Consider the following 72,089-nt stretch of genomic DNA (forward strand, 5'->3'; position numbering starts at 1 on the left):
TATTTTTTCTTTAGACCTTTCTGTACTGCAAGATTCAACTGTAACCCTTGTTGCACCATAAAATATTAAAATTAGGGGTGGGCTCAGGTGGGGGGCTTTTAACTTTCATTTCTCAGTTTTCCAGCAACACAAATTCTTAGAACACCTCATACAAGAATTTAAATTTGCTTTAGGAAAAGGCAGGCTTAAGAAAAATTTGGGAAGTGGGTCAGGGTAAATGACAGGAAGGGCATCAAAAGATGTGATGGCAGAAAGTTGAAGCAGGTAGATCCACCTTGAGGTGTTCAGAGAAGATGGACTGGACACCAAGAAGGCCCTGAAATGGGGGGAGTTTATCTTGATCCTTCCCTCTGCTTCTTTGAACTCTCCAAGACTGTGCCCTAGAATCCTTCCTCTGGCTGCTGGGCAGCTGGGGCGAAAGGTGAGAAAGAAAACCACAGATACCACAAAGCCCTCTGAATTCCTTTTCCCCTGGTACCATAGTACTCCCAGCATGGCATTGGATGCTTCAGGTTCCTTGTTGGCTACCTGCCATCTAGAACGTATTTCTTTGGGAATAGTCCTGTTGATAACGCAGTCAATTACCCAGAGTTTTCAAGATGACCAGATGGTCCCATATTAACAAACATCTATTGGGATAAAGGGTTGCTGATGTTTTCACGGTCACAGTGACATAGTTCATGACACCCCTAAACCAACCCACTACAACAAACAAAACCACAAGAATAAGCGATCTCTTATCTCTTATTCATAGTAGGCAGACTTTTTCTGATTGTAGATATACGTGGCTGTGTAACTACTTCTGGCTCAGGTTTCTTTAGCAGTTCAGACCATTGATAAATCTTTCCTGATATTCTTAATTTTAGTGTTTTTGATTTAACTGACTGCACTTAAAATGTCTGAGCTTGAACTGACAATACAGAAACGTGCCAAATGAGTAGAAATACAAATGGTTTACAGTTACATTAAAAATATCCATGTATTATTCTATGTAATGGACTGCACTCAGGCTGTCAAAGCCTGAAAAAGAATAGTAATTATGTAGTCATTTAGAAAAATACATTTTCAAAGAATATAAAAGTCCTGTTGTAATGAGGGGATAAAAGGAGATCACAAAGCTACGTTTGAGAATGATCCTGATTTGCAAAATAACTATATACATGTGTACAAATAAATAGACAATGGCAAATTAAAAAGACCTGAAATTAATACAGAAAAATTAAGAGACTAATAGTAGTATCCAAGTGTGAGGATTAGGATGACTTTAATTTTTTTCTTTGTGTTTTTCTGTATTTTTTATAATGGGCAATTGTTAATATATTTTCACAGAAACTTTTTAATTTTTTTTTAAAGAGAAGCATCATCGAAGAAAAGCAAGTTACAATGAACATAATCTAACTTTAAGATCAAAATCCCATTGCAAAGAAAAGAGTCTTTCAAGTAAGGAAAGAGGCTCCTGAACAACCAGGAATAAAAGCAAGGGAGACTATAACTGGGTCTGTCAAGTGCATGCCAAAGCTCAGGCAGTTTTTCTTTCTACAACTACCTCCAACCACTCCAGAGCTAACTTCCATTAATCTCTGGAAGGCAAGTTTCTGAACTAATAGCAAGAAGGATCAAGTTTGGTTCTGGCAAAGCAGCCCAGTTGGCATTGTGTTTGTGAGCAGTATTTGTGTCAGCATTGCTGACTGAACAAGTAGTTTTCTGGGTCACGTTTTGGGCAGCTATCTTTATCTGTTTGTTTTTATTTGTTTGTTTGGTGCCTCTTATAGGCTTTCTTGGTTCCCCTGGCACACCAACAGGCACACTGGAAAGCCAACTCTGACAGTCAACACAGTGAGGCTCCAACTACCCCACATCCTGGACTGGCTTCCAAAGCTGAAGATCATTCCACAAGAACCTGTGGTCAGGTGCCCCCTTTGTTCTTCTCAAATGTTCTCTTGTTTAACTTATTCAGAACTTCAGCTTTCATCCTGAGACTGGGGACACTGGCCACTTGGTGACCCTGCTCTGAGGTTGTCCCAAATGCTGATCCTCGGAAAGAAATGTGCACACCTCCTGTCTGGGCCTGCCAGACACACCCAGTGAAGTTAGCCTCTTATGTAAAGGAGGCTGGGTTTGCAAACAAGAGCATGAGATTGAAACAGGGACAACTTCAAGGTTGGGTTTAGAGGACTGTATTCTCTTCTAGCTTGTTTCTGAGCCAAGATTAAAAAAAAAAAATTCAGGGTTTTCAAAGCAGCTGGTGAAGTGGCTATAATTATTTTGGTGAAATAATTTCTGTGAAAATAATAATTTCTATCATAGGTTCTGTGCTCAAGGCATACAAGTAACAAATCCTTGTTCCAAATATGATTTTCAAAAGAGATAATGCATGTAAGTGCTTCACCTGCATATTAAACACTCAGCAAATGTGAACCCCTGTAGCTGTCTGAAGCCTAGGGCAGTGAGCCGACAGCCCTGGCCACGTTCTCTCTTTTCCTCTGCCTTAGAAAACAATCTTTATTATAGCAGCAGTGCTTTTGTTTGCAGACTAGAACTGTCTCAATGCAAGTTCCTCTGTCCTTTACATTTGGAGTTCCTTGCAAGGACACTTTCTCTTAGAGGAATGAAGGATGGGGAAAGGGCGGGAGGAGCATGGTGGTACATCCCACTATTTCTGCTTTTTTTGCCTGTATTTACAGAATGACTCAATGACCTGGAGAAAATCTCTTTAGATTAAGAGATGGACTTGACTCAGGTCTCTTCTGGATATCGCCAACGACCTGAATGAGATGGGCATTTTGTTCCAACCATTCTCTTTCTGAAGCAGTATGTCCTCTACTCAGTTCCTTCCCTTCTCCTTCTGTCTGGAGACCTGGAGCTGATCCACTGCAGATAGCCTCTGAGCACTGGAACTCTTGGAGGACGCCTATCTCCCTGGGAAAGCAGACTTTCATTCCATTCTGTGCTGGGTGGCAGGGATTAGCACGATTAAGTTGGCAGATTCCTCATTCCTGCGACTGTTATCTGTCAGTTGAAATGTGAAATTCAAAGAACCCACACATCCTTGGCAAAGCTGCTTCTCTGAGCCTCTCCTCCAAAGTGGGAGGAACCCACTTGGGGAGACAGCCCCAACCCATTAAAACAGACGCTCCTCTTTTAGATTCTTCCATTGCATCATGCTTTTTCTTCAAATCTTTGCCTCATTTTCTGTCACAATGGTTCCTAAAGCTGGTGGAATCGATTAGGGATTTCCTTCCTCTTTTTTTTTTTCCCCCCTTTCTTTCGGTTCCTTCCTTCTGTGCATTTCTTCTGTGTCATATTGTCTCTTTGCAGGAACACACGTTTGTTTCTTTGAACATCTATTCTGGGAAACCACCTTATCTCTGACCATGTAGAATAGAAACACTCTATCTCCTCCAAACTCCTTTGGTTCTGTGTCTCAACAGGCCCATCCATTGCTGGAAAGGACTCGTTTGTGCAGGAGAACAGTGGCCATTCCTCAGTGGCTGGCTTCTCTAGGGAAGGTCTTCCCATCAGACTCACACTTCTCTTGTGTTCTCTCTTGATGGAGCAAAATACTCTCCAGGGGGAGAATTCACTGTTCCTAAAACACTGTCAAAATATTTTTGTTCCCATTGAGAAGCCGACTTTTGCCAATAACCGGATTTATTTGGTCACTAAAAAAACTTTTAAAATACCCATCTTTTCACCTGTGTTCTTCTTAGCATAGAGAATCTGTTCTCCATCAAACAGGTGTCTTTGTTATTCCTGGTTCAGAATAGAGTGCATAATCACTGAGTAGGACACTGGGCCACCTGGCTGTCTTGGGGTCTCCCTTCTCTATAGGAAAGGCGGAGGTGTAAGAAATGTGGAAGGAAGGTGAGGGGTGATATTTTAATATCATGGATATAGAAGGAATTGACTCAGTTAACAGAAGACAGGCAGAATGAAGTCACAGTGTGTGTCCCAAATGGTGATAGACCTCAATCAAAGCACAGGTTAGAGGTTTCAGATGTCAAGGTGCTTCTCTTGGGTGCTGCATTCAAAACAATCTTATAACCACTCTATCGCTTAGACAGACTCCCCAGAGTCTCACTGTGTTTGCCCTACAATTTTAATTCATAGACCTTGAGCAGTTGTTTTAGTCAGCTTTTTTTTTTTTTGCTTCTGTGACTTTAAGATCTGACAAGTAGAGGAGGAAAAGTTCATTTGGGGGCTTGTGGTTTCAGAGGTTTCAGTCCATAGATGGTCAACTCCGTTGCTCTGGGTCAGAGGTAAGGCAGACCATCATGATAGAAGGGTGTGGTGGAGGAAAGCAGCTCAGGACAAGGCGCCAGGAAGCAGAGAGAGACTAAGCTCAGCTCACAAAATATACACCCCAAAGGCATGCCCCCATTGACCTACCTCCTCCAGCCACATCTACCTGCCTACTGTTACCACCCAGTTAGTTCATTCAAGTGCATTTGCACCGATTAGGTGAAGGCTGTCATAACCCAATCATTTCATTTCTGAACTTTCTTGCATTGTCTTACACATGAGCTTTTGGGAGACACCTCATGTGTAAACCATAATTGCAGTGGTTCTCACACTTGACTGTTCACCAGAATCACCTGTGGATTTTATTAAAATACAGCTTCCACCGTTCCTCCTCAGGACAAGCTAATTCAACAAGGCTTCAGGAGCCCAGGAATCTATATTTATTATAAGTGCTTTAAGTTGTTCATAGAATGAACCATGAGAAATAACAACTTAGTGGTGCTTGGAATTTACATGGTTTTGATGGGGAAAAATATACTAAGAATAATTGGGAAAGGATTAGGACCAGCTGCTCTAATCGCATAAAGAGTCATTTAAAAAATGAATCTAGTCATCTGCACACATTTTATAATTATAGTTAACACATGTTGACTACAGACCAAGATCATGCACATTATATAATTATGGTTAACAAATGTTAGATAGTATGTAAGGATCTTACCCCAAAATACTATTAAAACTCAGTTTTCAGTAATAGCTGACTGATGACTTCTTGGGAATTTTTTTGAGTCAAGATGATTTTGAAAATTTCTTATAGCAAAAACATTGAAAATTTGGATTAAGGCTTTTAAATCAATCTATACATTTCAAAGCCCCAATCCGGGGACAGTGCTGGGTCAATATCTGTCTTTTGCTTCATGTCCAATGGTAGAAGACAGAAACAAACCCTGTGCTAATTACATAGCAGGGATGCAAGTTGTACTGCAGTAGATGCATCTATATAGAGGACGGGATGCAGGTGAAGGAGTTTTTTGACTTAGGAGGAACCTTATAGAAATTCTCTTGCCTATCAAAAACCTGTGTCAAAAAGAGGAAGTCAGGGGTCTGAATTACGAAGACTTCATTTCTTCATTTGCATGAAAGGCCTCATTATAATCTACATCATGATTTCTGCCCCGCACACATGAACTTCACATATGACACTGTGGGGTTTTTGTTGTTGTTTCATTTGTGTGTTTTTGTTCTGGTATTCAAATGAAAGAAAACTGCAAAGATTATCACATCATTTTCTTTAATAGTTTATTTTGCATAGTCCTTTGGTGTGTCTGAAGTTCCTTGATCACTGAAATTGCCATACCAATTCTGCTCTGGTTTGGTGAGTTGTTGACACAGTTGTGATGATGAGCACACACATGCTTGCCACTGAGGACCATCCTTATAAAACGGTGGATTTAGTGTCAGAGCTCAGATAGCAGCTTACTTTCTGAAACCTCACTCCTTGAAGGAAAAGAAAGGTATTTAGGGAAAGGATTTTGTTCTTCTTTTGGCCCACAGCATGTTTGGAATCTGGGAACCCGAAGCAAAACAACAATGAAAACAAACCAAAAGACAGAAATGATTCTCACTTCTACATCTCCCCCCAACCCCCCGACCCATGCTCTCTTTCTCTCTCTCTGCTGGAGACATTCAAGGAAAGATTCTTTGAACTACATATTCCTACAGATAGGCCCCAGTTGGTTTCTGAGTGTGTGGCTACCAGAACAAAACTGCATGAAAGAGAGAAGCAGGGATAGGAGGCTTCTTCTGGGGGTAAAGTTGAAACAGTTACCAATTTTAAATCTCTAATCTGGAAGGACAGGGAATGAAAGGTTTCAATGTTTTATAGCAGAACCATTGACATTATTTCTGAAACACAAACCAGCTAACAAAATTCAGTCCTGGGTAAAATGGGCAACTATGTGGTTTTGCTTAGTCCAAGTATTAAACATATAATTTGTGGCTTGAGAGGATCAAAAGTGTGGTAAATGTTGATTATCTGCAAGGATCCCTTTTCTTTAAGCTCCATGTGGATCAGGTCTCTTTGCTCGCCTACTCTCAAAGGAAAGAAGTGGATTTGCTAATTGGCTACATATTTTTCTCATCTATTCCTAGTTTTGTTTTGATCAGCGAGGTCAACCATGAACTATTTGGAGAACACCTCATAGATGTAGGGACTACTGGGCCCATTCAGTAGAAGCTGCAATTTTCCTTATCTTACAGATGGAGGATACTTGAAAGGTGTTTGTTGTGATGCTTTCCTTACTGGGTGGTCAGGAGAATTAAAGGACTTAATTCACCTGTAGCACTTAGAACCTGTACTTGGCTCGTGCATCATGTTCCAGAAGGGGGTCATTATTTTTCCCATTTATAGCTGATGGTTTTGCGCCGATCACTTAATCTGCTTTAATCTCTCTTTCCTTTATCTGAGTCCTATATTTCCTGGAATCATTTTTGGAAAGAATTAAGGGGAATTTTGTGAGAATGCCTGGTTCACAATAGGCTTTCAGTAGAGAATAAAAATGACCAGTGGGATCTGCCTCTGGGTACCTAGGGGTGCTCAGAAAGTCTAGATTTGGATCACTAGCTCTCTGTACAAACTTTCAATTAACATTGAAAGAAGAGCAGCAATACAGAGTACAGAACACTTTCAGATGCAGCGCAAGAACATGACCAAGAAAAGACCAAGCATCTTTGGGAGAATGAGTGAGGCCGCTCAGAGTGAGTGGATAAGTGAATAAGGAAGCAGGCTGTAAGGGCCATGGTTTAGTTACTTGTCAGGACCTGGCAAAAGAAGATTTAGTCTAGAAATGTGATGTGAACAGGACCTTCAAGTCAAGCAACGACAGTTGTTCTGTTAGTGGCTTCTACAGCTTTATTAAGAGCCCAGGCTGAACCCATAGTCAGCAGCAATGCTTTTTGAAGATGTCATTTGCAAGACAGAGTCTAGTCTCTTGGTAATAGAGGTCTGGTTTTAATTAGGCAACAAAAGTCTCGGCCCCAGAAAATGACCTAGGATTGGTCTAAATCAATTGAGTCAATTTTCTTCTTCTCCAATGATTGGTGTGCACACAGCTGTGTGACCAATATAAGACATCATAAGACATTTGACAGCCATTTGGGGGAAATATTTTTCTTCTGAAATAATAAATTTGCCCTTTTAGTTTTGTCCTCATCCTCTTACCTTCCTGTTGGGGACCTTGTTGTCTGAAGGACTTGGAACTGGGGCAGACTTTGTGACTTTGCAAAGCAGAAGCACAGAGGGAGCATAGGTCCTTCCTTGTATCTTTGAGCTATGAACCAACCCTGGGCAACAGACTTCTTACTAAGTAAAAAGCATGTGGTTTTTTATGGTTTACACCACTGTGAACCACGATTTCTGTTAACTGCAAGCTAATTCCAGCAACAATAATAATGAACAGCACTTTGAATTCTTACTGTGTGCTGGGAACTTTACAAGTGCTTCACAAGCTTCAGTTCATTAATCCTCATGACAATCCTAAGAGGTAGTTATTATTGTTAATATCATCATCATCACCATCATCCCTATAATCCTGGAGGAAACTGAGGCACAAAGATGTTAACTTGCTCACGTTAACAGAGATAATAAATTGCAAAGTTAGCATGTGCATTTAGCATCAGGTTTTACCATCTTGTGCTCTGTGTCACCAAATTAAACTACTACTTCAATATAACTGAATTATTTATAATAACATGTAAAGATTGTTAGATTGATTTGCCTTGTTTTGTCCAGAGAGAAACATGAAAACACCTGACTGCTGTATTTATTAATATACTAATAGAAGTATGAAGACTCAGGGCCATGTATTGGCTATTTTGTAAGGGAATTAAACATTACTTTTTCTGTATTTTCAAAAACATAGAAATATTGCCAACACATAAGGAAACATGTACTAAAGATGTCATTTTATGGGGGAATGGTTGACTAGTGAATAATAATTTAAATGGCTCAAAATTTAAAAATCATAAAAATTAAATTATAATGGAACAAAAGACTGGGTACCATTAGATACCATGGACTCATAGATCTTGGAATTAGAAATTGAAGGATCCATAAGTCCTTCAGCAAGTGATAATCCTGAATAAAATGACACAGGCTTGGGAAGAACTACTTGTCTATCTTTTTTGATAGAGTTTTGTGATGGTTAATTTTAGATGTCAACAGACTGGATTAAGGTCTGCCTAGAGAACTGGTAAAGCAGTATTTCTGCATATATCTGGAGGGTGCTTCCAAAGGAGACTGGTATGTGAGCCAGGGGACTGAGGGGACACATCTGCCCTCACCATGGAGGGTACCATACAATGAAGTGAGGACCAGGATAGAACACAGGGTGGTATCCTCTCTGCCCTGGATCTAGGATACACTCTTCTTCTCCTGTCTTTGCACATCAGAACTCCAGTTTCTCTGGCCTTTGATTTCTAGGACTTATGTCAGTGCCCTCCCTCTGCCCCTGTCCCCAGGTTCTCAGGCCTTCAGTCTTGGACTGAAAGTCACATCATCAGCCTCCCTTGTTCTGAGCCCTTTAGGCTTGGACTAAGTCACACAAGTAGCATCCTAGGGTTTTCAACTTGAAGATGCCTTTTGTACAACTTCTCAGCCTCCATAATATAGGAAACCACAATTCCCCTGATAACCTACTCCTCCATATGTCTATATATCTATCCTACCCATTCTGTCTCTCTGGACAACTCTAATACTGGCTTAGAAAGATTTTAATTCACTGCATTTATTTAAAAGGTTGATTTTTCCTAAGTAAAATAAGCCAATAATAAGGTGTCCTAATGATAAAACTAATACTTAAGAAGTAGGCATTTCCCCCTAACCCCACCTCCATTTTTTAAATCCATTTTAAAAGATAAGAATTGGGAACCAGGAAGGAATGGATTAAAATAGTATATATTGCATTCATGGACCATTTTGCTATCTCGGTACACACACTAAATGGAATTCTGAAGAGAAGAGGTCAAATTAATTGTATGTAGTCTTGGTTCAGTTGTCTGCAGTGACAAATGACAGAAGATCCAGATTAAAGTGGCTTAAATTCTGGAAAAGAGGAATTGCCTTAACATTTGAAGGAGACACCAGGTAGCATGGCTCCGGGGTTGGTTAATTTGGAGGCTCACTCAGGTTGTACTTTCAATCCTTGGTGTGTCGGCTTTGTCCTCAGGTTGGTCCCACCTTGGTTGCAAGATGGCTTCTACAGTCCCATATGTCACATGTGGACATGGTGATAATGGCAGGGAGGAGAGCCCACCTCTTTCTGTAGCTCTGTGATAATGAGCAAGAGGTCTATTTTTTTGAAGGCCCCAGCATTCTTTCCTCCACGTGATCAGTTAATTATAAGGTCTGGAAAGAGTCATTCTGGGTTCAAATTTGAGTTGTGCTGCTTACAAGCTATGGACCTTTGTCAAGTTATTCAACCTTCTTGTGCTTTAATTTCTTCATAGCCTCTATTGAGGCAAATATAGACCCTATCTTACAGAGTTGAGCTGAAGAGGAAAAGTGAGTTCCTGTAGAAGACCTAGAATAGGGCACAAATTTAACATTCAGTAAATGGCAGCTGCTAGTATTTTGTGCTGCTATAACAGAATACCTCAGACTGGGTAATTTATTAAAAAAAAAAACAACAGATTTATTTTTTACCTTTTTGGAGGCTGGGAAGTCCAAAGTCACAGGGTCCTTAACTGGTGAGGTCCTTCTTGCTGTCTCCTTCTATGGCAGAAGGTGAAGGGGCAAGAGATAAAGACAGTGTGGAGTGGAGATGGAGAGGGAGAGGGAGAGGGAAATATTAAGATAGAGAAGGGCCAAGGGCCAAACTTATCTTTTAATCAGGATCCCACTCCCTTGATTACTGCATTATTCTTTTCATGAAGGCAGAGCCCTCACAACCTAATCACCTCTTGATGGTCGCACCTCTCAACACTGTTGCATTGGGATCCATTTTCCAATACGTGAAATTGGGGAGATAATTCAAGCCACAGCAGCTACCATTGGCTCATTGGCTGGATGTATGCCACACACCCACGCCGATACCATGTTTTGGCAAAAGGAATGAGATTACCATGTTTATTTGAAATTCATTTGGATTGTATTCTGAGCTGGGGATAGCTGGGGATAGAGTCACTGAGAACAGATGATCAGGGTCTATTGAGCAGGAAGTGGGTAAAAGACTGCAGGCTGAAAATGAATGGTAGCAGTACAATCATGTGTAATACTGTTGGGAAGAAAGCCTTTTAAAGTGCCTTATTGTTTTAGGTATACTGTTTTAGATCTATGGAAACCAATGAGACCACTAGGAAATTGAAGAGGCCCTACTGAATTAAGGTGCTGACTCAACTCCAAAAATCAGGAGTAGTAGAGAGCTCAGAAGGACTATAAGTTCATGGTCAGAGGAGCTAGTGGGAAAGGAATATATCCTTTCTTAGTTATAGATTAGGTTCTTTGTTTCTCTGGTTTGGAATCACTGGGGCAAATATGAAGGGGGGGATGCTTACTACTCAAAACCCACATACCTGTTATACCAGCAACCTGCTCCTAAAGTTGCTTAAGAAGATAGAGAGGGAGTGATCTCAGCCTCTTTCCCTCATATAATGACATACTCCAACCACAGCCAGCACTTAGCTAAACCTGGCCTCCTACTGCATTTGTGCAGATTTAGTTCTTCATGATGCTCCCAATGGCCATTCTTACTATTCCATTCTTCACTATTTATTTTTTTAAATAGTTCTTCAGTTTAATGACAAGAAGAGAGAAGTGTCTTCTTCTAAGGGATTTTGGGTTTTAGGGTAGAGATACCCTCTCAGTCTAGAGTGAGTCAATGGGTTGAGAGATATTACTTTAAAAATACAGACAAGGCTTCATGAAGTCTAAATATCTCCAGGTCTCAGAAGAACTTGTCTGGGAAAGTGAGACTCAGGCTTATCTCCATTCTTGGGGGCTCCGCATGGATCTTACTGCATAGACCCAACATGTTCCCCAGTGTTTGCTTTTCTTTTTAACGTCACCTCTCAGTTCACGCACCTTCCATTGACTTAGTCCTTTGTTGTCTTGATTTTAACACCTGTCACATAAATCTGATTGATTTCATGTATTTATTCCAGACCAGGTGTACCATGAGAAATGAATCAATGGCTTGATGAATGCTATAGTTTGGATAAGTGTACCCCAAAAGCCCGCGTGTTAAAAGGTTGTTCACCAACCTGTGACACTATGAAATGGTATTGGAACCTTTAAGAGGTGGGGCCTAATGGGATGAATTGTAGGTCATTGGGGGTATGCCCTTGAAAGAAACATTGGGACCCAGCCTCTCCTCTTTCTCTCTGTATCTCTGCTGCCATCAGGTAAACAGGCCTCCACCCCCATGCCATGATGTACTGTGCTACCAAAGCCCAAAGCAACAGGACCAAGTAATCAGGGTCTGAAAAGCAAATAAAAGCTCTGAAACTGTGAACCAAAATAACCTTTCCACTTTATGAGTTGTTTACCTCAGGTATTTTGTCACAGTGCCAGAAAATTGACTAGATAAGGATACCCTGTACATAAGGACACTCTATTGTGATTGAAACAGCAAATGAAATATTTAGAATGTGTAACAGATTATGGTAAATGAACTAAGCATTGAATTGAGAACTAAGAAACATGAAATCCTTTTCTGATTATGCTACTATCTAGTTGCAAATTTTTAAATTCTGTCAAAGATAAAACTGAAATAATTGTTTTCTAAGATTTTTTTGCCATAATATTCTGTGAATTTTCATCTCATAATCTGTGTGAGACACCACAGTCCCTAAGGTTACTGTTTATTTCACACTGACTATGTTATAACAGACTGATTCTATATAGCAGTTCAAGAATTTTAAAATCATCAGTGATATATTTTCACATCTCACTGTGGAGTGTCTTATATCAGGTAATGTTTTCTGTACATGGTTAATCTATGATGCCTGAATTTTTGTTTATAGCTTACATAGATGGTAAAGAAGGAAGCATATCAGAGATAGACCCAGGACTCCTGGATGAGAGTTCACTTCACTGAAATATGTAGAAGAAAAATATCAGAGGTTTTGTTGTTATTGTTAATGAATACACAATAGATGTTCAGCCTTCATAGCTTGCTAAATTGATAAGACTTTACTAAATTAATTATTACTTAAATTTCCATATTAGTAAGATTCATTACAACCACTTCAAAAATATTTTATATGCATGGATGCTATTTTGAACATAGAAATAGAGTTGGAAATTTTTTGTTATTGTTATTAAAATTGGATTAAAATCAAATAGTTTACTATACCATCTTTGGAATTCTCTGCTTCTATAATGGCATGGGATTAAGAAACAGATGGATGGAATATGGCAAGTTTAGAGCAGAAAATATTTCATATGTTTAATTTTAAGTGGAAAATGTGAAGCTAGATAGGGAGCATCATTAGGGAATGATTGGTATGGAAACCATGTTGGAGACTGTCACGGCAGAAGGAACTGGGGAGGTTCCGCTGTCTCCATGCACTTGGGTATAGAGGAAGGAGATGGTTGTGTGTTTCTTCGGGAAGTTAGCAGTAAACCTGGGCGAGTCAGCAGTACAGAGTGGTGGATAAGAGTGAGATCTCATCTTGGGCGTGTGCCTGAATCTTTTTTTGTGCCTTGGCCTCCATGTCTTTGTTAGGTTCCTTCCTTCCTTCCTTCCTTCCTTCCTTCCTTCCTTCTTCTTTCTTTTTTTTTAATATTTATTTATTTTTTAGTTGTAGTTGGACACAATACTTTTGCTTATGTATTTTTATGTGGTGCTGAGGATGGAACCCAGGGCCTCACGTGTGCTAGGCAAGTGCTCTACTGCTGAGCCACCGTCCCAGCCCTCTTTGTTAGGTTTCTATAGAAGTAGACACGGAGTTGACACTGGAGGGTGTCCCAGGAAATATTGGTAGGGGAAGGGAGAAGTCAACAGGAGAAGAAGGGCAGCCAGCAGAGGGTAAGTTATCAAGCATGTTACAGTCACAGGCAACAGGTGCTTCACCCTGTGGGGAGCCGTGGGAGACCCCACACCTAAGAGCCAACCCACTTGAGGGGCAGCCCTCTTGGTCATTGGCTGGGGGATGCCTCTGAGCCGGTGTTAATTCTCTGGCATTTCGGGGTAAGCCTACTACAGGAAGGTGGGCTCTGATACCAGAAGACAGTCTCTGGTCAAGAGATGCAGTTGAGGGAATGGGGAGTTCTGCCCCATGTGCTCAATGGGAAGGCCTGAGAAGAGACGGTCAGGGGACTCCTGACCTAGAAAACAGAGATGATCCCGATGGAATTTACCACACAGGGTACTTATGAAAATTAAATGGTCCATACAAGATCTAGTACAGTAACTTGGCATAAAATAGGCACTTGATAATATTATTATTTAATTATTTATATTATTATTAAAATCAGATTGATTCATGTTTGGCCCAAAATTCCAAGAGCTGTTTGGCACCATCCTCTGCTTGTGTCAGAGAAGGCGAAAGATCAGAAGCTGATATCTGCCAGGGGTCTGTGAAAGCTTGCTGTACTCTGTGGGAGGTGGGCTGGGGGCCTTGGAGATGCTCTTCCACTCTCAGTTCCCCTAGTTATGCAAATCTGACTGCTTGCAGTAGGCTTTCTGCCCTGAGCCTTGTGTGTTTTGCTCACCTGATTTTTTAGGCTGCAGCTGGTGTGAAAGGGGGCCCAGTGATGCTGCCTGTGACCCCCTTTGGCAATACCTCTCATTTTCCTTGGGATTTTTTTTCCAAAGGCAAACAGGATGTGCAGGGAGTTAATGCCCCCGGAGGGGCATATTATAAATGACCTTGCACTCTGAGAGCGGGTAGGAACTGAGTAGAGATGGTAGAAATGTAATAGTTAAAAGACACATGCTAGATTAGAGGGATGTGGATGCTCTGAAGAGATCTTGGGGAGAGTTTGAGAGAGAAGAGGATGCTGGGCTGAATCCTGAGTGATGAGCAGAAGTCCCCCAGGCAGAGAGAAGGGAAGAGGTTTTGCATTTTGAGAGGCCAATGACTGTGAAGTTTTGAGCCCAGGGACCCTCCAGGAATGAGAGAAAAAGGTAAGCTGGCTGGGATGGAAGGCCTGGTCTGTCAGGCTAATGCACGCGGACTTTCCTCTGCAGGTAGACAGGACCTCTGAGACCTCCAATCACAGGAGGAATATGACCAGCTCTGGAAGTCAGTGAGTTTGCTGTGGTGAAGTGGGAGGGGTAGACTGAGTGAGAAAGTGCCAGAGGTAGATAGATGAATTAGGAGATCATTCCAACAATGGAGGAAAGGAAAGAAGACAGACTGAGCTAGGGCATCTGAGCAAGTGGGAACTATAGTGATTTGCATACTCAATACTTTTTAAGAACATAAATAAGGAGGTGAAAGGGAAGGGAGCACAAGGACAGCTTTTCTCTTGCTAGAGGACCAGGCAAAGCATTGGGACAGCACTGCTCCATCAATTGCTTCCTCAAATGGCATAAGAAGGATGCCTTTTTTTTTTTTTCCTCCCTTGAAATGGGCAGAAAGATAATCCTGCATCTCTCTTTTAAATCCACTACCAATTCATATTCAGATTCATTTCTAGAAGGTTTTGGTACAAGTGAACTCATATCAGCTTCTTCTGCATAGGTCTTTGGGCAAAATATTAGAGTCAATGGCTATATTTTGTTTCTTGGTGCATGAATTTCTTTCCTAGATGATACAACCAAAGATGACTTGGGAAAAACCTACATTGGAAAGTAAGGGAAATAATGTGGGCTCATGTCAGCCATTGGTAAGAGGGAGAAATGATTTGAAGAAAGATGCTCGCCAAGTTCATCTTTGTACTGGAGACTGGATGACATGTCAGGAGCAATGTAAATAAAGCCCATGAGGGAAAAGTCAGAGGAGAGAAAAATCTACAGGTGAGCCAGAAACACATAAATAACAAACCCCAGGAAAAAGGAAAGACAAGGCAAGTTGAGAGCTGTTTTCATCCATGTGATCTACAGAACCTAGAAACCCATCTGTAACAGTTTATGTTTTGAAGTGTGCAGAGACACCAACCCTTGGAAACAACATCTATGTGATACATTCCAGAACAGCAACGTTGTATTTTACCCTTAGTGAATAATGAATTATTATACAGTAGAGGAAAACTTGTCTCAGAAAACCACCCATTTGTGCTCAATGACAATGACTTTATTCTTAGATTTTAACCACCCCCAGTTTTCTTGGACAGTGCTATTTTTCTCCAGATGTGCACAACCTCTTACAAATTAGACTACAGAAAATAAAATAAAGGTTTGACACTCAGATATCATTTTGTAAAACGCATTTGCTTATATTTGTAATACATAAAATATTTTTATCACATGTCTTAATGATTATGCATTTGATGTAGAAAATTATGGCTCATAGGATTGTTAGTTCCCCGCTTTTTTGATAGCTCTTGTTCTGCAAGTCTCTTGTAACACTTTGGAGGTTCCTTGCTTCCATTTTCAAAACGGGTGCATTTGGGGTGATCATAAGCAGTTAGACAGTAATTACTTCCTTTACTGTATTTCTTTATTTTATTGAAATTAAACAAATACAAACGGATTGTGGAATAAATGCAAAATGTGTTTGCATTTCTAAGACAACATGAAATCATGAAGAAATTTTATATCTAGAGCTCTGAAACTCTCCCTGGACTCTCTGCTACTGCATGTTTGCCTTCTCCATCTGGGTTTCCCTTCACCCCATTCTTGCTCAAGGTGCTTTGGAAGAAGTAAGTAAAACAGCCTGGGAAAGATGATGGGCTGGATTTTGGATAATTATGTCTTTTCTTGCTTCTTAGTAATCATCACAAGCAAGGATATTAGATGATCTGAACTTTATTTCTCTATCTGAAGGAGCCATTATTATCTATGCACAAGGGCACTAATATTGGAGTGTAATTAGATTGCTAATATTAAACTTGACTTTGATTTCCTGTCCACCAAAATAATAGTAAAATTCAAAACACATATATTTTGAAAAAAATCATTTAAAAAGATTCTTGGACAGTGGATCTCAATTTTTCTGTGTGTTGTTTCATATTTCTTTGTTTATTATAGAATAGTGTCTTACACTTTGACACAAATGTTCTTTTCATTTTATAAAAAATATATTTTTAGTTATATATGGACACAATATCTTTATTTTGTTTACTTATTCCTATGTGGTGCTGAGGATGGAACCCAGTGCCTCACATGTGTGAGGCAAGCGTTCTGCTGCAGAGATACCACCCCATCCCTCTTTTCATCTTTATAGATCTGTTGGAATTTTTTTTTCCTTCCACAAAGAAATACACTTTCTCGATTCTCATTTCTCCAGGTCATTCAGATTTCTGTTCATCAGAGAGACCTTTCCTTACCAACAACACATCTGACCCTTTTATCATCCCAAACCTCTTCTCTTTCCTACACGTTTTCTCTCTCTCATCACATGCCACTCCGTTATTATATATTTGTGGATGGTTTATCCTTCACAAATGGAAAACACTCAAGAATAGTAATATTTAAAAAATTTTAACTGATACATAAAAACATAACAATTATACCTACTAATGGGGTACCATGCAATGTTTCAATACATATGTACACTGCATAATGTTGAAATAAGTTTAAACATATTTATCTCCTCAAGTGTTTATCATTTCTTTATGGTAAAAACTTTCAAAATTCTTTTAGCTTTTTGAAATGTACAGTACCTTACATTGTACTCACCCTACTGCACAATAGCACACCAAAATTTCTAGTTTCTATCTAACTGTAACTTAGTATCCATCCATCAACTTTTCCCCATCTCTCCCTCCCTTCTACTCCCCCTGGACTCTGGTAACCACCCTTCTATTTTCAACTTCTATGAGATAAACTTTTTACATTCCACATAGGAGTGAGATCATGTGGTACTTGTCTTTCTGTGCCTGGCTTATTTCACTTAACATAATGATCTCCAGTTTCATCTATGTTGCAGCAAATGACAGGATTCTGGTTGGTTTTTATGACTGAATAGTATTCCTTTGTGTGCATCTTGATTCCATTCTTTTTTGTTATTGTAAAGAGTGATGCAATGAACATAGGACTGCTGATGACTCTGGACATACTGATTTCATTTCCTTTGGATATATACCCAGTAGTAGAATTGCTGGATCATTTGGTAACTCTATTTTTAACTTTTTTGAGGAGACTCCAAACTGTTTTCCATAGTGATGTTCTGTTTTTTAACTGTTGTATCCCCAGGGTTTCAAACAGTATCTGGTTCAGACATTCAATACATACTTATAGAATGAAGAAAAGAATGATAGTTTTTTCAAATAGTTTCCCTCAGTTCTTTTATGTCCCCATATTTGATAGTGACAAATAGTGATAAGCAAAAAAGATTTTCTTTACTATAAAACACCACCATTTCAATTGTATGTGGAATGGCAACTGATGGGTGACTTCAGAGTGAGGGAGGCCTGGGAGTGGTAGGGATTATGTATGGGTGCCTAGACCCTCTACTTGGAAGGGTAGGCAGGGGTCCATCTCTGGCCTCTTTTTATATTTAAGTAACATGAGTTTGTTGTTACCATATCTTCTGAATTCTGTTTAACCAGCTGGAAGTCTACAATTATAAAATAGGAAATTTTTTGATTTTAAAATGTTGGCTCAAAGAAAAAAATTCCCCATAATTTGCAGCTCAAAGAAAATAGTTCCTTGAATTGATTTGGGGGTATACCATTTTCAGCTCTCAAGAAGCCTGAAAGATAAAGTGGGACACATACACATGCTTAAAACATCCTGCTGGTCCTTATTCCCTACTTCTAACTACTTGGGCTGCAGAATAGACAGATTCTGACCCCCAGCAAATGGCCTGATTGGAACTAGCAGGAATTTGTAGGTCATGATAAGGACCTAGGGCTAAGGGCCCTAAACCACTGATTCAAAAATAGCCTAGTCTAAAACCATTTACCTGAGTGGGTCTCACCTCCCCATGTTCCCTTCTGTGACTCCTCCCCATTGTGTTAGCTTGGTTTTGCTCTTGCATATTTATTAGTCTCAGATCACTACACCTGCACTCACATACTCTTTTATTGAGCTCTGACAGTTCTGTTTAGGCTTCTTTCATGGCTTTCATGGTTGATAACTCCCTCACTAGAATGTAAGAGACCTGGGGATGATTAAAGGCTGTGAATGATTAATCTTTGTTCTCCAAAAGGGTCTAATGCAGAACTTTGCCTATATGTTCTGCGCAAGAAATATTGGTTGAACTTAATTGAGCTCTATAAGGGCAAGGAGTCTGGTATGTTGAATTCCTAAAACTAAGAGTGTTTAACCGTGATATACAACTGGCACTCAACAATAATTTGTGGAATGAAAGCATGACTGTTGTCCTTATTATACATTTTTATTACATGTTTCCTGCCAGGAGAACAGCCTTGATTGGCCCTGAATCTCCACCATCCATTGCCTCTTCCACATAGTTCCAACCACTCTATGGTGACACGGAAGAAGCCACTAGCTGGTAGATCAGAACCATGCCCTTGAAATCCTTCTGCTAGTAGATGCTCTGCTTGAAGGATGACTTTCCATCTGGATGTGATTTTTAAAATTGGTATTTATTAGACAGAACATCAATTCATCTGAGAGCATTGTACCTGGGCAAGGCTCAGGTGTCATGAACTAAGTTAAAACAAAGTCTTCAGAGCTAAAAATAGTACCTGACTTATTAACACAGGGAAGAAAGATGATGGTGAGCAGCAGTTTCCACTCTGTTGGTCCAGTGGCTGCATCAAAATGGCCTGAATTATTGTCAGCAAGTTACACACTGTACCCAAAGGAATCACATAATAGTTTCACCTTGAGGAGGTCCCCCAGTAGTTTACCCAGTCTGTGAATGCTTTCCTCTGACTCTTACAGGATGTTCTCCTTCACTGTGCAGTCCCTACACCTCCCCACACAATCCACTTACCAGTGACTTTCAATATTAGTTGAATTGTGGGTGGGTGGGGGAGTTTTCCCTTAAAGAAAAGAAAAAAAAAAAATCTGCTTCGCACAGGTGCAATGACCTGCCTCCATGAAGAAAGACTACCTGGATGCCTATAACAGAACCCAGTTTTGCACAATAACCTGGCTGCAACGTGAGGCTCTGAGTAATGCGATCTTTTTCGCACAGCCCCGAGTTAGGGTGCTGCGGCCACTCACTCTAAAGGTTACTATCTCTCTTTTATTGTAATTACAAAAGCTAACTGCAAAACCCGAAACCTTGCTGGGAAATTGCCTACCTACACAAAGAACACAGAGACCCTATCGCTTCAGAGTTCAGTTCTTTCCAAGCTTCTTTATAAAGGAGGTTTTGTCTGCTTCGGAGGCCCCAACCACACAGAAACTGCAGATCCAGGTTAGCTGATGGCTGGGGAATGTCAGTGGAGAGGGCTGTCTTTGGAAGTTTGCGTATAGGCGCTTTACACTTCAGCTTGGAAAGTTAGGCAACTCTGGCTGTGTTACAGCACAGATGGTGGGAAGTGGGGGAAGAGAAAGAGAGGGAGAGAGATCCTACTACCTGATGTCTCCTGTTTCCCCACCCCAGGGGCTTCCCCCAGAAGAGGTGTTACAGTGAGTGCCTTCTCCTGCTGTTCACTCTCACCGCCCTCACACAGGAGGTTTGAGTACTATAATCACAATGCGGAGGGTGTTGGGAGGCGTTTATTTTTATCCCGAGTGCCAGCATCATCACAGTGTGTGCAATCCAAATTTACACTCTGCGTATAAGCAGCATGTGGCCCTGCTGTGGGGCCAGCTGCTTTCACCCGGGCTAAGCCAGGCATGGATAAGTTTCACGTTTTTCCTCATCAAAAATGTGATCGTGAAAATGGGCGAATGAAACCCACGTTCACAGAATGCTCACTTACCAGATATTGCAATGGGTTCCAAGTGTGTGATTTGTTTTAGATGGGAGAAGAGAATCGAGGCTGTGTGGCTGTGTGTGTGTGTGTGTGCGTGCGTGTGCGTGCGCGTGTGCCTGTGTATGTGTGTGTACTAGCTGTTGGATACACAGCTAATTCTCTAAACCAATACTGGTTCTCTCCTCTCTCCTTACTAACAGAAGCTTGAACTCTGAGGGCAGCAATGGGCTCAGCTCAAAGATCACATTTCCCTTGAGCTAGGGTGTGGCAGTGTGACCAGGCTTTGGCTGACTAGACTTATTCTGTGGGACTTCCAGGAAGGCTTCTTAGAAGGGAGGGTGGAGGGAGTGCAGCTTTGCTCTCCGTCCTCCCCTCCCTTCTGCTGGCTGGAGAGCAGGTTGGAGGCCAGGGCCCTAAGTAACCCTGCTGGACTCTGAAGTGGATTTAAACACACAATCCCTGTGTTGAGTCAGTGGGCAGAGAGAGGGAAGGGACTCCAGCCCTTCAGGAGTTTGCTGAGTCACTTCAACAGCCCAGCCCTGCTCTGCCCACCTTAAGATTTTTTTTTTTTTTTTTTTTTAGTGAAAGAAAAATTCCTTTGTACTACTTTTGGTTCTCTGTCACAAGTAGCCAAATGCAATTTCTAACTGCTGTATCACCCTGAGGTTTAGCATTAACTGAGGCCAGATTCTAGGAATTGATATATACAGAGCTCAGAGAATAGTTCCTGGCACTCAGTAAGTGTGCATAAAGGCTAGCTATTAATATCCCCTTGGGTAATTATTATACTTACCAATCATCTCTGAGTTTATACTTGAGTGGAGAAATATCCATTTTAATATGGTTTTGTGCTACAATTAAAAGGTCTCTATAAAAATGTACACTGAGCTTTGTTGCCCTGTTGATCTGTTTGACCCATGACATTTGAATTTGTATTAGTTTCTGTCTTCACTTCTTCATTCAGAGAATATTTATTTAGTGCCTATTACCTGTGAGACACAACTTTAGGTATTGGCTGGGGCTCCTAAGGGTGTGTTAACACCAAGAATGAGAGGAAGACCCTGATTCCAAACTAACAGACTAGAATAGGAGATAATTAGCAGATAATGATAACAGACAATGTTTACTGAGCACTGACTGTATCAGATACAGTATTTTTAGTATTGACAATGATCCTTTGAAATTTATAATTCTATTATTTTCCTCATTATAGCAGTAAGGCTAGAGGTACACTAAGATATTAAGGAATTTGTTCACAGAGTAAGTTGGGAGACTGGAATTTGCGGAAGGTTTTTGTGTGCTTCCTCATCTCTATGCATAAGTGTAAACATCTCATCAATTTTAGTGCAGGACCCTGCACTGTGTTATAGGGTAGGGGTTCTCAAAGGGTGGGTCTGGGTCCTGCCGCCACACATCACCTACGGAAAAACTAGAAATGTAAACCCATCAGCCTTCCTGGGGTTGGGGCCCAGTGATCTTAGATTTAACAAGCCCTCCCAGGGGATTCTGATGTCTGCTGAGAATTCACAACCTGTGTTGTAGAGGATAAGTAGGTAAGTGAAATTTGTTTAAGATACTATGAGGCAAAAGCAGGTATAAAAGTATTTGGAATGCAAGGCAGTTACAGCAGCATGCACAGAGGAAGCCTAGAATCCTATTGAATTTGGGTCTATTGTCAGATATTCTGGTTGCTCACGAAAACAGGGAAGCCAGATTTTAAGGAAAATCTTTCAACTTCAAATGTGCAGACAAAACCAAGTTAAAAATAAATAAATAATCAGGCAAAATGAAACCTGTCTTCAAGGCCAGCTGGGGCCAGCCTGAGAGCCCCTGCTGAGGACAATGCAGGGCCCATGGGTTTGAGTTTAGGTGTACCAATGCACACAGGCAGGGGAAGAGTCTACTGCTCTGTAATTTGTACCAAAAACCAAATAGGAAAGTCAGACATGAAGGCCAAAGGATAGACTCCTATGTTCTGTGGAGCTCCCGGTTCCTAGAGAGCCAGAAAAAAATATGAGGAAATTTCTAATTTTACCTCACTTTTAAGACATAATCTTCAATTGTATATAAAATGTTTTCTACATTGTCTTCTCTTTTCCTTTTTTCCTTTTTAGTGCTGAGGATCAAACCAGGGCCTCCTGCATGCTAAACAAGCACTCTACTACTGAGCGACACTGCCCGTCCCCATGTTTGTGTTTTTTTAATGTGATTAAATCCAGCCAATCAGCTGAAACCTAATGTCTGAACTGACATTAGCAGCTCATTGTTTTGGGCTTTCCTGAGAATTTCCATTTCTCTTTTAACTGTATTAAAATCTAGTGACTTTTTTTTTTTTCAACACTACCCATACTTTCATTTCTCTGTTTTCTAATGTTTTTGTTTAAAACAACATGGACCAACGGAATAAGAAAGGGTGAATTATAATTCACACCTTACCCTCCCTTTTAAAGCAAAAGAATTGTTTTTCAAAGGAAGCCTGATATATAAAAGTAGATATCAGAGGAGTTGCTCTGACTGAAGCCAGAAAGGGTGCGGAGGTAACCCTGGGGGCTCCACCCTTGTGGCCTCATCTAACCCTAATTATCTCCCAAGAGTCCCTCTTCCAGGTACCGTTAACCTATGAGATAAGGTATCCAACACAAGAATTCCAGCGGACACACTCAAACCCTAGCATTCCTGTCTGGGGCTTGATGACAACTCAGGAGAAAAGCTGATTGTTCTCCACTAACTCAAGTTTAAAAACCTGGGTCTCAGCTCCATCTCTGCTGTAATCAACTGAGTGGCTTTCAGAGTCACCCATTCCCTCCAGGCCTCCATTTTTTCATCTGAAAATGGGAATATAAATGGAGCCGAACGCTGAGCTTCTGTTTCACTCATTTACATCTATGGTTCTACGAAAAAGGAACTAGAATATGAAATTTCCCTTTTGTATTATTTCACTCAAGATATTGAAATCCTAAGGGACTTAGTCCATCCAAGCTGTTAGAAAGAATGCCATCAATTAGGTGGCTTATAAACAACAGAAATCTATTTCTCACAGCTCTGGAGGCTGGAGAGTCCGAGATCATGGTGCTGGCAGATTGGATGTTGATGAAGATTTTTTCTCTGGTTCTTAAGGAGCACCTGCCAGCTGTGTGCTCACAAGGTGGAAGGGACCAGGGTCTCTCTCAGGGCTCTTTTATAAGGGCACTCATCTCATTCACGAAGCCTCTGCATCCAGGGCTAAATAACTTCCCAATATCCCACCTCCTAGTATCATCGATGGGGGCGGAGGGGGGGTAGGATTTCAATATGTGAATGGGGTGGGGACATAAACATTTAGATCTTAGCAACTGTCCAATGCCATTGAGTTCCGAGGTAGAGGGAAACTTGAGAGGTTATCTTCTACCTCCTTGTTCTGTAGGTGAACAGATTGAGGCCCAGGGAAGTTTGGAGACTGAGGTCCTGTCTGAGGCCAAGATGACGGGTGTCTAGCCTAGAATGAGTCCTTAGGTTAACTGCTGACGCTTCTCATCTGGCAATGTGTTGGCATACTATGGGCTATAGAGCATTGTGTTGGGTGTGAATTGGAGCAGCGTTGACAGGGTAAAGAGGGCAAGGTAATGGGGCCTGGGTAACATGGAGAAATGGCACAAGGTAAGAATTGTGAAGGTAGAGCTAGAGGTTGCCAAACATGGACACATGTGTTCAATGAATGTCTTTAGAACTGAAGTGTGTGGAAAAGCAAATGCACTTGTTTTGGTGGGGAGAGCAAAGGTGCTTATGAGGACCAGCTCAGGAAGATAACAGAGATAAAAAATGAAGGACGGGAGATAATGCTGTCAAAGGGGGGGCTAAAGGAAGTTTCAAAGCTGGAAGTGGGGTGCATCAGAGTTATGTGAACAGACTCACTTTTGTTGTGAGCCTGTGGAGTGTCAAGCACCATGCTTGGTGTTTTATACACATTATTGTGACCTAAGTGAGGATGATGTAGGGAAGAGAGAGTCTGGGGACCCTGAAAGGAGGACACAAAGAAAAAGGCTCTAAAACTTGAGAGAGAAGATGACGAATGTGGGAGATGGCCTGGGTGTGTGTAGAGGGGGTCTTGTCCGGGGACAGGGGAGGTGGTTGGTGGGTGGGGAAGAACTTGGGGTGCAGCTGCAGGGAAGGCGGTGTGCCTCATCACTGAGGAAGAACTGTCTTCTTGTTTACCTTAATGTTCTTACTCCTCATCCAGGAGCCTCCCTAGCAGGAGGATTTGGAGACCCAGAGAAGACTATTGATTGACACTAAGGTGTCTACTCCAATGGTGCCCCGTGGATCCCATTGTAGGGACAGAAGGAAAGACTACTTTGTTCTTTCTCTAGAGCTTAGATTTTAACTCTGATAACTTTTTTACTGCTATTTCTCAGATGCGATGGTGGCTTAGGGACTGGTGGGTGTGCGTGGGGGTGGCCATTTGGGCTCACTCCAGAATTCAGCAAAGATCGCAGAATGACTCTCTTTATTTGTGTTCAGATAAAGTCAAGTTCCGTTCATATGAGAAGACTATAATAAAAGCAAAACAAACCAACGACAAAACGTTTCATGAACGTCAAGCTCTTGTGTGGTACAGAAGTCATAATCTGTCTTTTGTATTTTTGTGTCTTGATTCCAGAGGGCAATGAACATATTTCCTTACTATCACTGTGGGGAGGGCACTTCAATTCAGTGAAACGTTACCCAAAAAGAAAACGAGGCTCCATCTACAGAATGAGAACACCTTGGGACTTGGGGCTCCATTCACAGAGTTAGAACACTATTTTATTTACATTTCAGACTTATACCTTTTAAATATAATTGTTTTTGACTCTTCCCCTGGGGAGATTGAGTGATGAAGAAATCATCAGAAACTATTTCAACAGTTTGACCCTCCCTGACCTCCATCCCAGGAACCAGACTGCTGGGCTCGGACAAGAGTAAATGGAACTTGTGTTTCAAAACCTTCCTTCCCAGACAGTTTAAAATTTATAGCTTTTGAAGACAGAGATGTGAAATGTAACAAACTGCATGGAACATTTACCAACAATTGTTGGAGAATTCTCTTGCTTTTGGAGCAAGAAACTCTTCATCCCCAGGATTTTAAGGATTTTCCTTTTTAATCTTCTGAGTAAGTGAACTGTACAGTATTTGAAGCCCTCTTATCTGCCTAGACATTCTTTGATCCACCCACCTCCAACTGAACAGGAAAAAGGTTTTATTTTTAGGCATTGTCACACCCTAAATGGAGACTTTTTAGGTTGTGGATTAGACTGGACAAATTAAAAACATCTAAAAATAACACCTCAAAACGTGTTGTTTATACTTTAAGGTGGAAATGAATAAAAAGTGAATTCAACCTTGGGTTTAAAAAAAAAGGTTAACAAAAATTATATTGTGGAGGAAACTCCTTTCTGGCAATTGGATGTTCTTGTCCTCTCCAATGTCCTCAATGTCCCCACTCCCTTTTTGGTGTCATTTGAAATCATAAACAATATGTTGGAATCAACCAAATCTTTTAAAATCTAACAATATCAATTTCTGGTAACTGTTAAAATTCTTTTGTCGTCTTAGAACCTTAGAAACGGCATCAATTGTTTGGATGTTATGGTGTTTTGGGGTAGGGAGATTAGGAAGTGATATGTACAACAGAAATAAAAACTAAATTTTTAAAATCAAAATTTTAAAATAAATTTCCAGAAAAAATAAGCTTTTGAAATAAAAATTTTAAAATAAATTTCCAGTTGTGCTGTAATCATAAAAGAAAGCAAAATATACAACCTAAAGGAGTTATTATGTAGTCACCCAATCGGTTTCTTTGGAACGGAAAAAAATTAGCAAGGGAATCTGAACTTTTAGTCAATTTATTATCATTTTCCCAATATATGGGTATCTAGTGATATATTCTTCAGTAGAGGGCTTATTAGAATTTGTGAAGCTAAAGTATACTGAAAAGACTATCAAGTTTTCATGATACATAAGAATGAAGAAATTGAGTTTCAACACTTACTAGGACTTTGGAAACCTAATTTGAACTGAAACAAGGTGGAGAAAATAAATTATATTTGCTAAAGAAGATCATTTCACTTTTAAAAGGGGATATGAGTCCTTGGTACAATCTTTTAATCATATAGGCAAATTAAAGGACTTTTACACTCAATTACTCTGGCCCAAAACCCAAGTTCAATTTCCTATAATGCTTGGAGGTAACTTCTGAAGTTGTTAGACTGCCAGTTTGTGAGGGTAGACACACCAATACAACAGACTGATGTTATTTTAAAAAGTGTAGCTCTAAGAAGAGATTCTATCTCTGCACCATAACTTGTGCTGCTATTTCTAATGAAAAGAAAGCCATGACCTAGATTGGTGGGTGGGTTATGGTGTCAATACTTGTCTTAGAATCTTGGCTCTGGGCTGGGGCTGTGGCTCAGTGGTACAGCACTTGCCTAGGATGCATGAGGCACTGGGTTCGATCCTCAGCACCACATAAATGTAAAATAAAGATTGTCCACCTAAAACTTAATAAATAAATAAATAAATATTTTTAAAAAAGAATCTTGGTTTTACTACATTTTAGTTTTGTATTCATAGACAACTTCATGTCATTGAAAGCTAGTTCCTAATTTGAAAAATGGGTAAAATAATAACCTTTAGTGAGGTTTTTACAAAAGTTGAATGAGAACATATGTAAATAAATTGCTAATAGTGATCATCCTCTTATTAGCCTTTTTTCCTTTACTTATATTTTTTACTTATTGATTTGTTGCTTTAATTTTGCAGTGTTGGATTGAATGCAGGACTTTACACATGCTGTACAAGTACTCTGCTACGGAGTCACATCCCCAATTCATTACTAAGGATTTTAAATCATTGACATTAAAAAATTTCATACTTTACCAAATTACTTTTTCAGATTTCCTGGGGCATTTTGTCTCTCCTGATTTCTAATTTCTTCTTCCATGTGTCCTTTCCCAGCCCCATAATACTTAAACCTTCTATCTTTCTTTTCTCTACCCTACTTAACTTTATTTTTTTCCTCACAACCAGTAATTTCTTGACCTATCTCACTGTCTAAGAACAATCCAGGAATGCATATAGCCTGTAAAAAAGCTTGGTATCACAATACTTTTCAAGGAAAAAGCTCCACTGTTAAATTTCTTTATAGTCCCAGATCATGTTTATATTTCAAATATTAAAAAAAATTCATTTTTAAAATAGCCCAGATGAAGATATTCACATAATAGTGTGATGCAATGTAAAAAGCACACACAGAGAGAAGCCAGCTCCTGTCCAGCTCTGATGACCCTTGGTGAGTCTGTTTATTTCTCAAGACCTCGGGTTTTTCTTCTGTAGGATGAAGCAGTTGGAAAAATCCCGAGGTCCCTTCCATCTTTAATCTATGAATTGATAGCTCTAAAAAAAAAAAAAATGAGAATGCTTTTCCAATACTGGATAATCAAACAGTGTGGCTGACCATACCAATCATTATTCAACTCCCCTTCCTCAGTCCCTCCGCATAAGTGCCAGGAATAAGCAGAGGTTAACACCCAACAGCAAGGATGGGGACCTTCTGCCTGGTGGGTAATCATCCTCTTGGCCACCTTCCCCTTGAGCCCACAGGCCTTCAGTCACATGAGGCTCTTGAAGGGCTCCAGAAGGACACTCTTGCTCCCCTCCCCCCTTACAAAAGATCTATAACTGAGTTTGTGAAACGGCTGAACAGAGTTAAAGTTTCTCACTTTAGTCCTCGACAGAACAAGTCCATAGGTGAGTATTGCAAACAGACCCCAAGTTCCTCTCTGCTGCCTGGAGAGCAGCAGCGGTCTCCTCAGGAGAGCTGTTCCAGGGGATCAGTGCTCAGCTTCACAGCGGATGGGGGTGGCCAGGAACCATCAGACACAAACATTTGGAGAAACGAACCCATTTATCTACTTTGGGAGTTCACTTCTGGAGTATGGTAAAAGGCTTGCCTTCCCTCTTAAACAGAAGAGCCGGGACAGAGGATGCTTGTTAAAATGTTAATGTGAAGTCTTACTGTATTTTGAGTGCTTAAAGAAAAGCCAATGGGAATTTTCCAGGGAAGAGGGTGGGTGTTATTAACATGAAAATATGTATGAGAATTACTAAATGAAGGCTTTCTGTGGTGGTGGTCGTGGAGAATGACAGGACCCTGGCTTGTGATGGGTGTGTGAGGGGCAGGGGACAGGGCAGGGTATGGGACTGTGTGATGGAGCCAAGGAAGGTAAGGACTTCTTTTGGACTCCAGAGGCTAGGAAACTGCCTGTTTGAAGGGTCTAGATTGAAGACTCTAGGGGAGACTGAGTGAAATAGGGGACAGGCAGGAGGCCACAACCTAGAACAAAAGTAGAAGCCTAGAACTAGAAATGGAATATACTAGAGATTAGTGTTAAAAACAAAACAAAAGACCCAGTAATTCCTGGCAAGGTTCCTCTGGGAAGGGCCTGTGGACAGAGAGGACAATCCCAGGGAGTGATGGCTGGCTTTGAACCTGAGCCAAGCCAATCAGCATAACGGTCGGCTTGGCTTCCTTGGACCTTTGCAGCTGAGGCCATGGCTGCTCAGCCTGTCCATGACTTGGAAGCCAACCTTGTTTTTATAAAGAAACTGGGACTGAGCGTTCCAGTCCACAGACATCGAAGTGGCCTGGTCTCTGCAGAAGCAGAGCCTGCTTTGCCCTGAGACTGGCCTTTTATCTGACTGACTTTATTTCCCTTTCTCCAAGCCTGCCTGGGATCCTGGTGACTGGCTCTTTGTCTCATAATAACATTGCAAACATCTGATTGGATACCAGCTATTTGTGCTGGTGCTCATACTCCCTACCTCACCACTGAATTTTCCCAATAATCCTGTGTGTAGGGGGAGATTGTTCCCATTTGGCAGTAAGAAAAAACTGAAATTTCTAGGCTGTTTTTTTTTGTTGTTGTTGTTGTTGTTATTGTTTGAGTTTTGTTGTTGTTGTTGTTTTGTTTTGTTGTTGTTCCAAGTCATCAACCTGAGCCATGGTTTAATTCAGGTAGTATACCTCTGGAACCTAATTGTGTACCCACCACCACTATGTACATTTCTTCTCTACTTTGGATCTGCTTCTCCGTTGATTCTTTGCTTGGTTCTTTGTCTGTTGCTCTGATTATGCTGTAGTTCCACTTTTTCAGATTGGCCATTTAATACTCTCACCAAGGTCTACCCTCACTCTTTCCTTGGAGATGTTTGGGGCATGCCTGTTTTCTAGGTCTTGGCCAACTCGGGTTTTTTGGTCCTTTTGCTTATAGAGAGCCCTGCTGATGGCCCAACATCTCCTGTAGAGCCACAACTGTACCAAGGTTCTCTCTGACTTCACTTACTCTGCAGAGTGGAGCTGTGTGGGCACAGTCACCACCAACAGAATGGAACCAGAGTTTGGCCAGATAAGATGTGTGCTCAGTGTATAACGGTGGCCCTCCGCGATATCAATAAGTGGCTCCACTTTGCTAATCAGACCCTCAGTGATCCCAGGTAAAAGTGAGTCCTGCATGTTTGATTTCTACATGGACTTTCTCCCCTTTAGTGGTGAATAGGAGTCCCTTCTTCCTGGACTCCTGGGCATACCTGGAAGAATTCTGCTGCCGTTCATCCTGAACATGGCCTGCCCTTGGAGCATGGGGCTAGAGGCTTCGCTCTGAACTCCTTTTGTGGGGGTCAGGCCCTCAATATCCATCACAGTTACATGCAAAATTCCTAAGAACAGCTGAATCCTGCACCCCATCCTCAAAGGGGCAGCTCCGGTCTGGGAGATATCCAGATGCTCATAGTTTTAGCAAGACATGCTTCAGGTGAGTCTAGTGCACAGCCAGTGTTGCTAACTACTCACCTGCTGGTAGCTCCTGGGCTAAGGGCACCAATGGTTAACAGAGCAAAGCAAGGTGGCCTGATGTTCTTGTTCTTTGATAAGATGCTCAGTCAAGTGCAGCCACAGGAGTTGCTCTGCAGCAGCAGAGATGAGGGAATCACTTGCCTGGCAGAGCAGAAGTGCTGAATTCCATCTCAATGTAGTTCTCAAGTTGCCCTGAAGCCTTGGACCATTGTCCAATAAACTGCCCACATACATTTCTAGAGCTTGAGCTCTAGTAAATCAGAAGGGCCACAGCAGAAATGCCGAGGCCAGAGAAGCTCAGTGTAACCTATGAAAAGGCAAATGAGGCAGGGATGGTTGTTTAAGATGTGGCGGCTTTGGATGAGGCTTGTGATGATCCGCACCTGATGAGAAAACTGGATGTATTTTAAACAAAATTTAAAAGTACAAGGCAAGGGGTTTTCTTAGCAAAAAAATGGAAAGGTTTGTATGTGCTGCCTACTTGGTCTTTATCAAATTTTTTTTTGTTGTTGTTTTAAATTGTCAGTTCCTGTTTCTTAGTTTTCCTTTTCAAGCCTGTGGGTGAAGGGTCAAATTTAAGTTAAACAATATGTTATTTTTTAAATCAAAGTTTTGAGATAAACAAGACTATTTTGGTTAAAAACATAGTAAAGATCTGGTTGCCAGATTTTTATGCCAAACAAGGGGTACACACACACAACTTAGTTCTTTGTGCATCCTCATCTTCTTAGGTCTCGTCTGTGAACTGAGGGAGTTGGAATGGTGATCTGTAACCACAGAATAAAGATTGACAATTATGTAGCACTTACTGTATGCCAGATACCAGGCTAAATTCTTTACATAGATTATTTCATTTATTCTTCCCCGTTACCCCAGACATGTAGAGTCATCGTATTCTGTTTCAGGGATTAGGAATTTAGCTTAGAGAGGTTAAGTAACTTTCTCAAGGTCATACAGCTGGTGAAGGATAGAACTGGGAATCTAATCCCAGCCACCTAGAATCACTCTGCTTTTATTACCTCCACATAGAACTTTGTCACCACTTGATGAGTTTTGTGATCCCAGTCCCCTGTTTAGACTATTTCTTGGTAGGCAAATTGCTTTTTCATTGGTTCTGTGAGATGAATGGCCATACTTGTTCATGACTGTTCAGCCAACAGGTTGACAAAGCTGTGGATAATCAAATAGGAGGGACTAAAGTTAGCTTTTCTTTCTTTCTTTTTAAAGTTATTTTTTAAAACTTTTTTTTTAGTTGCAGATAAACACAATACCTTTATTTTATTTATTTATTTTTATGTGGTGCTGAGGATTGAACCCAGTGCCTCACACGTGAGAGGCAAGCACTCCACCACTGATCTACAAACCCAGTCTAAGAGTTAGCTTTTCTTAAAAACAGGAAAGTAAGACAATAAACTAGAAGGAACACTACAGAATGTAACCAATTTATTATAATTAAAAGCAATTTGCTAGTGCACCTGTATATGCAGTAGCCGTATTCATAATAGCCAAGGGGCAGAAGCCCTGGGGTGGATGAATGAATAAACAAAATGTGCTAAATGCACAGTGGAGTATTACTCAGCCTTGAAAAGGGAGGAATTTCTAGTATATGCTCCTATATGAATGAACACTGAGGACTGTTGGTCAGCTTTTCCATTGCTATAACAAATAAATCGACTTAGAGGAAGAAAAGCCTATATTGACCCACAGTTTTGGAGGTTTCAGTCCGTGATTGGTTGGACCCATTGCTTTTGAGCCTGTGGTGAGACAGTACATCATGGAGGGAATGTGTGGTGGAGGAAGATGTTCAGCAATTGAAGGAGCCATGGTGGGGGAGAGAGAATGAGAATATATATCTGATATATACCTGAGAGAGATGGGAAGGGGCTGGAGTCCTAAATCCCCGACATGGCCACAGCAACGGAACAGCAACGGAACTTCCTTCCACTGGGCCCCACTCTAAATGTTCCACCTAAAGTTGCCACAGGCAGGTGACAAAGACTTTAACTCATGGAACTTTGGAAGCACTTATAAAAATCATAGCAAGGACACTATGCCAAGTTCAGTAAGCCAGACATAAAACCACAGCTACTGTATGGATTCACTCATACGAAGCACTGAGAGTAGTTGAAGTCATAGAAACAGAAGGTAGAATGGTGGCTGCGGTGGGGTCGGGGAGGGGAAGAGGGAGTTGTTGAATGGGTATAGACTTTTAGTTTTGCAAGATGAGAAAGTTCTGGAGCTATGTCAATATACTAACCATTACTAAACTGTGTAGTTAAAATGGTTAAGATGGTAAATTTTATGTTATGCATCTTTTACTACAATTAGAAAACAAAGGAAAGAATAACTAACCTCCTTAATAATGATCAGTTCACTGGAAATAAGTCTTAAGACAATCACATCACTGTTGAAGAACACTAAAGAAATATTTACAATCTTTCTTTTTGCTGAAAATTTCAAACATGGATTTTATTATTTTTCTTGAATGTTATTGCATTAACTCTGAGCTTATGGTGACTCTATAGGGATTTGAGGGCATGATAGTTATACCTAGGAAGTAAAGAACATGAAATCTATTTGGAGCACTTAACGTTGTGAAAAATAAAATATTTGGAGAAATGCAAAATTTTAAATTGCAGCTTACCAGCATTTAAACAAATTCATAGTTTTTCCAAATTAGTGACCCTTAACAGTGAACAACATTCCAGCAGGCTCTTTCAAGTTCTCAAACACTGCAAGTCTATGATTATCATACAGCAATTGCCTCTGTTATTGTCTGCATGGCGTATTTCAGAGGGACTCTTAGGTTTTTCATTACTATTTATATGGGAAGGTGGGAGTCTTGCTGATATCTGGGAAAGGTGTCGTATCATATTCACTGATGGTCAGCGACTGGCTGATTGTTAACTGCTTCTCAATGGAAGCAGCCCTGTACGGGGAGGCCTGGGCTGGCCTTCACTGGCTGGAAGGTATGCTGTATGATTCAATAATTCACTTTTCTCATCTGTGAAAGGATGAATTTGGACCAGATGAATGTTGTGTCTCCTCTTACTCAGCGCCTACCTATTCTTTACACATATCCACGGGGGTCTGGGGGGACTGCCAACTGTCATCCAGAATGCCTGTAAAATCATAATACCAGAAAGGAGTTGGCCTTAGAATATTTTACTTGGAAGAAAAGAACCTGTCGATTGTTCAAGACTTGTCCAAACTGGATAGAAGTGCATCCAAATGATAATAGCAGGACTAGACTGTCTTTCTGGATAATTTGATAGAGAATCATGCCAACCTTCTGTGTAGACTAGTGAGTAGAACAAGTCTTCCCAGATAAGCAGACGCTTCTCTGTAAATCTAGGTAGAAACGCAGATCCAGTAGCTCACACCCAAGCACCTTTAGGTAAGTCCTAACACCATGTCCTATGTTTGTGTCTTCACGTTCTACCATAGCAGAACTCCTCTGTACCTTGATTCAGGATTAAATAAGTGGAAGATTGCAGAAAACATGTGTGTGATGTAGAAGTCACTGAATGATAGACGGGGAAGGAGTTATAAGAAAATGTCCAGTTCATCAAGCCACAAAAGTGGATGTCTTAGTTTGGTTCCCCAAAAGCAAGCCTGAGAGTAGATCTTAGGTACAAATAGTGTTTTTTTGGGAGTTGAACCTAAGCACATGAGTGAGGGGAAGGGGTGAGTGTGGAAAAAGGGAGAAAGCCAATATAAGAGTGTCTGATTCAGGCTGATGCTGTGGGCAATGGGAGCTGGGTTACAGAGTTCTGATGGGAAGCATGTGGAGTGTCCATTGGTAAGATGGAGGTGGAACATTTCCCCATCAGTTCTCACTGGCTAGGGACTTGCAAGCTGGCTTGAACATGGACTCTGTGGGTTCCCATACCTTCAAAGGAGGCAGGAAAGGAGAAAATCAATCTGAGATTCATAGAAATGTCTACCAAGACTGTGGTTGAAATCAGAGGTAGGTTGAGCAGATGCAACATGAGGAGAAAGGCATAAGAAAAAAAAGTATCCTTTAGGTAGAGCTGACAGGGAAATCACCAGTTGTCCTTTCTACCCTTGTCCTCACAGCTGATACAGAAAAGGCAATATGGTGTAGTGGTTCAGATTAAGGTCCTTTCAGAGGGCCTAGGTTTGAATCCCAATTTCACAAAATTTACCAGGCCTATATCCTTAAGCAACATACTTGCCTTGTCTACTTGGGTTGCTCTAACAAAATATCATAGACTGGGTAATTTACAAATAACAGAAATTCATTATTTACCATTCTGGAGGATGGAAATCTAAGATATCTGCCAGCAGATATCTGGTGAGATCTGGCTTTCTCCATTTCAGAGGTGCAAGGGAGGTGCAAGGGTCTGAGCTTCTTTTGTGAGAGAACTAATCATTCATGAGAGCTGTGCCCTTAGGACTTAAACACTTCTCCAAGGGCCCTACGTCTTAAACATCACTTTGGTATTGCGTTCTAGCATATGAATTATAGGAGGATAAAAACATTTAGACAATAGCAATATTTAACCAACCTAAGCCTTGGTTTCCTCATCTGTGAAGTGGTGCTACCAAAAGCTTCCTGGAGATGCTGTGGAGGTGGTCTGTATCTTCCAGGTAGAGTTCTTAGCAGTGTGATAGTGCTAATGATCCAGCAGGTTTGGCTTTCCCTGGGTCCAAACATGACTTAGAATGAGTCAGTAAGAACACCTGCTATCTAAATTTTTTTAGTTAAAATCCCAAATGAGCTCAGATCAATATGTCAGTGCTAAAAGGAATCAGTAGCCTTCACTGATGACAAGGAAGTAATACTTTTCATCCACACATCTAGGGTGGGTTTGGCAAATTCTTTAGGAGATGCACCAGATAATAGATTTTTATTCCCACCTTTCTCATGAGACCACCAAGTTTTCATTGTTGATGACATTCCTTCAAGAAACCATATCCCTGTGTGTTATGTGGACTGCCTTGAAGGCATGGCTTCAGGCCCCTTTAATCTAACCTGCAGAATTATGCCTGCTATGGAGGGGCTGGTTGGAAGTGGGCAAGACTCATATCTGTATGGACATAGACTTCCTGCAGAATCATCATTGATTTGGTCCCAGGGAGTCAATGATTGATGTGGAAAGCCTAAATTTAATTTTGAGCCTGGAGTTCAGTTGTTTTTCAATACTAGGAGTCTTCCTACTGAAAAATAGATATGAGGTGTTCATTTTTGCATTATCTATTTTTGGTTACAATAGATGGATAAGGAACTGGATCCCCCAAAGGAAGAGAAAAGTAGAGCCCTGCAAAGCCTGGGAAGATGCCATTACCTATTTCCTTGGTGAGCTCTTCTAAAGTGTGGTTTACTTTGCTTCACTTTCAGCTTAAGACTTGGGGCTCAATAAAAACAATCACATTACAAAATCCAAAGGAGAGAAAACTATGAGATTCCTGAGTGCATGGGTTGAAACTTTTGGGTTCGTTTTGTCAATTTTGATCAATGAATATATACATTATAAATTATGCAACATATAATATGTCTGAAACTCTAATCCTAATCCTAATCTCTTTCCCCAACCACTGAAACAACTATTTTAATGTTGTAATTCCTAATAATACAGGTTATTTTTAGGAATCTACAGCCAAATTATAGCAGAATCAGTGGTACTGTTGAATGCTTTGGGAACCTAATTTCATATTTCTATTCCGCCATGATGGGCAGTGCTTTGGTGCAGAGGGAATTTATATCTGGGTGCTGATCCTGAGCAATGGAGAGGAAGGCAACATGGAGCATAGTAGGCCTTACCACCAGCTATGAGTTCAACATTGTGATAAGTGATGGATAAGAAGCCACAAGAAGGGACTTGGTCTTGCTTGATTCTAGAATCTGGTTGGTGAACCGAACTATGCACACTTGGGGAGTGAATTGGGTCTGAATGAGGATATGCACAGATGCTGCCTCAGGAATTCAAATCCAGGGAAGTCTTACCATGGCTCCGTGTGTAAATGGCACAGTGAGGGATGGGTGAAGTATAGCTAGGTACAGGCAAGAGGACCAGGGAACAAATCCCCTGATGTGGTGTGTGCACACCTGTAATCCCAGTGGCTCAGGAGGCTGAGACAGGAGGATTGCAGGTTTAAGACCAGCCTCAACAACTTAGTAAGGCCCCAAGCAACTTAGTGAGAGGTTGTCTCAAAATAAAACATAAAATGGGCTGGAGATGTAGTACCTCTGAGTTCAATCTTGAGTTTAAAAAAAAAAAAAAAGTCATATCCTCTGGAATTTTAACTAAATTCATCCTGTTGAAGGTGCACAGCAAGAGGCAAATCAAACCCTTATGCATGGGGTCTTCTAAAGAGAAAAATAAACAATCACCCTCTTGTTTTGCCTTATCTGGTAATGCCATTATGCCCACATGACATAGAGGATTTTGGCTTCTTCAGATGTTTTTGGTTACACTGGACTTCTACAGATATGGTAGGAGATTGGAAATATTGCTGTTTTTCTGACAAAGGCACTTTTTCCCATGGTCAGTTTGTCTGGAAATAACCTTTCCTTCCTTCCTTCCTTCCTTCCTTCCTTCCTTCCTTCCTTCCTTCCTTCCTTCCTTCCTCCCTCCCTCCCTCCCTCCCTTTCTCCCTCCCTCCCTTTCTCCCTCCCTCCCTTCATCTCTCTCTTTCTCTCTTTCTTCCTATGGCTGGAAGACCTCTACATGAACATGGGCTTCTTTGAGAGTGATATGAAGTTTTTTTGGAGAGAAGTTATTTGGGGGGCTGAGAATGCTATACATTTATTTGGATTGGCATATATATATATATATATATTTGTTGTTTGTTTTTCTGCCTACAGTTTTACTTCCTTTTTTCTATGCTTTCACTCTGCCAGGTGGTTTGGGCTACCTTAGATTTTGGGTTTTCTCTGTTAAGTTCATGTTTAGGATTATTTTAGAATTTCTCACAGTTGAGACATAGCTTCAGTTTTATACTTTTACCTCGACAGATCTGGAACTTCTGGTCCTGGAATGATGATTCCCTGATGGATTTTTGTCATCAAGCCAATTAGGGAAGTGATGTGAATGCTGGGAGAAAGCTCAAGTTCTGTCACCCTGAAGGCTCAGGGATAACACCAGTTCTTTTGTTGTCCTGCAAGTTTTATTGTGATGCATATTACTGTGACAGGTAGGACAGAGCTGGGGTTGGTAATTGTCGTGGTGGCCTCTGTAGGGATTTCTGTTGTAGGGTGATGCTCTGCTCTGAAGTCTCTTGGTTGGATAAGTGCCTCAAGCAAAAAACAAACAAATAATACCAACATTTCTGAATTTTTGCTGTTACTCTTTCATTCACTTCTTCAGAACCTGTCTTCTGGATTCTGGATTTCTTCTTCTTCAATTTATTCTAGATCCAAGAATCCAAGAATGGCACAAACCTGGAGAAATCTAGTGAACAGACTCCCATATCAGCTGAAAATTGTGCTATCATTCACATCTGTGTGTGACGTCTCGGGGGGAATTTCCTTAACATACAGTTTTACTTTGTAAATAGAGTTCTGGCTAAATGTTTCTCAGCAACTGATATGTTTTCTAAAGCAAGGGGATAATAAAAATATGTTGAAAATTTGATAATAAAAGCACTATACACTGGGAAGCTCAAGGAGAATGAGTTCAGGAAGAGGCTCCCCAGGGGCAGAAGAATCAATTTATACACCAGCCTGCAACTTTCTGCTGTTTACTGGATTTATTGGAACATAATTAAAAAGCGTCCAAGAAAGCATTGAGTGTAACATTTTCCATTACATCTGTCAAATGCCCATTATGGTAGGTTTTAGAATGCAGATTAAATGTTACATATTGTCTATATAGGACTGGCAAGTCAGGAAGACATCGGACTAGGAGGAGGTACAAGTGGGGGCGTGTATCCATACACGAAGGGAGGTTCAGCATGTGCATCTGTCTGGTGGGTCTGAGTGAGGACCTCAGCTGTGGACCCCAGAGAACTGAGAGAAGAGGCTTTGGAAGAGGGGTAAAGAAGAAGGGGGTCAGTTTGTACATGGCACAGAAGAGCCTCGTAAGATAATGAGAGGCCCTGGAGCCCCCCGGAAATTGATGACTTAAAAATACCCACTGGAAAAGAAAGGTGAGCCCTTACCTGCTTCCTCCCAAGAGGAAAAATCCTGACCTTGGAGGAAGAGAAAGCAAAAGCACAGAAGCTTGGAAGCAGCCAGCAGAGTGAAGTACTGAGAAGGGCATCCTGTGCAGAACTTCCACCTGGCCTGTCCTGTTCATGTCCCCAGGCTCTGAGGAGACGGGGAGAGCCATTCCCAGAAGCCACACACGGGGCAACAGGAGAGGCAGGCACTCTCAATCTCCCTGCCTTAGTTCTTCATGTTCACCATGAAGAAGTTGGATTAAAGCCATGATGGATTCAAACATTTTGTGACCAGGGAGTAGTGCTTTTTGTGTGTAAGTTTGTTTTACTTTTTGCAATTGTGGAATGAAAAATAAAATAGTCACATGGAAAAACTTCCAAGGATGGGAAACGAAACATTGCTAGCACCCTAGAAGTTTCCCTTGCTTCCTATCCTCTATCTGCTTATAACCTCTTACCATCCTCCCCCACAAATATTTTTCAGACTTTTGTGATAATCATTTCTTTGCTTTTGCTCTGGTTTTATTACTTATACCTGCATCTCTGAACAGTGCGGGTTATTGTTGCCTGTTTTTTTTTTTTTAACTTAATATAAGTAGAATAGTTTTGTGTCCTTTCATGACTTATTTTTTCATTCAACACTTGTTTGCAAGATTCATCCATAGAATGGATGAATTGATTATTGAATTCATTGCTGCATAGTTTTCTGTTGTGTGAATTTGTCAGAGTGTATTTATTGATCCATGGTACTACAGATGGACATTTTAGTTGCTTCTGGTTTGGCGTCATTGTGGACTGCAGTGCTGTGAATGTTTATATATGTGCATTCTGGGGCATATATATACAAATTACTCTAGGATACATAGCTAGGGACAGAACTGCGGGCAGCAGGATTTGCAAACCTCAAACTGTTTTCCAAAGTGGGTGACATGGCTCTTTTCCTCTCTAAGCAAAACATGGCTCATAAGGCCAAGAAAATAAAATAGACAACAACAGCAGGCCTGCTCTGTGTGGAGTGGGCTGAGGTTCTCAGAGCTTGGTTTTCTCTGTACTATGCTCTGTGGGTGCTTTCTTGCGGGTCTTGTACATCTTTTTCTCTAGTATTCTAAATTGCTTCTATGCTGCATTGTAAGATAATGGATTTCAGTGATTCCCCATTCTGAGGTCAAAAAGAGATCCTGACTTTCTGACTCTCAAAGAGCCTCTTTACTCAGGATTTTTAAAATTTGAAAATTCAAGATTTTACTTTTAAACTAGATATTTCCTCGGACCTCCATAAGGAAATTCCTATTACATAAAGAACTAGAAGATTTTTTTTGTGACATGCTGTCATAGCCTATCTGTCCTTTTGATGATGCTGAATTATCTTGACTTAGGTTGGAAGCAGAAAAATTGTATCCAACAATTATATAAGAGAATAGCTGGAAGCAAGTGGATTAAAATATCCAAGTTCTTTAAACCAGAGAGCATGAATCAAAATAATATTGAGTACCGTTTGAGGTGTAGGAAGCATCTTTACACAGCATCTGATGTGCTTGGACATTGACCATCTTGTGATCATGAATCTGTGGTGGTGGCTTTAGGTCTAGAGCGAATACTCGCTGTTAACACTTATCTCTACCCAAATGGCAAAACATCAAAATGGAGACTTTCCCCAGTGCTGTCCTTTGCCAAAAGCATAAGACTGAAGCAGATGGATGCTGGAACAGTCTGGGCAGCAGACAGGCCAATGCATGTAATGCATATCATTAAAAATAGTTAGCACAAAGAAATGGTTGTTATTGTGCTTGGTCCAAGTTGGACTTAGTAGCTAATTAAGTATAAGCTCCTTCTTTTTATTTCTTCTCCCCATGGCCATATGCAGTTTTTGAATTCTTACAACACTAACTGTTTTAAAAAAGAAGTTAAATACAGAATGCATTGAATTTGGTAGAGAAAGTTTAAAGGTCTGCATTTTCCCACCGAAGCTATTTAATATCAGCTGCAGAGTGGGTGTGTGTGTGTGTGGAAGGGTTGTGACCTCCCTTATTTTTACAACCATTGCCATGATTTCATAATACTGGCAGCAGTCACCCAGAGTGAAGAAGTAGACTTTATTACAGTAATTATATGCCAGAATGTGGGTATTAAAACAGAAAAACTTTTCTACTGATAATAAATGTCAAGGGGAAAATGACTTTACCCAACAAATAGCCCTTCATCAGTGTTTTTAATATACTAGTGGCCTCAATGAAGACTAAGAAGTGTCCATAGAGTAAAAGGTCAAACTCCATATAGCCTTATTGCCTATTTGCAAGATGGTGAGGTGGGCAGTTGGGGAACAGGGGCATGCCTTAGCAAGTGAGGTGGATTTTTCTCTGTAGCACAAAGTAGATGTATATTCACATGAGCAGACATAGCTATTGTTTCTGCAGAAGGATTAATTGTGACTGTAACTCAATTACATGGTTTTTTTTTCTTTCCCTGAATCAGTTCATTGCTTTTCTCCAATATGTTTTGGTGCATTTCTGCAAGTTGAGAGAAGTGATATTGCATGGGAAGTAATCTTGAAATATGGTAGCTGACCACTGGAAAAAAAAAAAAAAAACTCAAAAAAGAACAATAAAAAGTTCTGAATCAATACAAGAAAAATGTAATTTTTTGAAAAAGAGCCATATTCTGAAAAATCAAATGTGGCTACTAATTTATCTAAATTACAATCATTAAATATTAGTTGTGGGGTCTATTAATACATCTCTGAAATAATAAATATGGTTCAAATGGAACAAGTTGACGTCAGGAAACGTCTGTTTTCTGCAATTAAATTTGGTGAAAGTTGATCAACAGCAAAAAATGCTGAAAGTATAGAAGTTTTTGAAATGGGCACTTGGTCTTTCCTCTGAAGTACCCTATTACCTTGGATAAATAAGCAGAGTATATTCAGAAAGTCAGAAGCAAAAATCAGAGCAAGACTTGGATTCTCAGTCTCCTAAATAAGTGTTTAAAAGATGATTTCTTGGACTTTCATCAATTGCTCAAACTATACAGCTCACTTGATGGTAGCCTCAGACTTTTCTCTAACATCACTGCTTAATCCTGAATGCAGTTAGTGCTTAACAAAGGCTTGGGGATGATTTTCAGTTTAGGGCCTGCGTTAGCACTCTGTTTGGTCCCATGAAGGACTGTCCAGAAGTTGATGGTTGATACCATCTTGGGGGAACCCTGAGCTGGGAGACATCAATCACTCTGACTCACAATAGCCTTAGGTGCTCACCATTCCTGTCAGTTTTATTGCTCAAAGTCCAGACTGGTCCCCAGATTATGACACTGATTCCTCTTCTGTGTTTTCTCTGTTCTCTGCAGTGGGTTCGTCTTTAACAATGAGCCATTCATGAGCACCCAGAGAGCTCCCCAGGAGTAGGGAGACGGCTGCAGACCCTGCAGGCAGTTGGCCATGCTCCAGTCCAGATATTCTTGGGAATGTGGAATTATTTGAATCAAAGAGAAATAAATCTTTTGCAAATGTTAATACAAATGACTGTGGGAAGGGCTTGGTGCTAAAAGAGAAGCTGAGAATTCTTGATGCTACTGAGGTTTTTTTTTTTTTTTTTGGCAGGGAATAATACCAGGTTGCTATGTAAATGATGAAGACAAAATAATAGTCATATTTTTAACATTTGCTCCTCCAGTGTCACACTGTGTCATCTTCAACTGCCTAGGTGAAGGGAAGGGAGGGGAATGGGAATAGAAAAGCCAGCAGAATGAATTGGACATATCTTTCCTGTCCTGGATACACGACCAATGTAACTCCACACCATATACAATCCTAATTGGAACAAGTTATACTTATTCTATGTATGTATAATGTGTCACAATACACCCTACTCTCATGTATAAATAGAAAAAACAAATTAAAAAAAGAAAACACTTGCTGTTTCTTTATTGTACTATTTCTATCGAATGTTTCTTTTTTTTCTTATATTTGAACCTGCAAACATATTTTTATGTCAGGTCAAGCATGATTTTATGCTTTTTGAGACATAAGTTTAAATTGGAAAAGGTGTGCCCTGGGGTTCTGAGAGTCCATGCACTTTTCTGATCCAATGGAGAAAGGAAAGAAGAGGTTGTGGAACGTGGGGCAAAGCTCAGCTGAGCCAATTTTCTCCTTTGCCACATCTCACTATGCCACTATATGAGGTTAGTAAACCTCTCTGAACTATGTTTCTGCATTTGAAAAATGGGGCTAATTACATCATTACGTGGTGTTGTTAGCTCCTCAAACAATACACGTAAAGTCCCAGCACAGTGATCACAAATACCTGGCAATGTGATGCCAGTTCCCCATTCTATGTTTTTGGAAGATATCAAAATGCAATTGTTTTCCTTTAAGTTAAGAGGCAACCTCAGAATCCTTCTCAACATAATGTTCCAGGTAACCACTACCAATCCATCAGTGGTGATGTGTGAGATTTGCCAAAACACAATAACTGAGACAGGATAGACACCCAGTAGATGTCTTACTCATACTATTCTTGCTGTTATTGTTACTGGTTTACACAGGAGACTAGAGATATGGTAACAGGAGACACAGGAGGCTATATTTTGCCCCTCCTGGGTTGGCCGGCCTCTTATCTTTGTCTACCTCTCTGGTCCCTTCTTTACCTTCTTTGCTTATTTCTCCATTTATCAATGACCTCCAAACACTGGAGTGTCCCTGGGCCTCTCTTTTCTTTTCTTTCTTTTTTTTTTTTTAATTTCTTTTGGTAGCAGGGATGGAACCAGGGACACTTAACCACGGAGCCACATCCTCAGTCTTTTCTTATCTTTTATTTAGAGACAGGGTCTCGCTGAATTCTATATATATATTTTTTTAATTCTCCTTTACTAGCTGATCTCATCTCTTTTCATCCCTTTCAACATCATCCGTATGCTAATGACACAAACCTTTCTCCAGGCTGGAAATAAATCTCCATTGTGTATCCAACTCCAATTTTGAGACACGTGTCTAATAGGATGTGTCTATTATTTACATCAATCAGTTCTATCAATTGGGTGTCTAATAGCATCAGCAGCCCAGCATGCTTAGAATTGAACTCCTGTTTCAAAATCCCCTCCCTGCAACCCAAATCTCTTCCCCCCATAGCCTTCCTTATTCCAGCAAATGGCAGTTCCATCTGAGAGCTGCTCCCATATAAAACCTTGAAATCATCACTGATTCTTCTTTTTCCTCATACCCCTCATCCAATCCACCAAGAAATCCTGCCAGTTCTACTTCCAGGAATCTTGCTGCCTCTCACCACCTCAAGGTCCACATCCCCACCACCACCATCATCATCACCACCATTCTGTTAGTATAATAGGCCACACTGTGCTACAGTTGCTTCTCCACACACAGGCAACATGATTCTACATGGAAATAAGATCACACCTCTCCCCTGTTCCACACCTTCCAATATCTTTCCACCTCAGTTTGAGCATAAGCCAAAGCCTCTATGATGTCCTAAAAGGCCTCCAGATAGCACCTCCCTCCACTGTCCCCTGACGCACTCTGCATTCTCAGCCCTGGTCTCCTTGCTGTTCCAAGAACATGCCACTCCTGCTTCAAACATTTGCACTTGTTCACCCTTTGCTTGGAAACAGCTTCTTCCCGATACACACAAAGGTTGCTTCCTCACTTTCCATCTCTGTCTATCAGAGACACCATCTTCTATACAATAAATAGCAACCGCCCTTCCTTAGCTCTCCAGCCTGGTGGCCACTCTGCTGCTTCCCCACCTTCTTCTCCCTGACGCATAGCAACACCTGACACATTATGACTTGACCTGTTTGTTGATTGTTTCCCTCATTGAAATAAGATCCAAGAGAGCAGTAATTATTTTTTCTGCTATATTTCGGGCACCTAGCAATTTCTGGGCCCAGAGTAAGTACTCAATTTTTTTTTGTCTGATAAATTAATAAAATAAATGGCTCTTGGCTCTGTAGCTTTAGCATTAAGAGCAGGAGATTGACACAAGCCCTATTAGCAATGAGTAAAAATGATTTCTTTTTTGCTAAAATCTTTCAGTACCCCAATTTGTTTATTTTGGTAAATAATATGGTAAGATGCTTTGTGCTCCAAATTGATCTACAGGCTGAAAGAGGCTGAAAGGTTATAAAACATAGGCAGGTATTTAAAATTGCCTAGATACTACCTGGCAAAGTTTACACTCATCTGGGTTCAACTGGTGGCTCCTGAACTTCTCCAGGCGTGCTAAGCTGGTTGGAAAGAAGATGTGGATCTTTCAGCCATATTGATGTTTTTAATTATATAAGAACATGCGAAAACATCGATTGCCCATGTAAAAGAACCAAAGACTGATGAAAGCCTCTGACAGGATTAAGGCAGGAGGGACCACAGTTCCCTCTAAACACTATGGGACTTAATCCTACGACTGTGAGGCCTCAAAGCTGTCATTTAAATACTTTGGGCCTCAGTTTCTTCATTGGTGAAGTGAGGGATTTAGAATATAATACATATATTACTTCTAACCTTATTTTGGGGAGGTACATGAAAGTTCTTGGCTTTAGACTCTTACATGGAATCTCTATTAAATTGGAAACCAGTTTCTTTTGCTGCAAAATAAAAAAGTTTGTCTAAAACAGACTGTTTTTTTTTTCCCTCCCAAGTCTAATAATCTTTGTTTTCATTGTGCTTTTGGATCCCCCTTAACCCCAATATAAGTGGCTCTGGTGAAATTAAACCTCTTACTTTTTTATGTTTGCCTGTTTTGACTTGTTTCTTTGAAGCTGTGGTCACCTACATAGAATGTCAGGACAAGTCATATTCATTTGTAGACATAGTGTGAGCCATTTTTCTGTGAATGACCACCAGTTCTACCTGGATAAGTAGAACAGAGCAACCCTCTTGAGGTTTCTTTTATGCTCTAAACTTGACAGGGAGAGTACAGAAAACTGTTGATTGGAAACCGGCGACATGAAAATTCTGAAATCTGTCTTTAACTTCAGTTCTAGTCAACACACATTAAATACTGCAGTATTTTTAAACTGCTTTTCTACTTCTCTTACTTCCCATTCCTGTGACCATATTAGAGTCTCTAGATGAATATCCCGGCCCCAAAGCCATTCATTATCTGATTACTCAAAAGGTCCCCATACATATCTGTGTCTTTACCCTTGTGCCTCAGTTTCTACAGGTACAGAGAAATGGAGGAAATAGAAGCATCTCAACTTCTCTTCAGTGTGCCGTTTGAGATTTCCTGATAAAAAACCTCCACAAAAGGGACTGAATGTTATTTTTTAACAAATGTACATATGGAGAAAAGTGGGGTGAGGGGCAATGTTCCTGAAAGAAGTTTATCAAATCTGCAATCCTAATAGACTTTTTTTTTTTTTTTTTAAGTATGGGTGGAAACTCAGAAGAATTTTTGAAATGGAAAAAAACAATGGAATAGCTGAACTATGGGTGTTCATATCTGATTTCTGATCAATTTAATATGGTTCTCACTTCACAAAGCAAGTTCTGAATTCAATCTGGAAAACATATAGAAAGCATTTGCTATGGGCCATCATCTTTAGCAAAGGTTTCACATCTATTGTTCTATCCAATTCTCTCATCCACATTACATAGTAGTTGACAGTATATCTGAAGAAATAGAGGCTCAAAAACATCCGGGGACTGGCCTAGTCATGTGAAGCAACATTGGGATTTAAATTCAGGTGTTCTGCCTCCAACTCCTTTGCTGATTCTGTAACAGAACGGTTATAGTGTAGGGTGGGTACCTTGAGCATATACATATGCAGATCCAATTTGACTTTTTATCCAGAGTAGACATCATCATCTGCTGCAATTAAAATGGTGAGAAATCCACTTAGTGAAAAATCAGTTTGGACCTTGGTTTGCAGAGAATAGTTTAACATTTTTCCTTTTTGTGGAAATCCAGTGGCTTATTGGACATCCAGGACTGGCAGCTGGAAATGAACATTAATGTGCAAGATGACCATGGAGCACATGGGGCCCCTCTCTTTCCTGCTATGACTTGGCTAAAGGAGTGAGGACCCTCAGGCCTGCTCTTCATGCCTGTTAAGGGCCAACTAACATCCTCTCATGTGTCCTCCAGAGGTACTAGTTCATTGTGAGGTCCCCTGGGAAGACAAAACACTGATAATGTGGTCTGTGTCTTGGTTTAAGGAAGTGCTCTTACTGATCCACTTCCTGTCTGCTCTAACACATTAGGGTAGACCAGGCTGGTTTTTAAGTAAATCAATTTTATTTAAGCATTTTTTTTTTTATGGTGGGTGGATATCTTTGAAAACAATTTCTTCAAGGAACTGAATCACAGAGGCCTCTTGCATATGAATGATGCTTCTCTGGTACTTAAGGGATGTGAAGAGAAGCTCTGCTTTAATTTTCCTATTTTACCTGCCCACGGGAGTCTCTCCCTTTTTTGCATTTCTCACATTTTACCTCTTTTTCCAGACATGGCTTAAAGTTCACTCTGTGAGGTACCTGGTCTCCTCCACCTAGAAATGATATATATCCCTTTCTAAACTCCTAGGGCCTCCCTACCTCAGTTGACAATTCCTTCCTGGTTCATGGTGCTTGGATGTTCTTCTAATGATATATTCAATAATTGTATAAATATTTCACTATTCAACTTTGTATAAGCTTATAATTTATCTTCTTCACTGAATTAGGTTAGATACTAGTTTGGGTCAATAAATCTAAGACTCCTTGGATGGCCTAAGTGTTAAACCATGACTGGTACTTGGGAAGTGTGTGTATGTCTATTTGATTTGAGTGACTTGTCAATTAAATAAATGGACCCATCATGAATTCTGCACCCAGGATACATTTTGCTCTACTTTCTTAGTTGTGTTTCTTTCCTTTATCTCTCCTCTCTCACCAAAGTGAGTTGGGTCTCTGTGTTCCCAGGGCAGAGCATAGCAGACCATATGCTTTTTTACATGGATCTGGCTTGAAGGTTTTCAGAGAGAAGTAAGCAAATTGGAGAGGAACAAAGAAGAATGCCTTCAGGGTCTTAAAGATAAATGGTCACAAAAGTCAGTCTTTCAGGGACCAAGTTTCGATATTTACATTTACTGTGGGTTAACAGAGCAGTGAGTCTAGGAAAAGATATGCTTATAATCTGTCCCTGGGTAATTAATATGCTAAATATCAGAGTGGTTCTAAAGATCTATGTCCCTATTACATTTAGGGCTGAATTAAAATGCTTTAATTGGGATGTGTTAATTGAAAGACCATTGAAGATATTGGTCATCAAAGAGCGGAGAGATTCAGAGTGAGGAGCCACCAACTACCTATGTAGTATGGGTGGCCAGCTTCCTAGGAACCTGCTTCTAATACCTGTGCTAAGGCAGGTGAGACCAAAGGGCAGGTTCTGGATGTACAGAACTTATCCTCTTCCCTGGAAGGCTGGGCAGTGATAGAGTAATCAGTCATTATAGAGCACCAGTGATTAATCTTACCTAATCAATGACTATTCCCATTTCCACTGACTCAATGGGAGAAAAGTTCAAATGAAGCAAGAGTGATGGGTGGGCCGGAACTTTGTAACTTATTACACTGTGTAATATTTTATTATGACTATTTACAAATATACAGGAAAACTGATGGAGTTACACAGTAATCACTCATATATCCACTACTTAGATTCTACAATTAACATTTCGCTAAAATTACTTTATTATATCAATCACTACATCTTAGGAGTAGCATACTATGAGTTTTGACAAAGACTTTCATCTGTGTAACCCAAACCTATCCAGGTATAAAATATAACCTTCAATCTAGCAAGTTCCTTCTCACTCCTTCCCAGCAATCCCTGCTCCTCTTTCATTCCCAGAGGCAACCCTCAGCCTAACAGTTTTGACTATGGAATGTTTTTTTTCTGTTTGAAACTTTTGTATAATAAAATTATACAGTATGAGCTTTTTATGTATAAGGCTTCTTTCACTTGACATAATATATCTTTGAGATTCATCCATGTTGTGCATATCCATTTATCTTTTAAACTGAAATAATCTCCATTAGCCTTTGATAAATCAACAACTTATGTTAAGAGCAGCCAGGAAAATCAAGTCTTTGTTTGTTTTTAAGGAGAAAAACAAAAAACAGGGGAAAAGAATGTGTTGAAAGAAAGGCACTTCAATGCTCTAATGACAGCTACTTTGCCCCTTAATTTTTCTGACGAAAAAAATTGAGGACCAGTAATTGCTCAAGGTCAAGCTGACTGAGCTGCAATTGGAACCTGGGTCTCCTGACCTGCTCTTGAAACAGTTCAGAAGGCAGCTGAGTGGGGTGGTTGTTTTGAGCTGAAGCCATGTGAGACTAGAGAGTTTCGACAGAGCTTTGCTTTAGAGGATGTGAAACTACACTAACCTCATGTGACAAGAAATCCTCGGAGGCCTTGGTGTGGAGCCAGCAGAGGAAGTTTGACACGGCTTCTGGTTACCAGCTCCACCTCTGAACCCACTGGCCCTGGGTGACTTATGCTGAGCTTTCTGATCTGCGATAAAAGGAGACATGGGGCACAGAAAGCTTTTCTACGTGGACAAACACAAGGCAGGGCCATGTGAAAAGGGTAAAAAAGAAAAGCACAGAAAAGGCACCTTCAGCCACTCGGCCCTCCCATAGCAAGAACCTAGAGCTGTAAATAAAGCACCCCGGGAGGAGGGAAGCTGTGGTTACAGACAGCCTTTGTCTCCTCAGTGCACGTTCCAATTCAGCCCAGGATGAAAATGACCTTGTGGTTCCTGCCTGCCAGCTGTTGGCTGGCCTTTGTGAAAGTCCCCGATCTTTGGGCCAATGCTTAGCGGGCAGGTATCCATATCGTGAAGCCAACTGGCACTGCTGGCACCTTTGTTGATGGGCTGAGCAGTGACTGGGAACCCAGGCTGACGGTCCACTCTCACTACCAGCTGGTGGGTGGGAGCCCTCAGGCAGGTGCTCTGGGGGGGCGGGGGGGGGGCAGGGAAGAGGGTTTGTGTTGCCATGGTAACTGATCAGAAAAGGAGGTTTCTTCTTCAAGGTCAGTTTGATCTCTTTTCTGCCAGGGGTTGTTGTGAGGAAGAAATGAATCTGGGACAGCTCTGCAGGCCCTGTCGGTCAATGTGTGCCTCATGTGTTTTGAATCGTTACTTCTAATTGGAACTAATTTTAGTATCACCCGCTGGGCAAACCTAGGGGTTGGTCAATCTCTTGAAGGATGTTGTTGTGGACAAAGATCAGGTCATCAGAGAAGTCCCCGAAGAGACGTTCCAGCGTAAACCAAGCAGAGCTGGACAGAGAAGCGAGAAGGCAGACAGTCAGGTTGGACTGGTTCTTTGGGCTATTCCGGGATACAGAGATTAGTGCTGACTGTTTGAGGCGTGTCACCCTAGATGTCCTTTGGCCAAACTGTCCTGCGTGCAGGAGTGAAGGGACCCTTGTCTGCCTGCTAGGGCCTTGCACAGTTGCCACAATGAGCTCATTGAAAAGAGGCAAGGTTTCCTTATCACCGTCGTCCTTCTCTGCAGACCTTCCACGCATGGCTTTACCTTGGGCAAATACATTATCTGGCTCTGATTTAAAACTTCTTGAAATTAATATTTCTGTATCTCACTATGATAGAAGTTGCTCCGACTCAGGTTATTGGGTTGGGTGTCAGTAATTTTTCCATTTAGCCTCCTTTGTGTGAGTTCATATAATGAGCTCCTTTTTTATGCCCTGGGTTGTCCATTAGGAGAAATAATAGCATTGTATTAATGCAAGGGCTTCTGAACCTCCAGGAGAATTTCACTCTATTCTGTCCGCTAAGATCTTACAAAAGTATTTAGATGGGATGGTATCCTGACTGTGGGAAATATTAATTCTTCTGGATAAACCCTAGGCAACTTCCCTGTAAGTATAACTGGACATAGGCCTCAAATGCCTAATGTGTAAAATGAAAGAAATGAGATTAAATGATCTCTCAGATCTTTGCCAGCCGGTTTTCTAAGGTTGGAGTTTTACCTAAAAAAAGTAATAGATTAAACAATTAACTGACTAAACTTATGAAGCTTTGCACTGGATCCCTGTATTCAGTAAGTATTTAGAATTCATCTGCTAAGTCAGGACACCGAGGAAACAGAGACAGATGAGACACCATTTTCTATCCCAATGAGGGAGGGTTAGTTGAAAAAAATAATTTGCAAAATTAGCAGGAGTTTTAAGGAAAAGCAAGTGCTTGGGAAAAGAATTTATCTTTTGATTTGGAAGAATCCCTTAATGGGCACATTTACCGTAAAAAAGATGAGTCCCTTCATCCAACTCCTCCCTGGCATGGCCACCACTAGAATTAATTGAGTGAAGCATTTACTTTGGGTACAGAAAAAAAGAGATGCAAAGAAATGCAGTGATCAGATAGTCATGTCGATGTAGACCTGTAATCCCAGCAACTCGAGAGGTTGAGGCAGGAAGATCACAAGTTCAAAGCCAGCCGCAGCAATTTAGCAAGGCCATAAGCAACTTAGAAAGACCGTAACTCAAAATAAAAAATAAAAAGGGTTGGGGATGTGGCTCAGTATGCCCCTGGGTTCAATTCCTAGTTAAAAAAAAAAGTAGTAATCAAAATAAATACTCTTATATTCTAATATTTTTAATAATTAGAATTAATGAAAGACACCCATGATGAACAAAGTACAAAACCTTTGAAAAAAGAGGATCTGATGCTGCATGAGTATGACTTTGCCTCACTTTCCTCATCCTAACCCTGGCCCTGGTTCCAATAAAACCTTATTTATAGAATTTTTCAATTTGGTTAGAAAAAAACTTTTGTACTAAAATAAGATATCCAAAGGTTTAGGCAAAGAAGAGAATAACAAAATTTGGGTTTTAGAAGGTTGTCATTAGAGGAGGATGTGAAGGCCCTTGAAGACCATGGGTTTTTTTAGAAGAAGGTGGTGAGCATAATTGAGAAATTCTTCATGGTAGAGACTGCTTAATGAATATTTATGAAGAGAAGTCTAATAAATTCCTAAGAGAAGTCTAATTACCTCCTTCATTCCCCACCCTTCAGTTACAAGTCTGACACATAGAGTAACACTTGAATTCATGCTGATTTGGGAAAAAAGGAAGGAAGAAGGGTGTTATCCATCACAAGAGGAAGTGGGCTAGTGAGAGGGGATAAAAGATGGGGGTCCCAGCAAAGAGAGGCTCATGAGAAGTCTCAACTCCAAACACTTCAAAGATTAGAAGCGGGCAGGCGGGAAGGTGTGGCCGTTGTGCAGTGTGTAGGATGCAGCATGGACCTCTATCTGCTTTGCACAGTTAAATCAAAGAGAGGCCCTTGGGCAACAGACACTTGGACTGTGCCTGTCAATCAGTAATCATGGTATGTTATTGTGCTGGATCTCTGGTTAGCCCTCCAGGTCCACTTACTACCCTTCTCCTTCTTTGTTGCCTTGGAGGTGGCCCTGAATGGATCAAATCCAAGGGCTGCCTTGCCCCCCTGGCTTCCAGCTGGGATGGATGGAGATAGGCGAGTGAAGCTCCCAGGGTTTCCCATGAGCCCCTTTCCTGAGGGTTTGCTCTAGGTTGGTTGCATCCCTCTGCTGAAGGCTGCAGTGCTTTTGTCAAACATCCCTCTCCTTCTCTTCCCAGTCTCTGGGAACCACTCCCTCTTTTTACCTATTCAGTCTAGGGGTAGGGACAGAGCCCCTCTTATTTGCTCTAGGGTATACATCATCATTTAGTTTCCCTGTATCCTGCTTCTTGTAAATAGTATTAAATTATCTTCAATGTGAAGATGCTGTTTGTCTCTTGCTGACACCCTGATTGATTGAGTCATGAAGAGGGCTGAAAAAGATGTGTGGAGAGTATTAAAGTTTGCAGGTGGAGGAAGCAAGAAGCTGCCCAGCAGGAAGGGAACATGGGTGGGTGCAGTGGGCTCCATGGATGATGTTTGAGATGAGTCTGTGAAATGAGATAATTCCCTGGGATGAGGGTAAGCCCCAACCCGAACACAGTCTTGCAGTTGCCAAACGGGTGGCCACCTAAGTAAATCTCAATGGTCTCCGTGTTCATAAAAGCACAGGACACCTCCAACAGTACAACCTCCATTGCTTTTGCTCCTGTAATCCCTATTGATGATGTGGCATGCTTTCCTGCAGACTGTTTGTGGAGCTCAAGTCTTACTCTGGTATGACTCTTCTCCTTCTCTTTCATATTAAGGAAGACTGAGTTACCAGTGGAGAGTGAGGAAGGAAGGAGTGGTGCCAGGGATTCCATTTTGAGGGCAGGCCCAGCAACCTATGCAGGAAGGGAATACTTATGAATAGAAATTAGCAAAAGTGATGCCTCAATTAATTTTTTTTGTTGTTGTTCTATAACTAACTAATTTCCAAAATTTCCAGACCTTCAGTGTAAGTCTTACACAATGTGGCCTTATGTCGCAGTGCCTTGCAGAATGAGGGGACAAGAAGAGAGCACATGCGAAGGAGAAAGGGCTGTGAGGATGGCCAAGAGGGACAGACTAATGAGAGCATCCAGGAGCAGGGTGTGGAGGATGAGGTGACTGGCAACCAGGAGGAGCATCCTATGGCTGAGCCTCTGAGACATTGAGATGGGCACCAGACTTCCTGTAGTCCCAATAATTAGACTTAGATACTAACGGAAAAAGTGATCCCTAAAACCTTCAAGACTCAGGATGTATGTGATTCTGACAGGTGAAAATAAGGGAAACCAAAGGAAGCGCTGAACGTGGAGATTCTTTATGAGAAGGATTGTGGACTTCCCTGGGAAGGTGATGGACATTAGAACTGGATGACAGACTGCAAAGCAATGAGAAGACTGCATTAGGATTTGAACAAGCATTTTGGAAAGAGAGAGGTTAACTCCTGAAAGGCTTATTTAGCTCTGTTTTTGTTGTTTGGAGACAGGGACTTGCCGTGTTAGCCAAGCTGACCTTGAATTTCTGGTTTGAGAGATCCTCCTGCTCCAGCCTCCTGAGTAGCTGGGATTACAGGGGCGTGCTGTGCACTCAGCTTAGAAGGCTTCTTTCACAAGGCTGGGATGCGGCAAGGTGAGCTATGATCCAACTTATTATTTTAATAGGGTCTCCTAGGAAAAGAATTAATATTGTGAAGGGCTTGAGCTCCAGAAGTAATAGATTTACTTGGACTTTCTTGCTTATTATTGTCCCATAATTAATCTAGCTCAAAATCTGAACTTATTTGAGACTTTTTTAAAAATGACATTAAAACACGCAAATAAGTGACTTATTTATTCTCATGTTATTATTCAATCCATTTTTCAGATCGAACTCAACTTCTATTAGTCATAAAGCTGGGGAATGGCTCTGGAAAAACATCTGAGTGAGCCTTGCTTGTAATTTTCACATGACTTAGCCAAAAGGGGTTTATGCAAACTGGGAGGCTTCTGCCCTGAGAGCTGTCTTGACTAAATATTCAAATCTGTTTTGCAAGAACTTGGACTTAAGCTAGTTTGTACAAATAATTTATAGAAAGGCTTTATTTTCCCTGGAAAATGGAAATAAAATACCCGTTTGGGTAGGGTTTAGAAAATCCCAGGGAAACACAGGGCTAAGGTTTGGATGTGAATTTGATAATCATATTGATTGGGTAGGCTTTGATTTTGGAATTTGTCATAGAAAGAAGCAATGTAGGATGTTGTCAAGAAGGTTGTTTTAATAAAAATAATAATATTTAAAACTCAGAAGCCCATCATGTCATGCACAAGAGGCTGGGACCTCTGTACCCATAAGATCTTAGTATAAAAAAAATACTGAACACTCCTATCTATTGTCAACTTAAAGAAAACATAAAAATACTTGGGTATATCCAATAATAATTGTTCTTTTACATGAGTTTTACCTGTATCCAGAAGTAGGATTGAACCCTCCAATGTCTGGCATCTGTCTGTATTGTATTGACATGTTTTTTTTTTTTTTTGGCAGCAGTGGGGTGGGGGCGGTACTGGGGATTGAATTCAGGGGTACTTCAACCACTGAGCCACATTCCCAGCCCTATTTGGTATTTTATTTAGAGACAGAATCTCACTGAGTTGCTTAGCACCTCATTTTTGCTGAGGCTGGCTTTGAACTCTTGATCCTTCTTCCTCAGCCTCCTAAGCCACTGGGATTACAAGCATGTGCCACCATGCCCAGCTGTATTGACATTGTTTTGAACATGACATGGCACTGTGTCTGACATTGGGTTTCAGACCTCTGTATCTGAGCTTCTCAGTTTGGCCTTCACTTTTATCAACAATATGAACAAAAATATTAAACAAACATTTGGGTATTTGTAAATTACATACATTTCGGAGGTTTTACTAACTGAATCAATATTCTTAGAAGTGTTCTACATGTTAGATTGACAGACTGACTCTAGAAGGAAGAAGTTAAATAAGAAATAAATATTAGGTCTTTGGCTAAAAAAATCAATTAACTGGAGATAACTGGCTTAACAGAAGTTCATGTGAAAAGTCTCATGAGTTTTTTTCATCAAGGAAGTTCAGCAGGAGTCCAAAGTCACATGATGAACATCAAGTCTCAGAGTGCATTCAAAGAAGAATTCTACTGATGTGGTGATGGATCTGTACTTTAACCCTGGCCAAGCCTCGGCTGAATTTCATCTTTAAAAGTGTCCAGGGCAAATAAATCAGTTAACTAGGTGGTTAAAAAATTATGTAACTATATTGTACATTGAACCATCAAGGGATTGCAGGAACCATGCTTTATCCCCAAATGGAAATGTTCAGGAGGCTGCATGAGTGTTTTCTGTGTGGAAATTTTTATCTGAAGAGTTGAGCATTTCATGGAATCAGAGTATATGTCACTAGGGAAAGATTAGGATCAATGTGTGGGCATTTAAGGGAAATCATTGAGAGGTTGATTCAAGGAAGAGTTCTCTAAGATTTATTCAAAATTGGCATGGACTGGCATAGGAGCTAAAGAGTTCCCCAGTCCTGAAGAATGAGGCCAGATCCCAACAGTCTGGCAAGGAGGCTGTGGAGGAAACCAGATCTGAAGTTGTACCAGATCCCCCTTCAGATTCTGTCCAGTGCATAGTGTGGGCAATTTATTTCTGGAGCTCCCCTTCTCTCCTTTACCCAGCTGTTGCTCTGGGGAAGACAGGAACAACCACACGGAACCCTAATATTAATCACTTATAAGGCTCAGTATCTAGAGTCCGGGAGTATTTACACTTGAGTAAACTACACATAGACAGATTTCTAGCCATGCTGTGTTGCAATCTACGCACAGAGAATTTCCACAAGAATGGGAGGTTTTCATGTGCAATAACTGCAGGAGGGAGAGATTTGGGCAGGGGTTAACTTGCATATCTTAAATGAAAACACATGAGGAAACCTCTGTATCCTATGGAAGTAGAAAATCAGAAATGATTTGCCCTTCCCTGTCCAGTCTGGTCACTATGATGGTCTCTTTCCCCAGGCAATAGGAGTCATTACCTGAGAGGCACTGGAGAAACAGAATATACCACTGCCTACTGTCCGTCTGTGTAGGCTGTGGCCTTGGTGTTGGATGAGAACTTTTTGGCTGCCACTCTAAACTCTTGGTCACTTTATGTCACAGAGGAAGAGGGTGAATAGATGGACTATTTGGACATGGCTGCAATCATATACTCTGTCTTAGAGGAAGGCATCACTCCTCCTTTCTGTCCCCAGCCAGCAAGGAAGATGGCACAGGGAGGGTGTTCGAGCTGCAAGAAGGCAGAATACCAGATATTTTTGGGGTGAACCGTTGCTACCCCAGGAGATGGGAGGAAGGAGAGAACTGAGGAGTGTTTTTCTCTCTCATCAAGGAGGCCCCTGGGCATCCCTTCCTGAATCCGGCATCCCTCCTGTGGGTTTCTTTACAGGGAAGTGCAGGGCCTTGTGGAGTTCCTGAGGAATCCTGCAGCTGTTGAGGCCTCGGAGGAGATGGGCAGCATGTCTCCCAGTCCTTGTTAGTCCCACAAATAGCCCATTGAGGGGAGTAGGAGAAGGGAGAGGCATCCAGGCCTGCCCCTGAGGTCCCTCAATGGGGGCACTGTTCAGGCTTGGGTGGAGGCCAGCCCGGACCCCATGCTGGTTGTTAAAGCCTCATTCTTCCCAAGGAGGTGGCTGGAAAGGCAGAGAGCAGCTGAGGCTCCAGAGAAGGTACGTCTCTTGTTCCTCACAGGCCCGGCTGACAGACGAGAGGAAGCACTTCCTTTTTCATTATTTTCTATTGTTCGTTGCATTTACATACCAAGTGTTTTCCCCCCTGCCTCTCTTGTCTTACTACTCAAGACCCAAAGCTGATGGGATTTTCCTTCTTTTCCCCCAATCTCAACTGAAACTCAGAAGTGGTGTCAAATTTTTCTGTTTGGTACCAGAACTCTTGGGCAGCCCATCAGCGAGGCACCCAGAGAGTGGTCTCAGTTTTGCTGTTGCTCTTGAAGGGTTTAAAGTCTCTTTCAAAGTGAAGAGTGAGGTTGAGAGGCGGCCAAGTGCCAAATGTCCACTGTGGGAACATCTGTGGTTCTTCCTGCCCACCATAAATTCTTCTCTTTTGGTAACACCCACTTCAGTTTTCCTTTGAGTGCCACTTCTTAACGCACCCAGCCCATGGGCTTGATATGACCTATGGAGACCCCCTAGTTTTGAAGTTTTGAAGGTGGACAAGACATGTTCTCTCCACCTGACCTTGGATGGGGAGAGGTTGGGACCAGACTGGGCCAAGACAGTCAATCCTGAAATATTTTGCTTAAAGTATTGAGAAAGAGACTCCCTTTCTACTAAGGTGGCCAAGTAGGTATGTTGTAAGTAGGAAGTGATGGTGGTCACCTTTGCTACCGCATAGGAAGAGTCAGTGTGAGAATGTAGGCCTCAGAGGAAAACTGAGCCAAAGTGACAGACCCCTTAGGATTTAGAGTGTAGACCAGATCCAGCTCTACCTGAAACCAGAGAACTGTGACCTTTCTGCTATGCTGGTCAGTATATTCCTTTTTATTTCTTCATTCTCATTCGAGCTGGGTTTCTGTGAGTTGCAATGGAAAGTAACTAATATCTCTGAGTGATATCAGAGACATTGTTTTCTGCTTCCTCCTGTCTGCTCAAGTTCATTCAGCCTTGATAAAAATAGGATTCATCCACTTGGTTCCTCCCTGAGTGGACTGGGCTCTGCTGGCCTCCCTACCTGCATCTTTGGTCTGTGGTGAGAGTCCCAGTCTTGCCCATTCACCTGGCATCATTTACTCTGTGTCTAGAGTGTGCCATGTCGTAGCCCTAAGCAGATCACAGTCAAGCAGAGGCACTCACAGAAGAGCAGAAGAAACATGGCAGATCCCAGGATGAGAATCCGCTTCTGCTCTGATGGGGGTATAGGGCATGGCCAGTTTTTAGCAGGATGAAGAATAGGACGGTTTGCCACAAAAGGAGGCAATGCTTGAGCTGCCTCTTCAAGAGTGCATAGAAGGTTTTCTGCTATGAAAGGATGAAAGAAAGAAAGAGCAAGAGCAGAAAGGGCAGCCTGAGAGGAAGGTCAGCTGTGGGCCATTGTCTGGCAGATAAGCCTATCTATCACTTACAGGCTAGAGAGGAGGCACAGCCTGGTGTAGTTAGCACGGATCTGTCTGGGGTGCTGTGCTGTGTAGACCACAGAGATCCATGGCCATCCTTGTTCCCTCCTTTCTCCCTTTCCATTACTCGGAAAACATGTATAAAGTTCTCTTGCTGGTAAGCAAGGTTATACAGGTGTCAGTCAGCCATGGTAGGTGGACAGCACTCCATGTCGGGTCACCAGCCTTGTGGTATAAGTCAGTTGTGTGAGGATCACTGGAGCAGTAGCAGCAACATCTTTTCCTCTGTTTCAAAGTAAGAATTGTATGCCCTTGAAATGATTAAATGTCTGGTGGGAGCCACTAGCTTCCTTTTCAGCTGACCTAGTATTTTGTAAACACTCTATGCCTACACTAAATTCTTTTTGCCTTGGATTACCTGGAGGGTTTTGTTATCTGTACTAAACCCCGATGGATACAGACTATTAATCATGTTTTTAGGGTTTTTTTTTCTGTATTTTATGGTGATTTAGCATCTTAAAAAGTTTGCTTTTCAGGGAGATTAACTGTTCTTAGAGACAGTAAAAGTCTCACCCTTTTTATATAAACCAACAAATAGACCCACCATTCCTATGTTCCCATAGCTCCCCTTTAACTCTTACACTTCAAACTAGTATTTCTCCTGCCCTAAATCATCCCAGGGTCAGACATCAGGCAAAAATTCCAAAGCCTGCTGTAATTATTCAAACCAGCCATTCCTAAAGTGTTCCCTCTGCCTTCCCTTGCTTTCTCTGCAGAAACCCCAATAAACTCCCCAGCCCAGGCTTGCCTCTCCTTGTTCCTGGTGTCTCTTGACCGAACCCGGTGTTTCCCATGTAGCCCCATGCTTCCCATGCATGGCATACCTCTTTCTCTAAAGAAAAGCAGATAATAATAATAATAATAATAATAATAATAATAATAATAATAAATCCTCTTTCAAGAACATTAGCCTTATCTGTGTCATTGCTTGATCACCTGGATAAATGAAAATCCCATGGGTTCAAACATCAAGACATACAGTTCCCCATGTGAGGTGGGTAAGAGTCAAGACATTGCTAATCTTGTTTTCCATTTGGAGCCCAGTGCCAGACACAGTGGTGGGCTGTCAAAGGTGTTTAGTAAATAGTTTTGAGTAAGTGCATGAAAACTGCATGCACATTTGTTTCTATGTTTGTGTTTACATATAGTTAAAACAATTTTTATAAAGTCAGTAAGTCTGCATGTGGTTTTTAAGAGCCACCTTGTGAGCGATATGTTACATTGTCTTAGGGTAGCGGTCACAGTGGGCTAGACTTGATGGAGAAGAAGAAGACTTGATGAAAATGAACGAGTTTTGGTGGCTAAGTAGCAATGAATGGAAAAAAACACCATGGGACTTGCTAGGTAGCAGTCTCCATTGCCACTGTCTTGGCACACTGGTGTAGTCACTCCTGAAATGAGAACGAAGTTCCCTTTTAAATATATATATGGACTTAAAAGTGAAGGGAAAAGGTCTGGGCATGAGGTTCTTGGGTTTTGCCAAACCCTAATGTGTTTGGAAACTTCCTCTGTCCCCTATGCCACAATAATTCCCCTGTCCCCATCCCATACCCACATTAAGGATATTTCCAAATCTTCTGAGAAGCCACAGAGTCAACAGGCAGATCTCTGATCCTGCTTCAGAGGAAGCAAGGCAAGATCTGAGTTCAATCATCTCAAGTTTCCATGGAGACTATTTGTCCAGAATGTTGTCTAACAGCCTTTAGTCCCGAAGGCATGGTGGAAAAGTTTTCTTTATTGTTCACAGGCTACAAGGGAAGAGATGTGACTGAGAACATCTTTACCTGCTAGTCTCAAGCAGATCAGGGTTATCAAAAGGCCACTAGGCTCATGAGTTCTTCTTTATATGGAAACCAACCAGACCAATGCCATTTCTGATTTCATGGTTTAAAAAAAGAAGTTTTTGTTGGCTCTTTAAAAGTGAACACTAGAAACTCTTGGAATTGCATTAAATAGGTAAACAAGATTTCACCACGATTTGCAGTTCTGATCTCAGATTGGCTGGATATCATCAAATTAATCAATCAGATATGCAGCTTTGTTATATGAATGTAAGATGACAGTAAAATCCTACAGAACCTCAGCCAAATTACAAAATCTGTGCTCATACCACATTCAGGGTTAAAAAGTGTGTGTGGTGTGGGGGTACTGAGGACAAAGCTCAATGACTTCTGAACATCTTGTAAGAAGGAACCAGTCTGTGCCTAAAACAGAGAGGTGGGAGGGAAGTGGAGGGGGCATGGGGTTAGCAAGGATGATGGAATGTGATAGGCATCATTATACAAAGTACATGTATGAAGACACGAGTTGGTGTCAACATACTTTATATACACTCAGAGGTATGAAAAATTGTGCTGTATATATGTAATAAGAATTGTAATGCATTCCGCTGTCATTTTTTTTTTTAATCAATAACAACAACAACAACAAAAGAACACCAGGGCAAACTTGTTTCAATTGCTGGGCTATTTCTCTGTTTCCTTAGATGTTACCTGATTGATGTGAGTCCTCTTCCCCTTTTTAAATGAAATCAAATTTGGTCATTCCTAATTTTAGGAAAGAAATATGAGAACCCACAGCAGTCATATTGAATATTCTAATATCTTATTTCTTTGATGTTTAACATACTACTTCTTTCTATTGGGCTAGTAGATTAAATATCTTAATTTCTCTAAACTTGCATTTCCTCTTTTGTAAAGTCTTTAGGGACTAGTCATGCAGGTTAAATAAGCAAATGCTTGTATATTGCTTAGTTCAGAACCTGGTGCCACAGTCTGGCTGGGCACAAATCACGAGCCACTGAAGCAGGAACAAACTTTATTTCTGAACTCCACCAGCACACTCCACACACACTCCCTGGGAACTCTCCCGAACGCCATGCGGCTCCTCCAGGAACACACCAACCAGAAATCCCTCCTCCGGCACTTCCCCAACCAATGAGAACTCTCTGGGAATCCCCACGAGAACTCCAAAGTAGCAGGCTGAGGTGGACAGCAGGGGTCTAATATACATAGCTTAACATAACCATTATCATCTCAATGGCTTGCTGGCGTCACCTCTCAATCACTCCGTTCTGGCAAAAATGCCATGTGTCATTCGGACTCGGCTATGGCTCTCAGCAACCTAGCACAGAAGAGACCCTCATTAAGCATCAACCATACTTACTATTATATTTGTTATCATTATTATATATACAGCCATTCACTCAAAAAATTGTGGACAAGTGAATTGCTGAGACACACTGGACTAGAAATCATAATTCTTGAGGCATCTCATCTCTGCCCTTGGCTTGTTGTGTAACTTCAGTCAATTGTATAAGTCTGGGAGTAAGAAGAGATGGAACTTGGCATGAATAGCTGATCATATGATAAGGGATTGGAGGGGATGTGGTTGACAGGACCCAGGTAGGTGGTTCACATGAATTAAAAGTCACTCAATCTGAGAATGCATAGGCCTGTAGGGTCCATACGAAAGAGCTGGTGGTTGGACTCATCTAGGAGTGCCAAGCTTTGAGAAGAGCAGTAACAAACTAGAGGATATTATGAGATGGTGAATCTTTGGGGATTGAGAAGAGATTGGGGACATTGGGGAGGGGATAACTGATTGAAGCATCCAGAAATTTGAGAGTTATTCTAGGTACAATCTAAGACCACTGTATGGAAGATTTAAGGAGATATTTTCAGTTCTATTGTAGGTTGGGATGGGGGCAGCAGAACCTTCTAGATGAGTAGTGGAATGGGCTACCTTGGCATGCAAAGTCCTAGAATAATTTATGCTGATGAACTGGTTTCCAGGGATGCCAAGAAGAGTTTCTTCTCAGGATGATATGATAGGGTCAGTGAGTCTAACTTTATGAGTTGAAGAAAGTTTCCTAAGGAAAAAATTATCCCATTGGGCAAACAAGGTTGGGAGTGGGTGGGAAGAAGATGTGTGGGGAGGAAGACATTATGATGGATGAAGACATTATACTTTTCTCAGCAGAAAAGTAAGTAGTTTGTATGGCTGGTATATGGGGGTGTGGGGGTGGATCAAAGACAGGAAGTCAAAGAGCATTGGGGGCTTTTTAGATTATCTTGAAGAGATAGGACCTTTTTATGAGTGGTAGGGTTGGGGTAGGGATGGTTTTATTAAATTATTAAGTGAATGAGCAAGTACTCAAAGCTAAACAGATCTGATTCCAAGGTCTGTGCTTTATTCTGCTTCAGTGAAAACAAAATGTATAACCTTTTTAAATTTTTTTTTCAGTTGTAGATGGACACAATACCTTTATTTTGTTTACTTATTTTTTTTTTATGTGGTGTTGAGGATTGAATCCAGTGTCTCACACATGCTAGTCGAGCACTCTACCACTGAGCCACAACCCCAGCCCACGAATACCCTTTTTGACAGTATATCCAAACCTCATGTCTTCAGAGGGATAAACATCACTTACTCTCCAGAGCACACTGTGTGGTGCTGGCCATGAGCTCCCCCTCAGGTTACCTGCTTCTCTAAGACTACTTCCTCCTGGTTGACGTCATCCAACCAGGACAACCTGACTCTCTTTTCCAGGAATTTGGAATTGGGGTCCCGAGCCAGGTGGTCTGTCTTTCAATATAGCTGAACACTTAGGGGCTCAGAGCAGAGAATAGAGAACAGAGAAAGCAACCACACAGAGAGAAGAATCCAGCAGGTGGATACCAGAAAGGGGAGACACCAAATCCTGCGCAGGGCTTTCCAGTTCTTCTGTTACAACTGAATTTCCTGAGACCCCTGTGTCCTTATAACTTATTCCCCTGCTTTTTTTTTTTTTTTTAAATTAGCTTTAAAAATTAAAAATAACAGTTTCTGTTATTTTGGAAGAAGATGGAAAGAAATGGATTCACCAGAGTTCCTAAGGGGCTAAGGAAGGTAGGAAGTGGGAGAATGTACTTCCCAAGAGGCTGAAAATGTGGGGAGCAGGAGTTGAAGGTGGAGCCCTGCTCCCCCTATCGTAACTTCCCACAGAGTTACCATCATGAAATGCTGAGTGGGCCTCAGTTTCCTGTAGAAACAGAAAAGGAGATGGAGTCTGGTACTGGCATGTTTCTCTAAAACATTGTGGGGGGGAGGTGGCAGGGTGAAGGCAGAGGAAGATGAGGAATGAGGGCCAGAAAAAACACAGGGAGGAGGTGGACCTACCGCAAGCTTCAGAAGTGTGGTTCAGCGCAAGTTCAGCCAATCCAAGAGACTGGAAAACTTCAAGCACACATCTGGTTTATCAATTGAAAAATCAGTCTCCCCTGAATAATATTGCAAAGTTCATTCTTTTTATTTTATTATTATAGAAGAAATGTATGGAGACATTCTTATAAAATTCCGACTTATATATGGAATGAAAAAAGTAATTCCTCTTCAACTCCCAGATTCTACAAGGAACCTGACCAAGCCCTAAAGGGGTCTGTAGACAGCAGGTAAGACATAAGAGGATGGCATGGTCCTTCCCCTCTGGGAATCCAGATCAATGCCTGGGCCAGGACTTTTTTTTTTTTTTTTTTTTTGAGAGTAAAACACAGACAGTTCCCACACACGCACAGATTTCCTCATCAACATCTCTCACCAGAGTACACATTTGTCATGATTGATGATCCTACATGGACAGGTCATCAACACCCAGACACCACAGTTCACATCACAGTTCACTCTTGGAGTTGTGTTATTTTATGGGTTTGAACAAATGTTTAATGACATGTGTCCAACATTACAATATCATACAGAGGAGCTTCGGTACTCTCAAAATCCCTGGTCCTTTGCCTATTCAATTCCTCCTTCACCCTTTCCACTAGCAACAATTAATGTTTTATTGTCTGCATAGTTTTGACTTTTCCAGAATGTCATGCAGTTGAGATGGGTCAGTTTATGCCAAAGCAGCAAGGGCCACCTAAGTCTACCCATCTTGCTCATTCATCTGGTCCCATGCTGGTCAGTGCCCCACAGGAGAACTGGATGAAGCAGCAACTACTTACTTCAAATCCTCCCTTCATTGCTCAACCCTTCTGAACATCCTCCAGTAAATACATTACTGAAAAAGTTGCCTTTTACAGATAAAAATTTGCTTTATCAACTATTTTGATATACAGCTTTTCCATTTATTGAAGGTGTCTCATAATTTGAGGATTGGTTTATCAGTTCTGGTCATGTGAAGACTACATTTGTTTGGGGGAAAGACTATGTTCTTTCACCAGGAAAGAGTTATCAGACAGCAGCTATGGCTACAGTTTAATTCATTTATTAGTTTAAAAGTAAATGTTTCTAAAAATAGATCTGGTAAAAAAAAATAGGATGAGTCAGACCCAGTTTTCAGAAAAATTAATTTTAGTTTTTAAAAAAACCTTTCTCTTTTCTCACCAATAATCAGACCTTTATCAATTTCTTTCACCTTCCCCCCAAAAAATTAAAAATCATCAATGAGTTATCCTATTGTTATGGTTTAGATATGAGGCATCCCCCAAAAACTCATGTTTGAGTCGATTCAAGAAAGTTCAGAGTGAAATCATCTGGTTTTGAGACCCTCAACCCCCTCAGCATTAATCCCTCCCGGAGATTAACTGGGTGGTAACTGTAGGCAGATAGCAGTGGCTGGAGGAGGTGGGTCATTGGGGGTGTGCCTTTAGGATATATATGTTGTCCCTGGAAAGCAGAGCTCTCTTTCTTTCTTTCTCTGTTTCTTAATGGCCATTACCTGACCTGCTTTCCTCCACAGTCTGCCATGATGTTCTATCCTTGACCTGGAGTGAGTCCCACACCAAGAACTAGTGACATTGTAGTCCATATAAATGAAAGTTGATAATTCTTGGAGATGGAGGTTGAACTGGAGGCTGTTTCTGTGCCTGATAGTCTTGTTACATAACCTTTCTCACTGAAATTCCCAGAAAAGGAAGGAGACATTTGTAAGATATAGATAGATGTTATGAGAACAAGCCACTTGGAATCCAGGAAAAATCCTCCACTTGACCCTTGACCTTTTTTACTCAGAGATTGGCTTCCCAATTTGGACATCCCTGAGGCCCTTTGCTTCTTGTTTTTCCTAGGTATCTGATCCTCGGATATTTTGCAGCTTATTTTCACTTCTATTAGAGAAAAACAATAGAGTACTGTACTAACCATATTAACCAAGCAAGCTCCACACTAAAGAGAACCACTGGTGGGCATGGTGGTATACACCTTTAATCCCAGCTACTTAGGAGGCTGAGACAGCAGGATGGTAAGCTCAAGACCAGCTTGGGCAAATTAGTGAGACCTTATCTCAAATAAAAAAAAATAAAAAGGCCGGGGAAGTAGCTCAGTGGTAGAGCACTTGCTTAACATGATGCAAGGTCCTGTGTTCAATCCCTAGTACAAAAAAGAAGAAAAAAGAAAGAATGAAAAAAAATGAAAACTAATAACCCCTAAAACTTGCCTCTATTTGCTGACTTATGAAGACTTGAAATGATAACAAGTTAATGCTGATGTCTTACTTTAAGATTTGGGATTGTATTAGGGTTATCCAAAGAAACAGAACTGATGGCAAATATAAAGATTGATAGAAAGAGGTTTATTATGCAAACTGGTTCCCACAATTAGGAAGGCTAAAGAGTTCCATGAGCTGCCATTGCAAACCGCAGAAGCAGTGAAGCCGGTGTGGTAGTTCCACCTCAAGTTCAGAGGCCTGAGAAACGGGAGGGGCATTTGTGTAAGTCCCAGTTTGAGTCAAAGGCCTAAGCATCAGAAGGCCAATGTCCGAAGGCAGGAGGGGACAGATGTTCCACTCAAGCAGAGAGAGAGTGGATTCTCTCCTTTTTTGTTCTCTTTGACCCTCAAGGGATTGGATGATGCCAGCCCATGTTGGTGAGAATGATCTTCTCTACCATGTCTACCAATTCAAATCTCTTCCACACACCCTCACAGACACACGGCCGGAAGTCAGGCTTTGCCAACTCTCTGGGCATCCCTTAGCCAAGTCAAGGTAGCACATTAATACTAACCTGTACAGGGACTGTGTGTGAGTCTGGGGTCCAACTCACAACCGAGAACAGATGTTCTCGAAGGGGAGAGGGGAGAAGTTTGGGGCAGGGGTGTGGTATGTGCTGGTGGATGGTAAAGGGAAGAGAGGAGGCTTGGAAGTGCTGCCTGTCCTTCTCCAAGCTGCTGCCATCACATTTAGCTTAGGAACCATGAGAGTCCTCAGGAAAGAGCAGCACTGGTTCTTAAAACATGGGGCAGTATGTTGCCACATTGGAAACAGGTTAAAAAGTAAGGGAGACGTGAGTGCCAGAAAAATCTTGCCCTGCTGAAGAGGGCGGGGGCCGGGGGCTCAGGGACTCCTGGGGCTTGTTGTGAACATGGAGTTTGTCCAAGCTGATTAAGTGGAATTAACTCCACAGTCTGGGGTCTTACAACCTCCTGTTGCTCTCATCTCTCCAAACCCTTATTTTACCTCTTCAGAGCCTCCTGGTACCCTGAGGAATTTATTAATGAGGTCCAATTATGGAAAACTTCAGGGTTTTAATCAACTTTGGATGTGGGGGCTAAGGGGTCCAGCTCACCCCCCCACCCAAGAATACGTACAGTAAACAAGATTTAGGATGAACCGCACACTCCATTTCCCTGGGTCCCCCACCTGCAGCTCTCTCACCCTTTCCAACCATCTATAGCAACCCCACCTCCCCTTTCCCTCCACTTCACCCCCACCCCCCAGCTTTCACACAGAGCAATGGACTTCAGTTGCCCCCTATTTAAAAATCTGCTGGACAAGCAGAGAACTGCACTCCAGTAGCCGCGGCTGGCTTCTGTCCATGCTCTCCTGACCCTCCCTCGTGGTTCTTACTTAGGTATTCGGGGGAGATTTTTCCTGGCCATTTCTACCCTCATCTACGGCAGCAAACAATCTTTCCTTCCTCCTCCAGGATATTTTTGAAGATAGATTAGAGGCTTTAAAAAATACTTGGAATAACTCTTTAAACAGGTTTCCCAACACTGGTGGACGGAAACAAAGGCAGTGGGTGGGAGAATCAGTCCCAAATAGTGTTCTGTTTACCATCCCCTGTTGCCTCGGGCCCCATGCAGCTTGGGTTCTCCCTGCTTTATGGAAACTCTGGAAACTTCCGGGGCTGGGTCTCCGTGGAGCTCCTCACCCTGGGAGACAGGGGCCCCTCCACCAGCTGCTGTGGGAATGCCACATCTGGTATTCCTGCAGCCACTTCCTCTCCAGGGAGAAGTTTGGTCTCCACCCTGTGCGGTTGCATAAAATGATGCTGGGCTCCTGGGAGCAAGAGGCTGGGAGCTGCTAACATCCTCCAGGCTCCTGCAGGGCTGGAGGCTCCGCTCAGCTGATTAAACATGCCTCATCTGGGAAGACATTTAAAGGGACCATCATGTGGTATATATACACAATGGAATATTACTCAGCCATAAAGAAGAATGAAATTATGGCATTTGCTGGTAAATGTCTGGAACTGGAAACTATCATGCTAAGTGAAATAAGCCAGTCCCCCCAAACCAAAGGCCAAATGTTCTCTCTGATATGTGGATGCTAACCCACAAAAAGAGAGGATGAGGAGGAGAATAATAGAAGTTCATTGGATTAGACAAAGGGGAACAAAGGGAAGGGGGGAGGGAAATAGGAAGGTCAATAGAATTAATCAGACATAACTTTCCTATCCTTGAATAAATGACCAGGGTAATTCCACATCATGTAATACTACAAGAATATGATTCTAATTAGAATAAATTATACTCCACGTATGTATAATATGCCAAAATACATTCTACGGTCATATATCTAAAAAGAACAAATAAAATTTTTTAAAAAAATTTTAAATTGCTGACCAACATTCATGTGAGAACTACACTTGGACTGGGTGTGATGGTGTACTCCTGAAATCTCAGCAGCTCAAGAGGCTAAGGCAGAAGGATTGCAAAGTTCAAGGCCACCCTCAGCCACTTAATAAGGCCCTGTCTCAAAATAAAAAGGCTGGGGATGTGGTTCAGTGGTCAAGTGGCCCTGGTTTTGATCTCTGGTACCAAACATGCAAATAAACAAAAAGGAACTACACTTGGAGAGTTGGTTGTTAAACATTTATCAGCAAACCATGAAGGGAACCCTAGTCACTGAAGTCACAGGTGCTTTAAAAAAAAAAAATCTCTTTTTCTATTTATTTCTCCATACTGACTTTATTTCCTCAGACTAGCATCTGACAAGAGGCTGGAGGTATGTCTTCTGGAAGCTTCAAAGTTCACATTTCTCAGTTTCATTTCACTAGAGGGTCAGAAGGAAGGAGCACTCTCCCCTTAGTTCCATTTGAAGATACCACGGAAGAACTGACTGGTCTGGTCTGTATCACATGAGCAGGAACGCAGTGTGACTGGCCCACCAGAAGCACACAATGAGAGTGTGATGTGTGCGTGCGTGCGTGCATGTGTGTGTGTGTGTGTGTGTGTGTGATATTGAATACCCAATCCTCGAAAGAAGAAGGGTCCGTGTTGCCAAATATAAATAAATAAATAAATGAAACAGTAGACATTCTTCTTTTCCTCGTGTGAGTTTAGGCAAGTTACTTTATCTTTCTGATTCTCAGCAAAATTGAGAAAATTTGATTATTTCATGGGGTTCTTGTGAGGATTAAGTAAAATAATGTGCATGTAGCACTTTGCATATGGCAGATATTTAAGTTATAGTTGTTGTTATAATGCTGAGTTCACATCATTTTTCCTAGATTGTAAACTCTGACAGACCAGATGTCTTGCCAATCTTTTATGCCACTTTTTTTTTTTTTTTTAGCATCCTAAGAAGCATTTTTCTTATATGGCAGGCACATACATGAGTATTTTTAGAAAATTATAATAAATATTTATAGCACTATCATCTCCACTTAGGCTCTAATGTAAACCAACTATGCTTATTCCCTACTTATCATTTATTAGATAATGGAAACCACATCCTTGGTCTCACAAGTCATCAAGAAGTTCTAATGGATTACGTGCTTCTTTAAGCAACAAGTAAGTACACATGGCTGGGAAACCCGATTTTGCCTTCCTGTCTACGGGAAGACCAAACAACAAAAAGAATTCTCTGCGATCTTTGATCTAGGACACATTTGCAAATAGCCACTTGCTTGCAACATATATGTTTGTTATTAGGAATTTTATTGTTTTATACTGCCTTTGTTGAGTAGAGGGAAAGATAATCATTGGGTATTGGCTGTTGTTTTATATTTATGTTCAACAGGGGGCTGGAAGTCACTGGACTGAGACTCCAAGTCTTGGGAAGCAGGGTGAGCTGTTATCTTTAGTTAATTCTATCCAGGTTCCTTAAATTCTTGATATAGTTTAGATATGAGGTGTCCCTCAAAAGCTCAAGTGTGAGACAATGCAAGAGGGTTTAGCGGTGAGGTGATTGGGTTTATGAGAACCATGACTTAATCAGTGAATTTATCCACTGATAGGGATTAACTGGGTGATAACTGTAAGCAGGTAGGGGTTGGCTAGATGAGGTGGGTCACTGGGGTCGTGCCTTTGGAGTATATATTTTGTCCCTGGTGAGTAGAGTTTCTCTCTCTCTTTGCTTCTTGGTGCCATGTCCCCAGCTGCTTTCCTCCACCACACACTTCTGCCATGATATTCTGCCTCATCTCGGTCCTAAGGAATCGAGTCAGCTATCTGTGAACTGAGACCTCTGAAACCAAGAGCCTCCAAATAAACATTTCCTCCTCTAATTGTTTTTTATCAGATCTTTTTGGTCACAGTGGCAAAAACAAAAACAAAAACAAAATCTGACCTTAACAGCTCTGGACGAAGACCTAAGACTCCATGTCCTGGGAACCAGAGTGAACTGTTAAATCTGGTTAGTTTTGTCTGGGTCCCTTAAGCTCAGAATAAAGCATCCTGGGCTTGCTTTGACTGTTACTTCCATTCTTTAGAAACAAAAGTACCATTCTTTGCTTCCAGACCCTTCTATCTTCTTTCTTGACAAATCAGGATAGGTCCCACTCCCAATTTTTAGAACTCATTTTTATCATTTTTTTTTCCTGAATGATCCAAGACAGCTCTAATTAGTTTTACTAGCTTTCACTCCAGTCCTAGCCTTGTCACTTAGGTTTGTGGGCAGTGACATTCAGTCAAGATTTTGGTTTGTTTCCGTTTCTGCCATCAAAAGCAATTCATTATAGGAGCATAGCAGGCCTGGTCCTACAGGGCCCTGCTTGCTCAGTAAGGCAGTCATACTCAATGACTCCACCTGGGTCAGATCTTTCTTCCAAGGGCAGTTAACTGGGCAGCTGACAATGACAAGCTGAAGCACCCACCCACAACAGGTCGTCTCAGGGTGAGAATCCTGCGCTTCTGCTACGCCAGTTGTAATGGTCCTTTCTTGTGTCTTCTATGTTGGGATGGAGTCAAAGCCCCTTTGGTTTTGTCCAAAGACGTTCATGTAAACAATAGTTATTCTTAAAATGCTCTTTAGTATATATGTAAAACCTCCATATTCTGTTACAGTGAGCAATTAGAACATCATTTTTCCCTCTTGCTAAATTTTATACCTTGAATTCTGCTGAAGTGATTTAATTTTCTCCAAACCATCCTCTCATGTGCTTCCCTGATACCTTTCTTTCCTAGGGTGACAAAGCTAGTTGTGGATTTGCCTATAAAGATTTTTAGTTCCAGGCAATAGAAGATAACTTACCTGTGTTTTGCTCTACGGCTGTTTGGAGCAACTACTTCTCTAGTTCCACTTACAAAATGGCAAATTGCTGTGGCAGATCGCTGTGACAAAATAGAAAGACCAGCCATAGAAATCATGGAAGCTACCATATACTGAGCATGTACTATGGCTCTGTGGCTTCTATTGCACTAGGGACTTAAGATATGTTGTTTAGCCCTCAGAACATCGTTATATTATTGGTGGCATTTTCCTCATTTTATTGATGAGGAAACTGAATCCCAGAAAGGCTAAATAAATGGCTCAAGCTAACACAGACAGTAAATGGCAGAGCCAGGATTTGAACTTGGCCCCTTTCAGGCCCAGCCCAGTCCTCTCTTCATAATACCTCATTGTTTTGCTAGTTGGGGGGAAAGAGGTTTGGGGGACTACTTTGAGGTCCTTCGAATTACACTAAGCCAGTTTCTGTCTGTCTCCAAGGAGTTTTGTGTGTGGTATTCGCCTTTGGTTCATGGCCTTATCGTTACTGTTTTCCACTGATTCTCCACAGGGTTGGACCCTTTTTCCCAACCTGGGTCATGAACAGAGTGTTCGTGAAGTTCTTGTTCAGAATCCTGATTACAGATGAAAACCAACATGGACCAGCTTAAGAAAAGATGCTCCTCGGAATAAATGGGTGCTCCTGTGGACTGGGTCAGGGGGCACGTCCTACACAAGTCCAAACCAGGACTAAGAAACAGGTCACTGATCCCATGACTCTGCCCTCACCCTTTCACCCAAACTATTTAAAGAGGAGCATAGAAAAGGAAGACTTCAGGCAAAACCAAGACAAACAGAAACACAATGTAATTCCAAATACCTGCTCTTTAAATTTTTCCCTTTTCACCTTAAGTTAATTTCACTTTACTCCAGGTATGTGTGAAGTAGTTCTCATTATGTTTTAGACATCTGGAGTTTCTTAAAACTCCCTGTTCATCTTCTCTTCTGAGCAACTTGTATTTACCACCTTTTCTTTCAACCTGTTAGGTATTTCCCCGCCTACTTGAGTTCATAACCAATTTTGTGTTTTCTCATTTAAATTTCAGTTTAATGTGATAACAGAGTATGTTACTCTGGTCTCACTTGAAAAGTTAAATTGCTACATGTTTGTTTTGTGGCTGTTCTGTCACAGCACAGCTTTCTGCTCTGGGGGAGAAGGGAAGGGTTCTGACAGGTCCCACTCTCAACTAACTTATCATCTGATCAAATCAAATGTGATTGTTTCAAAATTGGTCTTGGGTCAAATAGAAATGTTTCCCACAATGATTTCAGGCATCACTTTTTTTTTTAAGACTTAGAGCCTGTTGTAATTAGGAATTTTCAAAAGATTCAGTCCAGTAAAATCTCCCCTAGTATCTCCCAGACTGGTTTCCTCCTTCTCCGAATGTTTTTTATGGCAGGTAGCACACAATTTATTTGTTGTCGAATTGTTTGTAGTGTGTTGCTCTTTTCTGCATCCAATTGAAGTGTGACCGTGGGAGGCAAGGGAAGTGATGGTGACTTTCCTGTCCTTCATATCTGCTCGAGTGCCAAAGAGTTGACACAAAGCTTTGCCTTTGAGGCTTACAGGTTGAAGGCTGTAAGAAATCTTTATCTCTCTAATGTCTACACAT

This window comes from Callospermophilus lateralis, chromosome 5, assembly GCF_048772815.1.
Source record: "Callospermophilus lateralis isolate mCalLat2 chromosome 5, mCalLat2.hap1, whole genome shotgun sequence".
Lineage (NCBI taxonomy): Eukaryota > Metazoa > Chordata > Mammalia > Rodentia > Sciuridae > Callospermophilus > Callospermophilus lateralis.